Raw genomic sequence first — 72,089 nt, forward strand, 5'->3', positions numbered from 1 at the left:
GCTTACGCTATGTTATGGGCCACTAGCTTAGAAATATTATCTCTACAGGAAATTATGATATGTTATGACAGAGCTCTATGGAGCAAATCTTTTACGTATGATTTTCAGTTATGCACGTAGGTATAATTATTCATGATATGATTTTCATCGTACGCTTTATGAAACTTTATTTTTACGTTGCAAGCGATTTTATGATATATATTACTTGTTATTCACGATATATACATGTTGAGTCTTTAGACTCACTAGACTTGATTGTTGTAAGTATTGACGAGGTCGAGACCACGGGCGGAGACCAGTGAGCGATCTTGGGACAGCAGTAGTAAACCCGAGGACCTTACGATTTAATTTACACACTTTTTATTATTCAAACTCAGTTTTAATACATTGGATTATTTTAAGTTAATGTTTACGTTGGATTATTTTTAAATCGTTGGTTGAAAACATTATTCGCTTATTCCGTTATTTTTAAGTTAAAATTATTTACATGTTTATTTTAATTAAATAAGACAAGATAAATATTTATTTAGAAAATTTTTATTAATTCCGCAAAATTATGAATACGAAATACGGGCCTCTACAGTTGGTATCAGAGCCTATAATCTTGTAAAGGGTTGTACTACTACTGACCTCAAGAAGCTCATGAAGTCACGTCTTCGGTCTGTAAGCTTTCATTTACGCATTTTATTTAAAGCATGAATTATTTTTACATCATGTTTTCATGAAATGTTTTACGTCCAGATTTTTAATTATTTCAGTATTTATTTAAATTTAAGATAAATTATGGAATTATGTATGTTAGTTACGTATGGGTTATATATGGAACAGTATGCCTCCTAGACGCCGTGTTGGACGCCCGAGAGGTGGTGGTGTGCACCGTCATGAGGACGGTGAGGATCAGAGGCAAGAGAGACAGGGACCTCCACCCCCTCCACCAAACATGAATGCCCAGATGCTAGCTGGGATGACTCAGTTCTTCGCACAATTTGCGGGGAACAATGCAGTGGGAGCCAGACAGTCGGCACCGGAGGCTATCTATGAGCGGTTCATGAAGATGCGACCAAAGGAATTCTTAGGAACATCCGATCCTATGGCAGCCGAGGGTTGGATTAAATCTCTTGAGGTTATTTTTGAGTTTATGGGGCTTGAAGATGGAGATAGGGTTCGATGTGCGACCTACTTGTTCGGAGGAGATGCTCGCCTATGGTGGGAAGGAGCATCAGTGGCTTTGGATTTGACTACTTTGAGCTGGGAGCACTTCGCAGAGGTATTCTATTCTAAATATTTTACTGAGGAGGTGCGTTCAAGGTTGACCACGGAGTTCATGACCCTGAGGCAGGAGGACTTGACTGTTACGGAGTTCATCCGTAAGTTCGAGAGGGGATGTCATTTTGTGCTCCTAATTGCTAACGATGCTGGAGCCAAGTTGAGGCATTTTCTGAATGGTCTGCGGCCGATCTTACGCCGTGATTTTAGGGTGGCTGGCCCTACTACCTATGATGTTGCTGTTTCCAGAGCGCTAACGGCAGAGCAAGACCAGAATGATATTGAGCGCGATCGCCTAGGAAAGCGACCATTTCAGGCACCACACCGTCCTCCTCAGTCACAGCATCAGAATAAGAGATCTTTCCACGGTCCACCCAGGAACAGAGGGCCGCAGCAGCAACCGCAGGGACGAGCCGTCCCGAGGACAGTGGAGTATCCAGTCTGTGCCAGGTGCTCACGTCGTCATGCTGGGCCTTACATGTATGGTTCGGGAAAGTGTTACAAATGTGGTAGTACTGACCACATATTGAAGAATTGCCCACAGAAGAATCTGCCCACCCAGGGCAGAGTTTTTGCTCTCCATGCTGCGGAGACTAACCCGGAGACGATGCTCATGACAGGTATCATAAATCCTTAAGTTATATTTGAAGTTTAATGTTTTGGGTTAATATTTTAAACTTAGAATTTATGATAGGATTGCATGCTTTAATCAGTGTTATTTACGGGAACGTAGGTTAGAAGAACTTTGACCTTTGCATGTCTATAAGCATAGTTCTTGTAAAACTATTAGATTTAGCATAATATTCCAATCTTTCAGGGAGAATCTTTATAGCCGGTTCAGCTACGAAAGCCTTGATAGATTCAAGGGCTACTCATTCGTTCATTTCAGAAAATTTTGCGAATTCTCTCAAGATCAAATCAATTGGGCTAGACATAGCATATTCAGTAGCATTGCCTTCGGGAGAGGAGATGACAGCTACTAATGTGATCCGAGATATAGACCTTGAACTTCATGGTAATCTTGTGTATGCGGATCTGATTGTTCTGCCGATGCCAGAATTTGATATCATTATAGGGATGGACTGGCTACTGAGGAACCGAGTTTTGATTGACTTCCAGCAGAGATCAGTTCTCGTCCGACCGCCTGGGATGGAACAATTCTTATTCGAGCCAGACAGGTATTTTAACTTACCGCGTATGATATCTTGTGTTCAGGCTAGGAAGCTCATTCGTAGAGGGTGCCGAGCATTTTTAGCTACTCTTATATCCGTTCCCGAGACGCCCAAACAGTCAGCATCCGATATTCCAGTTATCCGGAATTTTCTAGACGTTTTTCCTGATGACGTCTCTTGATTACCACCTGTGCGAGAGGTGGAATTCTCTATTGAGCTTATGCCCGGTACAACACCGATCTCAAAAGCGCCGTACAGATTAGCACCGACGGAGATGGCAGAACTCAAGAAACAGATTCAGGAACTTCTTGACAAGGAGTTCATTCACCCAAGCTTTTCGCCATGGGGCGCACCGGTATTGTTTGTGAAGAAAAAGGATGGTTCTATGAGGCTCTGCATTGATTACCGGGAGTTGAACAACGTCACAGTGAAGAACAAATACCCACTCCCGAGGATAGAGGATTTATTTGATCAATTGGAGGGAGATTCGGTATTCTCCAAGATTGATTTGCGTTCTGGTTATCATCAGCTGAGAGTGAAAGACGCCGACGTTCTCAAGACTGCTTTCAGGACTCGTTATGGCCACTTTGAGTTTCTTGTGATGCCGTTCGGTTTGGCGAATGCGCCAGCAATCTTCATGGATCTCAAGAATCGCGTATTCCAGCCGTATCTTGATCAGTTCGTGATAGTATTCATAGATGATATTCTCATCTACTCAAAGAATCAAGAGGATCACAGCAGACATCTGACCACAGTACTTCAGACCTTACAAAAGCACAAACTATTCGCGAAGTTCAGCAAATGCGAGTTCTGGTTAGAGAAAGTGGCGTTCTTAGGCCACGTCATTTCTAGCAGTGGGATCGAGGTAGACCCGGCGAAAGTTGCAGCAGTCAGAGATTGGGTTGTGCCTCAAAATGCATCCGAGATCCGTAGTTTCCTTGGACTAGCAGGATACTATCGGAAGTTTATTCGAGGATTCTCCTCCATCGCAGTTCCACTCACATCATTGACGAAGAAGAATGTTAAGTATGTGTGGAGCGAGGAATGTCAGAAGAGCTTCGATACATTGAAGCAAGCTCTTATTTCGGCGCCGGTATTGGCCATGCCTTCAGGACCCGGGGATTTTGTTCTATACACCGATGCTTCGAAACTCGGGTTAGGCGCAGTATTGATGCAGCATGGGAGAGTGATAGCATATGCTTCTCGTCAGTTAAAGATTCATGAGAAGAATTATCCTACCCATGACCTAGAGTTGACAGCCGTACTATTTGCATTGAAGATTTGGAGGCACTATTTGTACGGAGAGAAGTGTCAGATCTTTACCGACCACAAAAGTCTCAAATACTTCTTTACACAGAAAGAGTTGAATATGCGGCAGAGGCGTTGGTTGGAGCTAGTAAAGGACTACGACTGTGACATTAGCTATCATCCTGGCAAAGCTAATGTAGTTGCAGACGCGTTGAGCAGGAAAGTCGCAGGGATGGCTCATTTGGTGGTTTCGAGACCTCTTCAGTCGGAGATGCAAAGGTTTGATCTAGAGACATATCCTCGAGGTAGAGTTCCTTGTCTATCTACTTTGACGATTCAGTCTTCTCTTCTAGACCGTATTCGCAGTGGACAGTTAGCATACGAGCAGTTGGCAAAGTGGAGACAGAGAGATGAGGCCAAGGGCAGTATTTTGTACACAGTTAGAGACGGTATTGTGAGATATCGAGACAGAATATGGGTTCCTAGCAGCGATTCTATTCGAGCAGATATCTTATCTGAGGCCCATATGTCGCCGTACTCTATACATCCACGGAGTACGAAGATGTACAAAGACCTGCAGTTATTATACTGGTGGCCAGGAATGAAGAGGGATATCAGACGTTTTGTATCCGAGTGTCTGACGTGTCAGCTAGTGAAAGCGGAACATCAGCGACCAGCAGGGTTGCTGAAGCCTCTTCCTATTCCCGAGTGGAATTGGGAGAATGTCACCATGGATTTCGTTGTCGGTTTGCCGAAGTCAGTCAGAGGGTCGAATGCTATATGGGTGATTGTGGATCGTCTTACGAAGTCAGCTCATTTCTTGCCTATTAAGACTACTTTCTCCATGATCCAGTATGCAGAGTTATATATCTGGGAGATCGTTAGACTTCATGGTATTCCCGTTTCTATAGTTTCTGACCGAGATCCTAGATTCACTTCATCATTTTGGAAGAGTCTACATTCGGCTATGGGGACGAAGTTGTTGTTTAGTACCGCTTTTCACCCACAGACAGATGGTCAGTCCGAGAGAGTTATCCAGATTTTGGAGGATCTCCTTCGTGCATGTGTTCTTGATTTCTCCGGGAGTTGGGAATCAAAGCTACCGTTAGTGGAGTTTACCTATAACAACAGTTTTCAGTCGTCTATAGGTATGGCTCCATATGAAGCACTGTACGGTCGCAAGTGTAGATCTCCTATTCATTGGGATGAAGTGGGGGAGAGATCAGAGTTGGGTCCGGAGATTGTGCAGCAGGCTGCTGATGTAGTAGTCAAGATTCGGGATAGGATGCGGACTGCTCAGAGTAGACAGAAGAGTTATGTGGATCAGAGGAGGAGAGATTTAGAGTTTGTTGTTGGTGACCATGTTTTCGTGAAGATTGCACCGATGAAAGTTGTCATGCGGTTCGGAAAGAAAGGAAAGCTCAGTCCGAGATTCATTGGACCATTTGAGATCCTCGACCGAGTTGGGACATTAGCTTATCGTGTTGCTCTTCCGCCGAAGCTGGCCGGAGTGCACAACGTCTTTCACGTCTCCATGTTGAGGAAGTATATGGCGAATCCATCGCATGTCTTGAATTTTGAGCCATTGCATCTCACTCCGAACTTGTCTTATGAGGAAAGACCAGTGCAAATTTTAGACAGACAGGAGAAAAAGCTTCGGAACAAAATTGTCAAGCTAGTGAAAGTCAAGTGGCTCAATCATTCAGAGGAGGAAGCTACATGGGAATCTGAGCCAGAGATGAAGAGTCGATATCCCGAATTATTCGGTAAGATTTAATTTCGGGGACGAAATTTCTTTTAAGGGGGGGAGAGTTGTAGAACCCGAAAATCAGATTACGTATGAGTCGTGCATAATTTCTATTATTTAAATTTAATATGAAGTTTTAAATCATGATTATTTATTTTAAAAGTAGATGTTTAGTTTTATCTTTTTAAGATAAATACACGATGTCGGACCGGAGTTTGGAGATTAGAGATAAGATTAATAATAAGAAAAATATTCCTAAATTTAATTTAAGTCAAGGATTGATTTAATATAAAGAAATATAATGTTTAAGGATTCATTTAAATTAATTAGAGTTAAGTTATTAAATAAAATCCTTTAGGTTAATATTTAAATAAAGCTTAAATTAAAATATGTAAATATATGTGGGGGAATTAATCTAGATATAAAATATTCAAGAAATTAAATATAACATTTAAATACTTAAATTGTTAACCATGTAATGCCATACAAGAGTTCATGTTAAATTAAGGTGTAAAACCACTAAATTATATAATAGATGTATTCAACCTCAAGCATTTAGAATACAAGATTTAAACAATAAAATACCATGCAAATTAGTAATAATAAGTTTGGGTCCAACATTTAAAATATTTCAAAGGTTAGTAACACCCCATTCAAACCATCCTCAATGACCCCTTAAGGTGGATTTAATTCCTCATAGTTAAATCACTAATTAATAATAATTCAAATACTATGATACACATCACTTCCCCTCAACTTAATACCTGATAATTTAAAAGAGAACATACAGCAAGTTATAGGAAGGAATCGGCCAACTCAAGGAGAGGAAGAAACAAGTTGATAACCATTCACCTCCTTGACTTGTAACCCCCAACTTAATGTGTATTATAGCCCCTTTAACACCTCATTTACCATACACCTCCACCCTTAACATCATATACACTATATGCTCGAAAAACGTCAGTAAGATCAGCAGTTTAGATCGGAAGAATAGCAGCAAACTAGTAGGAGAAGAGAAGAGAAAGCCAACTCCGATCCCGTCGCGTCGTATTGTCGTTTTGATTTGTTTTCTTCAAAACAAATTTTCAGGCATGTATATATTGTTTCTTTTCTCTTCAATCAAGTCCTATAGATATTTTTAAACCATTATATAACCATGGTTCAATCAATATCACGAAATTGACAGCAACTTTCCAAGCAAAAAGTCTGCACAGATTTTTCGGCTCTTTTGTTTCAAATTCACGGTTTTGGTGTGTTTTGTTGCTTACAGGGAGTTGCTCGATTCCAAGCTTTTAAGGCTGCTTCTAGACATGATTTATAGTGTGTTAGGGTGTTGTTGGTTCAATGGTTTAAGTCCAAACACTCAAAAAATAAAGAAAAGACAGCAATCTTTTTCTTAGATGCAGAATTGGAGCACAGTTTTGTCATTTGGTTGTTTAGGGTGAGGGTTTGAATCAGGGTGGTTCCAGGGACTGTAACTACAGTCTCGAACCTTCTTTATCATGTCTAGGACGTGACCAAATCACCTTTTCAAAGCTTGTGTCATAGGTCCCTCAGATTTTTACAGAAACAGGACAAGTACCCTTCGGTTTCAAAATCTGATTTTTCTGTGGGAGTATAATTTCGGTTTGGGGTGTTTTTTGGATTGTGGTTGGCTTTTAGCCTGTAGCCATGGTCCAAGCCATGCCTTAGGATGTTGGTAAGAGTCTAGGGTCGATGGTTCAAGCCAAGAGTTAAAATTTTTTAGAGTTTCAACCCAAATAAGCAACATAGCCGCTGCTGTAATTTTTCTGCTTTTTGACAGTAACTTGGGTCACGGTTTTTGGTGTTGGTTGAGTTCTTGGTTGGCTTTTAGCCCATGGCCTTGGACTGGACAATACCTCAATGAGTTAGGAAGGTCATGTTTTTGGCCGTTTGTGATTTGGTCGAGTTTAGAGGTCGTACGAGATTTTACGGCGAAAGGTGCCAAAATGACTCTCGAAAGAGCGTTTTATGTTTTTGGACTCCTTTCACTTATTTTCGTGATTTACACTTATTGTGCATATTTTTCAGTATGTTTGTGGTATTTTAATCATGGTTAAACGTCGGTTTAATGTTGGGTCGGGTTGGTACGAAGCCATGGTTAAAAATCAAGTTATTGGTTCTATTTGTCTCGTTTTTGGTTCTATTGTTAAAATTTTGTCAAGTTAAGATTTATTGCATGTGTCACATATTATTAGTAAGTCGCAGCAAGCTTGGGAGCGATCCAACTCATCCGGTAAAATAAGGTTATAATTATATTACGTGCATAAAAATATAAAATGTTTATTTTTGAGATATATGTTATATGTCTTGTGGCCAACTTTATGCTTATGGGTTTGGAAGTCGGTAGGCGCAACCGAGGACCTCTCCGCCCGGTGACTTACGACCGGTTTATGATTATGTATGGGTACGGACATCCAGTCCAAGGGCTGTGATTGATCTCTACCGCCCAGTATACTGTGGTTTAGTCTGATCAGGCGCTTACGCTATGTTATGGGCCACTAGCTTAGAAACATTATCTCTACAGGAAATTATGATATGTTATGACAGAGCTCTATGGAGCAAATCTTTTACGTATGATTTTCAGTTATGCACGTAGGTCTAATTATTCATGATATGTTTTTCATCGTACGGTTTATGAAACTTTATTTTTACGTTGCAAGCGATTTTATGATATATATTACTTGTTATTCACGATATATACATGTTGAGTCTTTAGACTCACTAGACTTGATTGTTGTAGGTATTGACGAGGTCGAGACCACGGGCGGAGACCAGTGAGCGATCTTGGGACAGCAGTAGTAAACCCGAGGACCTTACGATTTATTTTACGCACTTTTTATTATTCAAACTCAGTTTTAATACGTTGGATTATTTTAAGTTAATGTTTACGTTGGATTATTTTTAAATTGTTGGTTGAAAACATTATTCGCTTATTCCGTTATTTTTAAGTTAAAATTATTTACATGTTTATTTTAATTAAATAAGACAAGATAAATATTTATTTAGAAAATTTTTAATAATTCCGCAAAATTATGAATACGAAATACGGGCCTCTACAGAAATCCCTCACAGAATTAATTTCTTTTGGAGATATCAATCTCCCTGTTTATCCTCAAAACTCACAAAAATGTTTCAGGACTTCAAAACCTTTTCATCTAGAAAAATCCCAAAAAACTTTATTAAATTCAATATGGAACGTCCAACCAAACGATTCCAATCAAAAAGTCATAGTCTTAAACGCCTTGGCCTATTATTTCAATCAAATAGATCTTTTTTCCCAATCAGCATATGAAGCTGATTCAGAAACCATATTGTATTACGTTGTTTACCAAGGGAAGGTGACAGGAGTCTACAACCATTGGACCCGAGTGGTTGAAGTTATTAAAAATGATCAAAATTCTTTTTATAAAAGTTTTAAAACCCTTCCTGAAGCTCTAGAATCAGCCAACCGTTTTATTGGTCCAAATTACTTTATTGATTATCCAATCCGAAAAGATATAAGTACCCAAAAGAGTTATGGTAAAAAAATAGCCAATGAAAATAATTTTCCAAAAAAGAGTTTTTATGAAATTCTTAAAAAAGGTTTAAAAACTGATTTTCAATTTTGTAATCATTGCAAGACGATGGTAAAAAAATTTAAAAGACTAAATGATTCGAAATCATTAATGTCTGATAAAATAAAGGAATTGACGGAAAAATTACAAAAAACAGAAGCAGCCCTTAAGGAAAACCTTATAAACTTGGACCTTCTTAAAAAGATTCAAGATTTTGAAATAGACAAACCCAGTCTATTAGACAGACCTAGTCTATTTCATTCTAGCCAAAAACTGAGCCCAACCAGATTTTTCTTTAGACCACTTACAGAATTAAGTATATTATCTACCCAAATAAATGACATTATTTTCTCAAAAGCCAAAGAAAATTTCTACAAAAAATTCCAAATGATCCAAGATATTCTTTTCTTAAAACCTGATGGCATAAAAATTATTCCTTTAAAAGGAATAAATGAATATGCCAAACATAAAATTTATTGTGAAAAAGAAACTTTAGACATAGACTATTGTTCGTGTCAACTTCAATTCTACATCCTTTCTACCCAAATACACTTTTCATCATTTAGAGATTTTTTATTTCAGTTTAATAATAAGGAAGAAAGAATAAGTATAAATTCCTTATTAGATTTAGGATTAGTTTCCGAAATCATCACTACAGATAAAGATAACATAGACAGTCTCAACAGTGTTGGCCTTAAAAGTCCAATCCAATATATCTTTGATATCGGCAATAATGAAGTAAAATTAGAAATAAGATCAACATGTCCTGAATGGATTAGAACAGATTTAGAACCAGCAGTTCACAGAATTTGGGTCAAGCCCTTTTTTAATTGGCAAAAACAAGAAGCGGAACCCAAAATCCATCATCCAACCATTTGCAGTGCTACAATCCAAAAACAAATAAAACATCAGAGATTACAGACATTAGCCTTCAAGCATAAATTCATCGAAAAGAGAAACGAAGACTACAGATTATATTTTATGAATCAGAGTTACAAAATCTACATATTGAGCTCATCACCATGCGTTGATCATTTTCCAGATTTTTATACAGATGCTCCCAAAACTTTTTATTTTTATACTAGAATGTACAACAGATTCTTGGAAGAATTAGAAGACCAAAAGATAGAAGAAATCTTCTACTCCTCAGAAGAAGATATTATCTGTGAGGCCCGGGGCCGAAGAGGGCGGGGGGTGATCGCCGGTGCCATCAGTTGCACGGACAATGAGCGGCTCCTGGCAGGCTTCTAGGTGAAGAGAACATGAATGAACTGACCCACACGGGAATGAGAGGGATTCCGAGACTGTGCAATGTAATGGACTGAACAGTTGAAGAGGGCTTAAAAGATTTGATTGGTACTACTCATATCACGAAGGTGCATCTTCTTTTCGGTAGCTCATCACATAAGAACTCTAAAGTTAAGCGTGCTTGACTTGGGTCAATTTTGGGATGGGTGACCTCCTGGGAAGTTTCTCAGGGTGCGTGTGAGTGAGGACATAAGCACGCTGGAAAGACCCGTCGTGATACAGTGAGGACAGTCTTCGAATCTGGGGCGTTACAAGTGGTATCAGAGCCGACCTCTCTTAGTACGGTGTGGTTCGGGGACGAACCAAGCGGAAGCTGGTGGGCATGTGAGGCCCGGGGCCGAAGAGGGCGGGGGGTGATCGCCGGTGCCATCAGTTGCACGGACAATGAGCGGCTCCTGGCAGGCTTCTAAGTGAAGGGAACATGAATGAACTGACCCACACGGGAATGAGAGGGATTCCGAGACTGTGCAATGTAATGGACTGAACAGTTGAAGAGGGCTTAAAAGATTTGATTGGTACTACTCATATCACGAAGGTGCATCTTCTTTTCGGTAGCTCATCACATAAGAACTCTAAAGTTAAGCGTGCTTGACTTGGGGCAATTTTGGGATGGGTGACCTCCTGGGAAGTTTCTCAGGGTGCGTGTGAGTGAGGACATAAGCACGCTGGAAAGACCCGTCGTGATACAGTGAGGACAGTCGTCGAATCTGGGGCGTTACATTATCCTTGAAGATTTACTCGATGAAGAAGGAATGCATAATTTAGACACATGATTTTTATTGAATTGTAAATTTTGTATTTTTAATGGTAAAATTTGTACTAAATATATATATATATATATATATATTTATATATATATATATATATATATGAAAAATGACATCAAAATGATGCAACCATGACAAGGACAAATACTATTCAAGATTCCGAAAATACCCTTGAAGATGTCTATAAAAAGAAGACAAGGCCTCCAAGGAAATGCAAGTTTTTTGATACCAAGTTTTGATTCCCACTTTCACTTCCTTTCTTCTCTCTTCTCTTTCTTACTTTTCCTACTTTCTCCACTCACATTCAAGGTGTTCTTACCTTTCAAGCTTTATGTTCTTGAAGAATTTGTAAATCCTTTGAAGATATATTGAAGTTCTTATTTTGATTCCAAGGTGTGTTTTATTTATGTGTTAAATACTTGTATATATATATCATATATTATATGGCCGGTTAAACCGCCTAAATATATATATAAATACCTATATATTATATATATATATATCTTTGAAGATTTTGTGGTGTTCTTTGCAAAAGTATGCTCTACATATAATCCTTTAAAGATTATATGCAATCAGAAACTGGAGGAACCTCAAATCTTTAAAGATCTTTAAATTCCTGCATTTAAATTCTTGTATTTAAATTCCTGTCTTTAAATTCCGCATATATATATATTATTATACATATTATATGGCTTGTTAAACCGCCTACTTTATTTATTGTTATTGCATTTTCTTTTTATTAATTGCTTTTTATTATTATTGTTTATGAATATTTCTATTGGTGTTCAATTATCCCCCTAAGTATCACTGGGTAGTCTTTGGTATCAAGACTTTTTGGTACAAAAATCTCAAATGGTAGCTATGCTTGCAACGGCAAAAACTCCACAATCTTATCTCTAATCTCCAAACTCCGGTCCGACCTCGTGTATTTATCTTAAAAAGATAAAACTAAACATCTACTTTTAAAATAAATAATCATGATTTAAAACTTCATATTAAATTTAAATAATAGAAATTATGCACGACTCATACGTAATCTGATTTTCGGGTTCTACAATTTCTGTTGGGAATAATTAACTTTGCTTGATGACGCCATTTTCTTGCATGGATCAAATAAATTTGTTAGAATTCTTTCATAATTCCCATAAGTTTTTATTCTTTTTAGAGAAATATTATTTTGAAAATTTTTCCCTTGAATTAGTGCATTAATACTATTTTCATATATAGAATATGTTTTTATTAATTGAGATTTTTTGTACGAGGTTTTTCTAAGAATTCAAAATCTAATTTTTTATAATTAAATTTAAAAGAGATGGAATTATTATTTACTTTATATGGAGTAATTAATTCTATAAAGGGTGTTCCTAGAATTATAGTATGATGTATGTCATTTACTAAAATAAATGCAGTTTTAATAAAAACTCCATTCTTTAATATTGATGCTTCTGTTTTTGAACTAACATTTAATTTAGAATTGTTAGCAGCCGATAGTTTTTCATTAGTTTTTTCTTGAAAATTTTTAGGTACTATCCCTGATTTTATACAATTTAAATCAGCTCCAGTATCAAAAAGTGCTATTGTACTAATTTTAAAATTTTCTGAAAATACCAGATTTATTTTTAGTATGTATTTTCTAGAGGTTATTTCTCTTAATACAAAAAGAAAGTCTTCTGGAATTTTTTCAAGATTTTGAATGTTTTTAATTTTATTATCTTCAGATTCTTCGGAATTTTCAATATTAATATTATCTAATATTCCTTTGATTATTGCAGAATCTTGTTTTTGTTTTTCTTTTAATTCTTTTAGTTCTATTTTTATTTCTTTTATATCTTTTTGTAAATCTTGGATTGTTATCTCTTTATTTTTTGTTTTCTTTCTTTTTTCTAAAATATTGGTTAGGTCGTAAGTATTTTTAGAAGTATTTGGTAAAGTAGTATATTTTATTTCTGTTTTTTCTTCTTTATTTTCTTTGAGAGATTTTAAAATTTTATCAAGATATTCTTTTTGAATATTGGGATCATTTATATCTTTTATAATATCAAGAAGGAATTGTTGATCTTTTGAAAGCATGTTAATTTGTTTTTCAGATTCATTACTAGATGTAATTAATTCATCTATTTGTAAAGATTCATTTTCATCTTTAGAATAAAATTTTTCTAAATCTGACTCAGAAGAATCAATTAAAAGATTAGAAATTTTATTTAATATTTCTTCATTTAATTCTAACTCATTTAACTGTTTATTCAATCTACAATAATTAGCAGTATGTCCTTTTTTATGACATTTATAACATTCAATATCTTTAAATGATTTTTTAGGATATTGTTTGAAATTTTTAAATTTCTTATAAGGTTTCTTATAAAAATCTTCTTTTGATTTAAAATTTCTCTTATTGTATTTAAAATTTTTTCTATATGGCTTTTCATTAGATTCACTACAGTTTCCTAAGCATTTAGAAGGAGAAGGTTTATTAGGATTTATATCAAATTGTTGACAGAAAGTTCCTAATTCTTGTTTCGTTCTTTTCATTTCCTATTTTAAATGTTTTTGTAATTTTAGATCTTGACATATTTTTAAACCTTCTTGTTGAGTTAAACTAATTAATTGACCATAAGTAAATTCATTATAAGGAATTATTTGTTTTCCACATGATTCTCTAATTTTATTTCTAACCTTTTCTCCTAAAAGAGTTGGTAATCCTGCTAGGAATTTTTCTTTCCAAAATGGTTGATTAGAGTCTTCCCTAAGCATGACTCTGGTTAGAAAAGTATTTTTATACCATTGAAAATCACTTAATTTTTTACATTTAAGATTTGATAATAATTCAGCATTTTTATCTTTTAAATGTGAAGGATCACCTATAAAGTGTAAAGAGATTGTTAGGATTAAAGTAGCTACAGCATCTTGTTGAGGATTTTCATCTTGATCTAAAATTGGTATCCCGTCTTCATCAGTTTTTATAGAATTTAAAATATATTCTTGTTGTTGATTTGTAAGATAATAGTCTCACCAACCCTTAATTTGACCAGAAAAACCAGCTATAAGGAGTTCGGCTATGGTTCTATCTTGTGTATTTGTTTGAGTTTTATAAGCATTTGCTGCCATAGACATTTGTTGTAAAATACTAAGAATATTATATTCAGTCATTCCATCTATGTTCCAATCATAAACAGAAGAAGCATTAAAGCGAGATTGTGTTATGGGTTTTATTATTCCTAAATCTGGAGCAGGAATAATTTGTAACTTTTGTGAAGATTGATTCGAATCAATTTTATTGATTTTATTTGTAGGATTTTGGAATTGTTCTAAAGGTTCACTAATATCTGAATCATGATTTAAGGTATTTATTCTAAGATTAGAGTTTGGTGTTTCAGGAACAGTTTGATCTATGGGTTGATTTGAGCTACTGGCTGTTGTATCCATTTTACTTAATTTATCTTGTATTAATTTTATAAATTCAAAATTATTCTCTTTGATATTTTTAACACTATTTTCAGTTATTTGGTATGGTTTAAAAATTGGGTTTTTGAGTTTACTATTCGAGGTTTCTATTTTAGTTGTTGGTTGTTTTTGTATTTGTTTTTCTATCCGATCTAGTTATTTTCCTATGGTATTTAAATTTGTATTTGTGAAATTATTTTGTATTATGATGTTTTTTATATTAATTTTTTCATTATCTCCTGGATTTTTTTTATAGGAATTGCTTCAATTTGTTGATTTTGTAATAGTATTTTAATTCCTTGTAAAGGAGGATGATTAGATTGAATTTTTCTAGAATCAGTAATGGTTTCCCATTCTGGTGATTTATTTCTCATTGTAATAGGATTAACATAGTTTGAAAATGGGTATTCTAAGGAATTTTGAGAGGAGTATATTTCAAACCAATCGAAGAATAAAATGTTAATTTTATATTTATTTATAAATTCATAGAATTTTTCTTGAATATCTTTTCTGGTATTCATAAAATTTTCAAAAAACCATAATCTTTTCGCTTTATTATGTATATCATAAAAATCTTTATGTAAAAAGTTTTTATCTATTTGGAATTCTTTTTCTATAACATTTAGTTCATTAATTATATTTTCTGTTATTGAGGAAAAAGTTGGACTTGTTGGATCTTGTTCTGATTCAAATTGTTGTTCTGGAATATTCAATTGTCTTCCTATCTTATTTTTGGTATATATAGGTCTAGGTATTTCTGAGGTATAATCTACATTTCTTATTACAGAATTGGGTATATCTGAAGTAGAATATCTAGGTTGAGTTTTATAAGGAGAGTTTATTTGTGATATTCTTCCTAAATCTATAGTATCTGAAGTTGAAGAATCATCAGATCTACTGTTATGACTACTTGTTCTATCAAAAGAAAGTTTAACTCTTCCATCTAAATATTGAGTTATTTCTTTTAATTGGGTGTTGGGTTCTTCTTGTTCTATAAATTCTGTTTTGGCAATACCTTCTAAAATCCATTCTTCTGGAAGTGTTATATCTTTCCATTGAATCGGTTTAGGAATTACTGTATTAGATTTTCTTAAATCTGTTTGTAATAAAAGAGTTTCTCCTTTTTTACTATGAAATTTTACTTTTGTCGCAAAAGCAGAAATCATGGCTTTATAATGTACTTTAAAAATTAAGGCTACGGGAATTAAACCTTGAAGCATATTATAATTATGATTTTTAATTTGTAGAACTAAAGATTTTAAAATATTTTTATCATTTAAGGAGACTGAAAAATTTGGATAGCAATCAAAAGAAATTGGTCCCGTACACAGACTAGATTCAACGGAACTTAACTTGAGAAAAGAAATTTATTGTTTCAAAAGGTTTTGTAAGTTGAATATCTCTTTCTTCTGTTTTAATTGTAAAATCAGTTTTGAAAAATTGATATCTAGAAGTTTTATAGATTTGATCTTTATTTACTTTAGGAATTTCCCAATTATCAATTGATTTATCAAAATCTTCTATGACTATTTCTTCGGTATTTATTATCCTTCTATTCTCATAAGAAGTTGAAGTAGCGGAGTTAAGAGAAGTAGATCTACAGAAAATTGAATTCATTTTATTAAAATTTGTGTTTCGATTTTTAATTTCTCTCTACAATCCTAAGCAATTCTATGGTTTTACAGCCTTAACGTTAGGACTTACTACCCAGACCTTCTTAGACAAAAACACTCAAGAGAAACTAAATTTCTAAAACTCAAATTAAAATATCGTAAAAACAATTCTTATAACTCTACCCCCCCGGGCTCTGATACCAAAGACTACTCAGTGATACTTAGGGGGATAATTGAACACCAATAGAAATATTCATAAACAATAATAATAAAAAGCAATTAATAAAAAGAAAATGCAATAACAATAAATAAAGTAGGCGGTTTAACCAGCCATATAATATGTATAATAATATATATATATGCAGAATTTAAAGACAGGAATTTAAATACAAGAATTTAAATGCAGGAATTTAAAGATCTTTAAAGATTTGAGGTTCCTCCAGTTTCTGATTGCATATAATCTTTAAAGGATTATATGTAGAGCATACTTTTGCAAAGAACACCACAAAATCTTCAAAGATATATATATATATATATATATATAATATATAGGTATTTATATATATATTTAGGCGGTTTAACCGGCCATATAATATATGTAATAAATATATATACAAGTATTTAAAACATAAATAAAACACACCTTGGAATCAAAATAAGAACTTCAATATATCTTCAAAGGATTTACAAATTCTTCAAGAACATAAAGCTTGAAAGGTAAGAACACCTTGAATGTGAGTGGAGAAAGTAGGAAAAGTAAGAAAGAGAAGAGAGAAGAAAGGAAGTGAAAGTGGGAATCAAAACTTGGTATCAAAAAACTTGCCTTTCCTTGGGAGACTTGTCTTCTATTTATAGATATTTTCAAGGGCATTTTCGGAATCTTGAATAGTATTTGTCGTTGTCATGCTTGCATCATTTCGTCGTCATTTTTCATTTTTTTTTTAATACACGAATATTACAATCAATTCAAAAATTAAAATTTACAATTCATATTTACATTCCACTGTTTCCAAAAATAGGTCCATCATCATCATCATCTAAATGGATAGAGGGCTTTGGAGATTCTGATCTGTTTGATAAGGCTGGTGTAAATTTCATCAATATTGCCTGCATATTTTCAGGAGTTTTTGCCGTTGCAAGCATAGCTGCCATTTGAGATTTTTGTACCAAAAAGTCTGTCTGCTGTGGTGTTTGGAATGTTTCTGGAGTCTTGACGTTACAGTCTTTAATCCATTTTTGAATATTCATAATTGAAAGGCTTGGAGGACTTTTAAATTTATCCCACCATTTAACTTTGAATCTTCTTATAAGTACCGGAAGTTTTTGATCAGAAAGTTCTACCGTCCATGCAAGAACCCATGGAACATAGAATTTTGTACAAAAAAGGGCTAAGGGTTGTAATGATTTTTCTTCATCTGTGGGTTTATACTGAGCTTTGAATAAATTGAATGAACTTTGGATTGGGGTTTTAGAATTTCATATGATGAACCGAAAAATTCCCACCATGAATTCCACCAAAATGGAAATTGTTTGGGATCACATATTTTTGTGTCAAAATAGAAAAGCCATGTGTGTTTATGTTTTTGGTTTTGGATCAAAAAGGAATTGTACCATGCTTGATGATAATCCCAATAATTAAAAGGTATTTCGAAGAAATGTGTTTCTTTAAGTTTTTCTGGAAAGAATGGGGATTTGGTTAAGTCATATCCCCAATCAGCTGGAGCAATGACTTTGAGAATCTTACAAGTAGAATATGCCGGATCTTCATGTTTCTCTTCTAGGAAGAAATTTTTAAATATTACGGATTCTGTAATTTCAAGAATGGCTTGATAGAAATAAGGGGTTTTATTAATATCATATGGTTTATAATATCTTCCTTTTCCAAAATATTTTTGAAGAATCTGGAATGGTTCAGAACTATCGAATCCTCTTTCAGTATTAATAATATTTTGCCATATATGTTTTTCAAAAAATTCTGAAGTGGCTTTTAAATAGGGTTGGGTCAAAGAAACCTGAGGATTTAAAGATTGTTTTTGTGAGGATGTTGTAGGGGAATCATCTGAATTTGACAATACCTGGAAAGTATTTGAAACTTGGATTTTTGAGGATTTTTCTTCGGAATTTTCTTTTTCTAGAGATTTTTTGTCCTTTGATGCTTCAAGAAGAGCTTCAAGAATTTGAAGTCTGGTTTCAATATCACAGTTTTCTTTCTTTGGAATTTGGAGTTTGGATTGGGCAGTGTTGTTACGCCTTAAACGCATACAAATCTCGAGGATGAGATTAATGTTTTTAATGCTGTAACATATCCCAAAGTTTTTGTTTTGATGATACCAAAACTTGGCTTAAAAATGTACTAATGTTTTATATTGAGGCATGCAGGAAATTAAGATCAAGGTTACGTTCGGAAGCTCCGAAATTTGGTTCGGACGTTCCGAAATTGTGCCAATCAGAAGCAAAATAGAAGCTGTTCGGAAGCTGCGAGGAGCAAGTTCGGACGTTCCGAAGACTGGATCGGACGTTTCGAACACAAGCAATCAAATCGCTTCAATCCGGAGATAATTTGATCTGACTGTTGATTGAGTAGATTTCGGACGCTACGATGGACATGATCGGAAGCTACGAAGTGTTGAAGATTTCAAATCTCCGGAAACGCGGGAATGTTCGGACGATACGAACTGGAGTTCGGACCTTCCGAAGTTGTTCATACACTGTCTGAAAGAATTGTTCGGAAGAAACGAAGTTTGATCGGTCCCTCCGAAGCATATGTTCGGACCCTACGAAGTCAAGAACGGAAGATCCGAAGTCATTCCAGAAATTACGCAAATTGATCGGAAGTTCCGAAGCATAAACAGAAGATCCGAACCTTGGCGTCCAAGACTAGTATAAATAGGCCTTTGAGGATGCATTCTCAATCATCCCACTCCATTCTCTCTTGTCTCTTACAAAGCTTTCTACTATCTCTTGTGTGCGTTGATTAAAAGAGTTGTAATATCAAAAGAGTTGTAGAAAAAGAGTGAAAGTAATACTCTCGAGTGGGTTGTAAAGTTCGTGGCTATCCTTGGAGCCCTCAAGGCCAAGTAGACGCATCGAGGCGTGGTTGTAAAAGCTAGCTTGGAGCTCCTGAAGCCAAGTCGTCATAGTGATACCTCGATCCTCATCGAGAAGGGGAGACGTAGACGATTCTTCGTCGAACTTCCATAAACATCTCTATCCCTCTTTACTTTACGCATTTACTTTACTACGCATTTATTTTACGCACTTACTTTACGCATTCATTTTTATTTGTGATTGTCCCTCAAGTCTTCCGCTTGCAATTTTTGCAAACTCGTTTAAAAACGCTAAAGGGCCTTAAAGAACCTATTCACCCCCCTTTAGGTTCTTCAAGTGGTATCAGAGCCTAGTTTTTCAAAATCTTTTAAAATGGCCAATCTAGCAAGCGAGTATGCCCAAGGACAATCCACAAATCGTCCCCCTCTTTTCAATGGTACCAATTACGGATATTGGAAGAATAGAATATCTCTATACATCCAATCCGTCGATTACGACCTTTGGAAAATAACGGTGAAAGGTCCCTATATTCCCATGAAAACGGTGGATGATAAGGAAATTCCTAAGGGAATGGATGACCTCACCAAAGACGATATGAAACTTATCTCTCAAAATGCTAAAGCTATGAATATTCTTCATTGTTCCCTAGATATGAATGAATACAACCGAATCTCGGCTTGCACCTCCGCCAAAGAGATTTGGGACAAATTGGAGATTTGCCACGAGGGAACCAATCAAGTCAAAGAAACGAAGAAAGATCTTCTCCAACTCAAGTACGAGACCTTTGAGATGGAACCCAAGGAGGATATCGACACCATGTTCTGACGGCTCACCCAAATCATCAATGAGCTTGCCCAACTTGGTGAGAACTACCCAACTAAACAAGTGTGGAGGAGAGCCCTTCGAGCACTACCGGCGGAATGGGATGCAAAGCGCACGGCTATCATTGAATCCAACAAGGGAGATGCGGCATCCTACGACCTTGATCAACTTCATGGGATGTAGTGACCCGTTCCAGAATCACCTACTAATCAGAACTTAAGCATGCAATTAACTTAATAAAACTGAATCAGATAAACAGCGGAAAAACAACATATACAGCCCGATCGAATCAGTAAGTACGAATACTAAAACAACCAAATCAAACTAAATCCCAAGAATAAAATACCAGCAACTACAGGTCAACCCCTGCTAGCTCCCTGTCCTCTCCCTCCTGGACCGTCCAACCTGAGACCTGCCCCATCGAATAGGGTGTCCAAAACAGAGATAAACCGAGGACGTGAGCATAAAACGCTCAGTACCGAAAGAATGAGTATACAAGACTATGACATGCATGTATGCAAAATGTACTGGATACCAGGGTCTGGGTATAACGAAAAACTGCTCAGGCAAATGACGTCAAGGTATGTAGCACTCTGCGCCGTCGCACCAGGAGGTGGCTCCCATACCATAAACCTGTGGATATACCGGTATCCTGACCACCGTCGGCCAACGGGGTCCAACCATCCACAACAACCGAGGGCTGAGCACCCTCTGAACAGGCTATCTCAAAAGATAAACAGGCCCAACATGATTATGCAAATGCCGCATAATAAACCATGCATCATATGTCAGATAATAATGCAACACATAAACATGCAACACATAGTAAAGCATACTCAACCAGGATATCTCGGATAGTACTTCCGTACCTCAAACCAGTAGATCCTAGTAATCAGCCCTAGAATCAAGCCTGCGTCCGTAGTCAGCCCACTGATGCCGCTAGCTCCCAACTAGAGCACAGCTCCGCTACAAAGCCAGTAGCTCCCTGCTAGTGCCCGAACCTCGGGAAAAGCTAGAAACCCATCAGAAACGACTAAAACGCTCTGGAACTCTCGGAATTGGTAATTGAAAAGTGAAGCCTCGCGCCTCTATTTATAGACGACGATCGGACGATCCGATCCATTTCGGAAGATCCGATCCTGTGCACTTCGGACGATCCGATCCACTTCGGACGTTCCGAACTCTGCATGTCTTCCACGTGTCCAGCCACCTGTCTTCGGACGATCCGAACCTCTTCGGACGATCCGAACCCTGACACGGTCTACTGTTGACAAGACTCGGTCTGACACCGAACCGAACGGTCCATCCGAACCCACTTCGGACGATCCGAACCTCTTTGGACGGTCCGATCCTGGTTCGTTCCTTCCGAACTCGCAGAATATAATTAATCCAATAATTACTCAATTTAGGCATCGGGATACTACATGGGACCCTAAAGACCCATGAACTTGAAGTATCTACCCGGAAGGAGACAAAGAAAGATGACGACAAAGTAAAGGCGAAATGGATCGCCTTGACCAGTCAACTTGAAGATAGCGACGATGAAGAAATGGCACTCCTCACTAGAAAGTTCAAAAGATTCATGCGGAGTTCCAACTTCAACAAGAAGGACAAAAAGATTGAGAAGAAAGTGACCTGCTACAACTGTCAACAAAAGGGTCACTATGCAAACGAGTGTCCCTCCAAGAAGAAGGCCGGCAAAGACAAGAAGAAGGCCCTTCTAGCCACGTGGAGCGACAGCGACAACGAAGAGGAGTCTACCCTATGCTTCATGGCAAAGGAAGATCATCTGACCGACTCGGATGACGACGAGGTACCCTCTTACGATGAATTACTCTCCGCTTGCACTAGTATGTACAATAAGGCTAAGTCACTTAGAAATGAGAATAAGCAACTTAAAACTGAACTAGAAGCTAGGATGCATGACAACACTAAGCTCAAGACAAACCTAAGAGACTTAGAGAAAGCCTTCAACAAGTTCAATGTGAGTAGCGGTAAACTAGAAAACCTCTTGAGCATGCAAAGGTGTAACTTCGACAAAGGAGGTCTAGGATATGAAAAGAAATCAGTCAACTTTGCTAGTCTTATCGCAAAGGCAAAACTAAGAACACCACCAACATGCACTTACTGTTGTAAGATAGGCCACATAAGACCTAAATGCAAGAAACCTAGACACCAACACAATAAGAATAGTTATTGGAAATGGATCCCCAAATCCCCAACTACTACTAACCTCAAAGGACCCAAAGAAACGGGTACCAACTATCAAATTGTATCTCAATCTTATAGGGACAAAGGAGAGACAAGTTATCGAGCACTTGATATCTTGACAGTGGATGCTCTCGACACATGACGGGAGAAAAGAAGCTGCTACAATCCATTCGACCAAAAGAAAAGGGATCGGTGACCTTTGGAGACAACAGCAAAGGGATCATAGAAGGCATCGGCTCAATAGGTATATCTAACTCTACTATTATTGATGATGTACTTCTTGTGAAAGAACTTAAACATAACCTCCTAAGCATTAGTCAATTGTGCGATAGGGGTTATGAAGTCAAATTCACACCACACGATTGCACTGTATCACTCACAACTGACAAATCCATTAGTTTCAAAGGTTATAGAAGTGAAAATGTTTACAAGGTCGATTTAAAGATTTCATCTTTTTCAAAAATAAAAAGCCTTGTAACATTAAATGTTGATGACAACATTCTTTGGCATAGACGACTTGGTCATGTTGGGATGAGCACCATAGAAAAACTTTTAAAACTTGACCTAGTTTCCGGAATGCCAAAGCTGAATTTAAAATTAGATTCTTTTTGTGATGCTTGTCAACTTGGTAAACACACAAAGGAATCTTTCAAAAATAAAAATTTTGTATCCACTTCTATGCCCCTTGAATTACTTCACCTAGATTTATGTGGTCCCTCGAGGACAACTAGTCTAGGAGGTAAATCCTATGATTTTGTCATTGTGGATGATTTTTCACGTTTTACTTGGACATTGTTTTTAGCCCACAAAAGTGATGCCTTTGATCATTTCAAAATTTTTGTCAAAAAGGTTGAAAATGAGAAAAATCTTTTGATCAAACAAATCCGTAGTGACCACGGAACGGAATTTCAAAATGAAAATTTTTCAATTTTTTGTCAAAGCAAAGGCATTGGTCAGAACTTTTCTTGTCCTAGAACTCCTCAACAAAACGGTGTCGTTGAGAGGAAAAATAGGACCCTAGTAGAGATTGCAAGGACCATGCTATGTGAGCATTCTCTACCAAAATATTTTTGGGCTGAAGCTATGAGTTCTGCTTGTTACATCATCAATCGCGTATCAATAAGGCCAATTCTCAAGAAAACTCCATACGAACTATGGAGAGGGAGAAAGCCTAACATTTCTTACTTCCGCGCTTTTGGATCAAAATGCTTCATCCACAACAATGGTAAGGACAACCTGGGTAAGTTCGATGCTAAATCAGACAAAGGTATCTTTCTTGGTTACTCTACTTCTAGCAAAGCATATAGAGTCTTTAATAAACGCACTTTACTAGTTGAAGAATCTATTCATGTCATATTTGATGAAACTAACCCTTGCTTGCCTAGACCTGTTGTTTCTGATGATGATGATATAGATATCCTTGGCGAAGAGTTGGAGTCCACAAGCCTAGATGATGTTCCTAAAGATCAAGAGGACGCACCTCTTCCGAAGGAGTGGACTACGCACAAGGATCATCCCATGGACCTCATCATTGGTAGCCCATCGAAGGGAGTATCTACTCGCTCCTCTAATATGTGCAATTATCTTGCTTTTCTTTCTCACATAGAGCCTAAGAACATAGAAGAAGCTTTACTTGATGATTCTTGGATTATTGCTATGCAAGATGAACTAAATGAATTTAGAAGGAATAAAGTTTGGAATCTTGTACCTAGACCCACTGATAGACCTGTCATAGGAACTAAATGGGTATTTAGGAACAAGTTAGATGAGCATGGTACAATCACTAGAAATAAAGCTAGGCTAGTAGCTAAAGGATATAGTCAAGAAGAGGGAATTGATTATGATGAGACTTATGCCCCTGTTGCTAGACTAGAATCCATTCGCATGCTACTTGTTTTGCTTGCTCTAGAGACTTTAAATTGTTTCAAATGGATGTTAAAAGTGCTTTTCTTAATGGTGATTTGAAAGAAGAAGTGTATGTTGAGCAACCTGTTGGTTTTGAAGATGTGCACTTATCTGATTATGTGTATAAACTTGATAAGGCTTTGTATGGTTTGAAACAAGCTCCTAGAGCTTGGTATGAGAAATTGTCTACTTTCTTGCTGTCTAATGGTTTTTGTAGGGGTAAAGTTGATATTACCTTGTTTACCTTGACTAAAGATAATGATTTGCTGATAGTACAAATATATGTAGATGATATTATTTTTGGTGCTACTAATGAACACTTGTGTAGAGATTTTTCTAAGCTTATGCAGGATCACTTTGAGATGAGCATGATGGGCGAGCTCAACTACTTCCTTGGTCTCCAAATCAAGCAATTCAAGGATGGTTTCTTTGTCAACCAAGGGAAGTACATCAAGGAGATGCTCAAAAAGTTTGGGATGGAGTCTTCCAAAGCCTCATCCACACCTATGAGCACGACAGTCAGACTCGACAAAGATGAGGGAGGTAAACCTGTTGACCAAAAGTTATTTCGTAGCATGATTGGCTCCCTACTCTATGCGACTGCTAGTAGACCTGACATTATGTTTAGTGTTTGCTTGTGTGCACGATTTCAATCATGTCCAAAGGAATCACACTTATTCGCCTTAAAACGCATTTTCAAATATCTTTCAAATACTCCAAATCTCGGATTATGGTATTCTAAGAACTCATTTTTCGATTTAAAAGCTTACTGTGATGCCGACTTTGGAGGATATAAGGTGGATAGAAAGAGCACTAGTGGTACTTGTTTCTTTTTGGGAAATTGCTTGGTGTCATGGTTTTCTAAAAAGCAAAACTGTGTTGCACTTTCAACGACCGAGGCCGAGTATATGGCTGCCGGTAGTTGTTGTGCACAAATTCTTTGGATGAAGTATCAATTACTCGACTATGGTGTTACTTTTTCAAAAATTCCAATCTTTTGTGATAATACAAGCACCATATGTCTAACAAAGAATCCAGTTCAACATTCTCGTACAAAACATATTGACATTCGACATCATTTTATTCGTGATCACATTGAGCAAAATGATGTTGAACTTCACTATGTTGACACCAAGAATCAAATTGCTGATATTTTTACAAAACCACTAGATGAATCTACTTTTACTCGTTTGCGTGGTGAACTTGGCATGATTGAGTTGTAAACATTAGTCAAATACTCTCGTACATATTTGTTAAATTGAGGGGGAGTATTATTAATGTGAGCATTATAATGTCGGATAATACAAATTAATTGTATTTATCCATAATTATGGCTCAACATTCTTTTATGTGCTAAATATTTTAAATTTTAGGTGTTCCTCATCTTGGCTCCTTCGGAATCACCGTTCCATATTCGGATGCTTCGTTTCACTTCGGATCCACCGAACGTGTTCGGATCGTCCGAGGATGCGGATTCTTAGCTTATGTTTTTGTTATTTTTGTTTATTTTATCTTTATGCATCATTGTATAAAAGACTTGCATTTATTAGTGGATATTTTACCTGTTTATTTGTCTCTCTTTATGCTTATGTCTTTTTGATTATCGCAAAAAGGGGGAGAATTTATTTGGTTAAAATTGCTATTAATTCAACCTCTTAGACTTGTTATTTGATTAAGGGGGAGCTATTTAATAACATTTAGATTATGTTGATTTCATCTTCATTATTCTTTCTCAATTTTTAACCAAGTTTTGTGATCATCAAAAAGGGGGAGATTGTTACGCCTTAAACGCATACAAATCTCGAGGATGAGATTAATGTTTTTAATGCTGTAACATATCCCAAAGTTTTTGTTTTGATGATACCAAAACTTGGCTTAAAAATGTACTAATGTTTTATATTGAGGCATGCAGGAAATTAAGATCAAGGTTACGTTCGGAAGCTCCGAAATTTGGTTCGGACGTTCCGAAATTGTGCCAATCAGAAGCAAAATAGAAGCTGTTCGGAAGCTGCGAGGAGCAAGTTCGGACGTTCCGAAGACTGGATCGGACGTTCCGAACACAAGCAATCAAATCGCTTCAATCCGGAGATAATTTGATCTGACTGTTGATTGAGTAGATTTCGGACGCTACGATGGACATGATCGGAAGCTACGAAGTGTTGAAGATTTCAAATCTCCGGAAACGCGGGAATGTTCGGACGATACGAACTGGAGTTCGGACCTTCCGAAGTTGTTCATACACTGTCTGAAAGAATTGTTCGGAAGAAACGAAGTTTGATCGGTCCCTCCGAAGCATATGTTCGGACCCTACGAAGTCAAGAACGGAAGATCCGAAGTCATTCCAGAAATTACGCAAATTGATCGGAAGTTCCGAAGCATAAACAGAAGATCCGAACCTTGGCGTCCAAGACTAGTATAAATAGGCCTTTGAGGATGCATTCTCAATCATCCCACTCCATTCTCTCTTGTCTCTTACAAAGCTTTCTACTATCTCTTGTGTGCGTTGATTAAAAGAGTTGTAATATCAAAAGAGTTGTAGAAAAAGAGTGAAAGTAATACTCTCGAGTGGGTTGTAAAGTTCGTGGCTATCCTTGGAGCCCTCAAGGCCAAGTAGACGCATCGAGGTGTGGTTGTAAAAGCTAGCTTGGAGCTCCTGAAGCCAAGTCGTCATAGTGATACCTCGATCCTCATCGAGAAGGGGAGACGTAGACGATTCTTCGTCGAACTTCCATAAACATCTCTATCCCTCTTTACTTTACGCATTTACTTTACTACGCATTTATTTTACGCACTTACTTTACGCATTCATTTTTATTTGTGATTGTCCCTCAAGTCTTCCGCTTGCAATTTTTGCAAACTCGTTTTAAAAACGCTAAAGGGCCTTAAAGAACCTATTCACCCCCCCTTTAGGTTCTTCAAGTGTCGAGCTCTTCTTCTTTTGTAACAATTTCATACCAACTTTTTGGTTTTACTGGATCAACAGAGGTTTGGATAGGCCTTTTGTCTTTATCTTTTTTCGGCGGCATTGACTTTGTCTTGAAGAAATTCTCGGGTAAGGAAGTCTGGTAGAGAATTTGTATCTCCTTTGATAAATTCAATAATAAAATAAAAAATACTTAATATAGCCTGCCATCGTGCAAAAATTTGTTTTTATGCAAGATTTTGAACATCTTTTTGTAAAACTTCTTTCGCACTTTTACAGTCTATCCTTAGTAAAAAATTTTGATTTAATAAGTCACTTTGAAATTTTTGTATGCATAAAACAATGCCCAAAATTTCCTTTTTTATAGTAGAATAATTCTTTTGGGTGTCGTTCCAATGGGCTGATGTATACTGAACTATATACTCTTTGTCTCCTTGTTTTTGCTTTAAAATACCTCCATATCATAGATCTGAGGCATCTGTCTCAACTATTTTTGGTAGGCTAGGATCTGCAATATGTAAACATGGAATTTCTAATACTTGTTTTTTGATTATCTGTACTAACTCTTTGTGTTTTTCTGTCCATGGAACTGGGTTTTTCTTAAGCCTATCATGTAAAGGTTTTGCTATTCTATTAATGTTAGGACAGAAATCTAGAACATAATTTAAACTTCCTAAAAATCTTTGTAATTGATTTTTATCAAGTATTTTATCAGGGAATTTATTTGCAAATTGCAAAGATCTTTCAATAGGTGTAATAGTTCCTTGTGATATGTAGTGTCCTAAAAATCTGATTTTAGTCTGGAATAGGCTTATTTTTTATTTGGATACTACTAAACCATTTTGTTTTGTAATATAAAGGAATGTTTTTAGGTGTTTTATATGCTCATCTATGTTGTTTGAAAAGACTAAGACATCATCAATATAAACTATACAATATTTTGAATAATCATTGAAGATTTCATTCATAATTCTTTGGAATTCAGAAGGGGCATTTTTTAATCCAAAAGGCATTACATTCCATTCATATTGTCCAAAAGGGACTGTAAAAGCAGTTTTATACCTGTCTTTTTGAGAAATTTGTATTTGCCAAAATCCCGATTTCATATCAAATTTAGAAAATATAGAAGCATTATGTAGTTTTTGTAATAGATCTTTTTTATTTGGTATAGGATATCTGATCCATTTTAATGCTTTATTTAATGGTTTATAATTTATTACTAATCTGGGAGTCCCTCTTTCAATTTCAGAATTTTTATTAACATAAAAAGCAGCGCAACTCCAAGGAGATCTAGATTTGGAAATTAGACCTTTCTTTTCCAAATCTTGTATTTCCTTTTTACAATGTTCTTCTAGATCAGAATTCATTTGTATTGGTCTAGCTTTGGTTGGGATTTGTTTATCATTAAAATCTTGTTCATAAGGGAGATCTACAATATGTTGTTTTCTATTCCAGAAAGCATTTGGAATTTCTGAACAAATTTCTGTTTCTAATAGCTTTTGAAATTTTGAAATTTTATTTTGAAGTTCTTGTGTTTCTAACTGTTTTATTATCCTTTTTTGGGAAATATCTTTTTTAAGATTTTCTAGTTGAAAATTTTTTCTTCGGATTAGTACATTAATACTATTTTCATATATAGAATATGCTTTTATTAAATTGAGATTTCTTGTACGGGGTTTTTCTAAGAATTCAAATTCTAATTTTTTTAAATTAAATTTAAAAGAAATAGAATTATTATTTACTTTATATGGAGTAATTAATCCTATAAAAGGTGTTCCTAGAATTACAGTATGATGTATATCATTAACAAGAATAAATGTAGTTTTAATAAAAACTCCATTGTTTAATATTGATGCTTCTGTTTTTGAATTGACATTTAATTTAGAATTGTTAGCAGCCGAAAGTTTTTCATTAGTTTTTTCTTGAAAATTTTTAGGTACTATTCCTGATTTTATACAATTTAAATCAGCACCAGTATCAAAAAGTGCTATTGTACTAATTTTAAAATTTTCTGAAAATACCAAATTTATTTTTAGTATGTATTTTCTAGAGGTTATTTCTCTTAATACAAAAAGAAAGTCTTCTGGAATTTTCTCAAGGTTTTGAATATTTTTTATTTCATTATCTTCAGATTATTCAGAATTTTCAGTGTTAATATTATCTAATATTCCTTTGATTATTCCAGAATCTTCTTTTTGTTTTTCTTTTAATTCTTTTAGTTCTAGTTTTATTTCTTTTATATCTTTTTGTAAGTCTGGGATTGTTATCTCTTTATTTTTTCTTTTCTTTCTTTTTTCTAAAATATTGGTTAGGTCGTAAGTATTTTTAGAAGTATTTGGTAAAGTAGTAAATTTTATTTCTGTTTTTTCTTCTTTATTTTCTTTGAGAGATTTTAAAATTTTATCAAGATATTCTTTTTGAATATTAGGAACATTTATGTCTTTTAGAATATCAAGAAAGAATTGTTGATCTTTTGAAAGCATGTTAATTTGTTTTTCAGATTCATTACTAGATGTAATTAATTCATCTATTTGTAAAGATTCATTTTCATCTTTAGAAGAAAAATTTTCTAATTCTGACTTAGAAGAATCAATTAAAAGATTAGAAATTTTATTTAATATTTCTTCATTTAATTCTAATTCATTTAATTGTTTATTCAATCTACAATAATTAGCAGTATGTCCCTTTTTATGACATTTATAACATTCAATATCTTTAAATGATTTTTTAGGATATTGTTTGAAATTTTTAAATTTCTTATAAGGTTTCTTATAAAATTCTTTTTTTGATTTAAAATTTTTCTTATTGTATTTAAAATTTTTTCTATATGGCTTTTCATTAGATTCACTACAGTTTTCTAGGCATTTAGAAGGAGAAGGTTTATTAGGATTTATATCGAATTGTTGACAGAAAGTTCTTAATTCTTGTTTCGTTCTTTTCATTTCCCATTTTAAATGTTTTTGTAATTTTAGATCTTGACATATTTTTAAACCTTCTTGTGGGGCCCCGGGTCCGACATCTAACACCAATAATTATAAAAGTAACAAACCAAATGATTTAATAAAATACATAATTTGTTGTTCACAAATCCACATAACGTCATCAAAATAATTTAAAGTTCTCAAATGTTTGAAATATAATTTTCAACATTCCAAAATAAAGTAGTGAACCAAATTTTTCCCAACATCATCAAATGCTCCTAAGACCCGAGAATCCCACTCTAACTCATATCTCCTCGCCTGGAGCTTGACTCTGGCATCCCAAGCCTCGCCTCACCTACCGTCAAGCACATGAAAACAAGAGGTACCGGAAATGCCGGTGAGTATAAACCCAGTATGATAAAATCAATAACATAAGAGAATTAAAATACAACAATTTCACATAATATCATAAAGATGCAATATAATGCAATGTATGATCAGAAGCTGGGGGCTATCAATAAATCTCAAGATCAAGTGAATCATCTGGTCATAGGGTACCCAAGGGAATAGAATCACCAAGCAACATCCACCGACTCATCCACTCGGGGTGGGGTGCTGTGTTCTACAATCCCAGGACTATGATGCGCCTATAGAGAGTGTTCAGGCCATAGCAGCGACCTCCGCATACACTATGCCAACTCAACTATAGCCTCATACGTCCAACAAATAAATATATCAAGGCGACCTCCGCCATATCAAATCTGAATCAACAAGTGGCTCAATATGCAATGCCATGATGCAAATCAATATCATCATCTCAATATAATAATAAACTCATCTCAAGGCCACAATCATCATTGAATCACAAGTAATTCATCGAGCCATAAAATATTCAATTTAAAATAAAATTGATACTTTTACCTCGTATGTTATCGACAGTAACATACCTTTCGAATATTACCAACAAAAGATCAAAATATATTGTTGTGAAGTCTTGAACCCTTGCAGTCTACTCGATTCGCTATCAACCAACTTAGAGTAAATAATCTTGAGCCAACCCAAGTCAATACTTCAACCAAATCTTCAATACATAAATCAAGAACTCATATTACTTATCAATACATGGCACTTTTCGTACAAAATTCATAATTAATTCAATACGGCTTCAAATCAAGATCCGTAGATTTCTTAATCATAATATTCCATAAAAACATTCATTGGATCATTTCATCAAACACATGGCATGTGTGCTAAAAGGTTAGCTCCTCTTCAATTCCATTTTAAATTCAAACCAACACAATCACAACATCTCCAACATCTCTATATCTCAAATATCAATTCAAATATCAATTCTAAACTTCAACCCTTTTCCAAACTTTAACAAAAATCGGAAAAACTTACATCCTTGTGAAGCCCGTGATGAGAGGATCACAAATCTAACTTTATTTCATAATTTCCTTGAACAAATCTCCCATGGATTGAAAAATATTTTAGAAAATGGAAGGAAGAATGAAGAACCCTAGATTCTAACCCAATGGAGAGAAAAGAAGGAGAAGGAAAATGAGAAGAAAGAGCATCCCACTCGATTTTATGCCTTCCCAAACACCAAAACACGCTTTTTCAATTTGCTGGCCGCTAGGGCGAACCTCTTTTTCCGCTCGGGCGCGTAACTCTCGGCCAGAACACCAAAATTTTCGAACATGGCTCGCTAGGGCGGACATAAATTCCCGCTAGGGCGAGCACACTACGCATAGGAACTACAAAGATCGCTTCCGAAACGCCTCTTCCCTTCAGAATATGGAAAAGTGGTAAACTACAAAGTTGTAGCTCTATGTCTTGGCTTTCATCTCCCAAAATTTCAGCTCATTTGGAGGTCTGAGTAAAAGGTTATGCCAATTCTCCCAACATGTGTCATTGTAGGAACGACGATACGCACGACACACTTCGGGGCGCTTTTGGCTCATCTTCCTTAATGATTTGAACAAAACTCAAAACTGGAAAGTTATAGCCTTATGTCTTATCTTTCTAATGGAAAAGGCCTCACATCAATTGGATCAATATACAAAACATTATGCTAAAAACCACAACTTGTGCCATATTTTTCATACCGTTTCTGCACGTCCATTACCTATTTAGCTCAAATTCCACCTTTGATTCTACCCATCCATTATCTATTCCATTCTAAAACATCATCATCATTCATACTATAACGTAAGCCAAGAACCATCACAACTACTGCCATATTATATCAAAATTCGGGCATTACAATTCCTCCCCTCTAAAAATAGATTTCGTCCTCGAAATCGATCATCTCTTTCAAGTCTAACATATAATAATCAATACTGAAATTAAAACCGAGAATAGAAGCGTACTTCATTTGAATAACTCTGGATATTTATGTCTCATTTTATCTTCTAATTCCCAAGTTGCCTCCTCGACACCATGTCTGTTCCACTGTACTTTAATCAACGGTATCAATTTATTTCTGAGTTGCTTATCTTTTCTGTCTAGAATTTGAATCGGTCTCTCAATGTAGCTCAAAGTCTGATCTAACTCAACCTCATCCGTTGGAAGTACATGAGAAGGATCTGGATGATATTTCCTCAACATAGACACATGAAAAACATCATGAACACCTGATAATGCAGGAGGAAGAGCTAATCTATAAGCCAAGTCACCAACACGTTCCAAAATCTCATACGGACCTATGAATCTTTGTGATAATTTACCCTTCTTTCCAAATCTAATTGTACCACGAAAAGGAGATATTTTCAGAAAAACTCTGTCACCTTTCTCAAAAATCAACGGCCGTCTCCTTATGTTCGCATACTTAGCCTGCCTATCCTGAGCAGCTCTCATACGACTCTGAATCAATTTCACTTTCTCTGTCATATCTTTTATCATATCAGGTCATACAATTGGTGCTTCAGATAAATCGTCCCAATACAGAGGAGATCTACATTTCCTGCCATATAGTGCTTCAAATGGTGACATTCCAATGCTCACTTGATAACTGTTGTTATAAGAAAACTCGACAAGTGGTAAAGAATCCTGCCAACCAATACCAAAATCCATCACTACAGCTCTCAACATATCCTCTAATGTCTGAATAGTATGTTCTGATTGTCCGTCTGTCTGAGGATGATATGCTGTACTCAAATGCAAACGAGTACCAAGAGCCTCTTGTAAACTCTGCCAAAAATAAGAAGAAAATCTGGGATCACGATCTGATACAATTGACTTAGGAACACCATGCAATCTCAAAACTTCTCTGATGTACAATCTGGCCATCTGATCATGCCTATATGTCATCTGATAAGGAATGAAACACGTAGACTTAGTTAATCTGTCAACGATAACCCAAATTGAATCACAACCTCTCGACGACCTCGGCAATTTCGTGACAAAGTCCATGGTAATATGGTCCCACTTCCATTCTGGAACCTTAAGGCTATGCAAAAGACCTCCTGGTCGCTTTCTTTCTGCTTTCACTTGTTGACAATTCAAACAACGAGATACAAATTCTGCTATGTCAGATTTCATTCTTTTCCACCAAAATTGTTTCTTCAAGTCATTGTACATCATTTTACTTCCAGGGTGTACACTGAACTTACTGCAATGAGCATCACGCAAAATCTGCATCCTCAACTCTGAAATATTAGGAACTACAATACGATCATTCACAAACAAAATACCCTCATTATTGACCTGGAATTCTGATCGATGTCCTGATCTGACGAGTTCAGCTGATTTCTGAATACTTTGATCTAAACTTTGGGCCTCTTTAATTTTTACAAATAACTCTGGCTCTGCTTGAATCATAAATACTTTTACAGGTTGAGTATCTACCACAAAATCTAAACCAGAAAGACAACATTCTTCTACTAAATCAGATACACCGCTAGTGATCAAAGACATATTACATACTTTTCTGCTCAAAGCATCGGCTGCTGCATTAGACTTTCCTGGATAATATTTTATTTCGCAATCATAGTCTTTCAACAAATCTAGCCAACGTCTCTGTCTCATGTTCAGCTCCGCTTGTGAAAAGAGATATTTCAAACTCTTATGATCAGTGAATATCTCAAATTTCTCCCCATACAAGTAGTGACGCCAAATCTTTAAGGCAAAAACCACTGCTGCTAATTCCAAGTCATGCACTGGGTATCTAGACTCATGTGGCTTCAACTGTCGTGAAGCATAGGCAACCACACGACCATGTTGCATTAATACACAACCCAATCCTTGAAGTGAAGCATCAGTGTGCACTGTAAATCCTCCTACACCTGATGGAATAGTCAGAACTGGAGCACTAGTCAATCTCTTCTTAAGTTCAACAAAACTAGCCTCACATGCTTGCGACCAAACAAATGGTGCATTCTTTTGTGTCAGCTGGGTAATTGGCCTCGCAATCTGTGAGAATCCTTCAATAAATCGACGATAATATCCTGCCAAACCCATAAAACTACGCACCTCAGGAACTGATGTCGGTCTAGACCAATTGATGACTGCCTCAACTTTACTCGGATCAACTGATATACCTGCACTTGAAATCACATGTCCAAGGAAAACCACTCTATCCAACCAAAACTCGCATTTGGATAATTTAGCATACAACTTTTCAGTTCTCAAAATTTGCAAAACAACTCTCACGTGTTTGGCATGCTCAGATTCAGATTTTGAATAAATAAGAATATGATCAATGAATATCACCACAAATTGATCTATATACCTTTGAAACACCCGGTTCATCAAATCCATAAATACCGCAGGTGCATTGGTCAACCCAAAAGGCATAACTAAAAATTCAAAATGCCCATACCTGGTACGAAAAGCAGTCTTAGGCACATCTGCCTCCCTAACTCTTAACTGATGATATCCGGATCTTAAATCAATCTTAGAATATACTGAAGAACCCTGCAACTGGTCAAAGAGATCATCAATCCTTGGCAAAGGATACTTATTCTTTACTGTGGCTTTATTCAACTGTCTATAATCGACACAAAGCCTCATAGACCCGTCTTTCTTCTTCACAAATAAAACCGGAGCACCCCAAGGTGAAATACTTGGTCTTATATATCCTTTGGCCAATAGATCCTCAAGTTGTTCCTTTAGTTCTTTTAATTCAATTGGTGCCATCCTATAAGGAGCTCTAGAAATAGGTTGTGTACCTGGCATCAACTCAATGTTGAACTCAACCTCTCGGATTGGAGGAAATCCTGGAATTTCATCGGGAAATACATCTGAAAATTCACTAACAATTTGAATATCTGCCAATTTAGGTACTGACCTTGAAATATCAATTGCATAAACCAAGAAACATTCTGCTCCTTTCTGCAACAAACGAGTCATGGACAAAACAGATATCAAAGGAATCTTAGCTCGAGAACCCTTACCATAGAATGTCCAATGATCTGTCATATCAGGCTTAAACTTAACAATCTTCTGAAAACAATCTACAGTAGCCCTGTATCTTGTCAACATGTCAATACCAACTATGCAGTCAAAATCAGACATCTCCAACACAATACAATCAAGCTCAATGACATTATCCTCATAAAAAATTTCACAACCACTTATCATCTCAGCTGACCTCATCACTTTGCCCAGTGGGGTAGAAATAGATAATGTAGATGATAATGGCATATAATTCAACGAATGAAATGTGACAAAGTGCTCAGCTATGAAAGTATGTGATGCACCAGTATCCATCAAAACATAAGCAGGATAACCTGAGAGAAAACAATTACCTGCAATAACATTATCTGGAGCATTATGTGCCTCATCCTCAGTGAGTGCAAAAACTCGAGCCTGCTGTCTAGGTGGTTGTCCTACTATGTGGTTACCACTCTGTTTGTTCTGATCCGACCGGTTTGACTGCTGATAGGAATGAACTGAAGGGGTCTGACGATTCTGGTGAGGTGTCTGTCTCGATGATCCCACACTCTGAGACATATCACTGCCACGGTTAGGACACACTCGAGCATAGTGTCCCACCTGGTTACACAAATGGCAAGCTCCCGAGACTCCTCTACACTGATCGGTATAAACTCTACCACCACACTGACCACAAGTTGGACCTGAATAACCAGTGCTCTGAACTGAACCAGACTGTCTCGATCCACTAGAACTCGAAAAATTACTACCATGCCTCTTAAATTGCTTGCCTCTAGCCCGAAACTGCTCTCTTATGTTGCCACTATTACTGCCAGTATTACCTTGTCTGAACTGCTGTCGAAACTGTGGTTGTTGGGGTCGTTGCGAATACTGAGAACCTCTCTGCCTAATGATTCCGGTTTCAGCTCCCTTGGCTCTATTAAGAGCCTCAGCAAAATTGTTAGGCCTTCCAGTATTAACCAGGGTAAAGATATCAGGATTAAGACCATTTATAAACTGATCAGCCTTAGCTTCTTCATCAGATGCTACATGAGGAGCAAATCTCAGTAAATTCGAGAACTTAGCAACATAGTCCTCAATATTCAGATTTCCCTGCTTTAAATTTGCAAACTCGGCTCCCCTATCTTTCCTGTAAGAGGTAGGGAAGAAACGCTGATAAAATTCAGATTTAAACATATCCCAGGTAACAATCGTACCTCGACCCTCTAAAACTTTCTTGGTCATTATCCACCAACTCTTAGCCACATCCAATAACTGATGAACAACTAATTTGATTCTACGATCATCTGGATACTCAAGAGATTCAAATAATTGATCCATATTCTCCAACCAGTTCTCACACTCTAATGCATTCTCTGTACCCTTCAACATCGGCGGGTGCAAAGACTGAAATCTGGCTAACAGTATCTCCATCGGAGTTGGAGTTATATCCATCTGAGTATGAGTAGCACTGCCCTGATCTTGTGCCACCGGTACGTCCTGTCTAGGTCTGCCATGACCTCTACCACGAGTAGCCATGTCTGATATACAATAGATCAAACAAATATAAAATCACAATATCATAATCATCTCAATCTCGTATCCATCATCTCTGGCTCTCGAGACTCAATAATCTCAAAAATCTCGAATAAAGCTCAACAATATAATATCTCAATTTAAATAATGTATTTCACATCCTAGCACAATGAAAATGCTAGCAAATATATCTCATGATCAAGCAATTCAAACTGACTCAACCTACCCTATTCCCAAATATCCACGCTCTGATACCACCTAATGTGGGGCCCCGGGTCCGACATCTAACACCAATAATTATAAAAGTAACAAACCAAATGATTTAATAAAATACATAATTTGTTGTTCACAAATCCACATAACGTCATCAAAATAATTTAAAGTTCTCAAATGTTTGAAATATAATTTTCAACATTCCAAAATAAAGTAGTGAACCAAATTTTTCCCAACATCATCAAACGCTCCTAAGACTCGAGAATCCCACTCTAACTCGTATCTCCTCGCCTGGAGCTTGACTCTGGCATCCCAAGCCTCGCCTCACCTACCGTCAAGCACATGAAAACAAGAGGTACCGGACATGCCGGTGAGTATAAACCCAGTATGATAAAATCAATAACATAAGAGAATTAAAATACAACAATTTCACATAATATCATAAAGATGCAATATAATGCAATGTATGATCAGAAGCTGGGGGCTATCAATAAATCTCAAGATCAAGTGAATCATCTGGTCATAGGGTACCCAAGGGAATAGAATCACCAAGCAACATCCACCGACTCATCCACTCGGGGTGGGGTGCTGTGTTCTACAATCCCAGGACTATGATGCGCCTATAGAGAGTGTTCAGGCCATAGCAGCGACCTCCGCATACACTATGCCAACTCAACTATAGCCTCATACGTCCAACAAATAAATATATCAAGGCGACCTCCGCCATATCAAATCTGAATCAACAACTGGCTCAATATGCAATGCCATGATGCAAATCAATATCATCATCTCAATATAATAATAAACTCATCTCAAGGCCACAATCATCATTGAATCACAAGTAATTCATCAAGCCATAAAATATTCAATTTAAAATAAAATTGATACTTTTACCTCGTATGTTATCGACAGTAACATACCTTTTGAATATTACCAACAAAAGATCAAAATATATTGTTGTGAAGGCTTGAACCCTTGCAGTCTACTCGATTCGCTATCAACCAACTTAGAGTAAATAATCTTGAGCCAACCCAAGTCAATACTTCAACCAAATCTTCAATACATAAATCAAGAACTCATATTACTTATCAATACATGGCACTTTTCGTACAAAATTCATAATTAATTCAATACGGCTTCAAATCAAGATCCGTAGATTTCTTAATCATAATATTCCATAAAAACATTCGTTGGATCATTTCATCAAACACATGGCATGTGTGCTAAAAGGTTAGCTCTTCTTCAATTCCATTTTAAATTCAAACCAACACAATCACAACATCTCCAACATCTCTATATCTCAAATATCAATTCAAATATCAATTCTAAACTTCAACCCTTTTCCAAACTTTAACAAAAATCGGAAAAACTTACATCCTTGTGAAGCCCGTGATGAGAGGATCACAAATCTAACTTTATTTCATAATTTCCTTGAACAAATCTCCCATGGATTGAAGAATACTTTAGAAAATGGAAGGAAGAATGAAGAACCCTAGCTTCTAACCCAATGGAGAGAAAAGAAGGAGAAGGAAAATGAGAAGAAAGAGCATCCCACTAGATTTTATGCCTTCCCAAACACCAAAACACGCCTTTTCAATTTGCTGGCCGCTACGGCGAACCTCTTTTTCCGCTCGGGCACGTAACTCTCGGCCAGAACACCAAAATTTTCGAACATGGCTCGCTAGGGCGGACATAAATTTCCGCTAGGGCGAGCACACTGCGCACAGGAACTACAAAGATCGCTTCCGAAACGCCTCTTCTCTTCAGAATTTGGAAAAGTGGTAAACTACAAAGTTGTAGCCCTATGTCTTTGTTTTCATCTCCCAAAATTTCAGCGCATTTGGAGGTCTGAGTAAAAAGTTATGCCAATTCTCCCAACATGTGTCATTGTAGGAACGACGATACGCACGACACACTTCGGGGCGCTTTTGGCTCATCTTCCTTAATGATTTGAACAAAACTCAAAACTGGAAAGTTATAGCCTTATGTCTTATCTTTCTAATGGAAAAGGCCTCACATCAATTGGATCAATATACAAAACATTATGCTAAAAACCACAACTTGTGCCATATTTTTCATGCCGTTTCTGCACGTCCATTACCTATTTAGCTCAAATTCCACCTTTGATTCTACCCATCTATTATCTATTCCATTCTAAAACATCATCATCATTCATACTATAACGTAAGCCAAGAACCATCACAACTACTGCCATATTATATCAAAATTCGGGCATTACACTTCTTGTTGAGTTAAACTAATTAATTGACCATAAGTAAATTCATTATAAGGAATTATTTGTTTTCCACATGATTCTCTAATTTTATTTCTAACCTTTTCTCCTAAAAGAGTTGGTAATCCTGCTAGGAATTTTTCTTTCCAAAATGGTTGATTAGAGTCTTTCCTAAGCATGACTCTGGTTAGAAAAGTATTTTTATACCATTGAAAATCACTTAATTTTTTACATTTAAGATTTGATAATAATTCAGCATTTTTATCTTTTAAATGTGAATGATCACCTATAAAGTGTAAAGAGATTGTTAGGATTAAAGTAGCTACAGCATCTTGTTGGGGATTTTCATCTTGATCTAAAATTGGTATCCCGTCTTCATCAGTTTTTATAGAATTTAAAATATCTTCTTGTTGTTTATTTGTAAGATAATAGTCCCACCAACCCTTAATTTGGCCAGAAAAACCAGCTATAAGGAGTTCGGCTATGGTTCTATCTTGTGTATTTGTTTGAGTTTTATAAGCATTTGCTGCCATAGTCATTTGTTGTAAAATACTAAGAATATTATATTCAGTCATTCCATCTATGTTCCAATCATAAACGGAAGAAGCATTAAAGCGAGATTGTGTTATGGGTTTTATTATTCCTAAATCTGGAGCAGGAATAATTTGTAACTTTTGTGAAGATTGATTCGAATCAATTTTATTGATTTTATTTGTAGGATTTTGGAATTGTTCTAAAGCTTCACTAATATCTGAATCATGATTTAATGTAATTATTCTAAGATTAGAGTTTGGTGTTTCAGGAACAGTTTGATCTATGGGTTGATTTGAGCTACTGGCTGTTGTATCCATTTTACTTAATTTATCTTGTATTAATTTTATAAATTCAAAATTATTCTCTTTGATATTTTTAACACTATTTTCAGTTATTTGGTATGGTTTAAAAATTGGGTTTTTGAGTTTACTATCTATAACCGCGTTTTCTATATTATTTTTAATAGGATTAACAGAATTTGAAAATGGATAATATAAAGAATTTTGAAAGAAATATATTTCAAACCAATCAAAAAATAAAATATGAATTTTATATTTATTTGTAAATTCATAAAATTTTTGTTGAATATCTTTTCTTGTATCCATAAAATTTTCAAAAAACCATAATCTTTTTTCTTTATTATGTGTAGCATAAAAGTCTTTATGTAGAAAGTTTTTATCTACTTGGAATTCTGTTTTGATTGTACAATCTGTTTTGAAGAATTGATAATTTGAAGTTTTATAAATTTGATCTTTATTTATTTTAGGAATTTCCCAATTATCAATTGATTTATCAAAATCTTCTATGACTATTTCTTCGGTATTTATTATCCTTCTATTCTCATAAGAAGTTGAAGTAGCGGAGTTAAGAGAAGTAGATCTACAGAAAATTGAATTCATTTTATTAAAATTTGTGTTTCGATTTTTAATTTCTCTCTACAATCCTAACCAATTCTATGGTTTTACAGCCTTAACGTTAGGACTTACTACCCAGACCTTCTTAGGCAAAAACACTCAAGAGAAACTAAATTTCTAAAACTCAAATTAAAATATCGTAAAAACAATTCTTATAACTCTACCCCCCCGGGCTCTGATACCAAAGACTACCCAGTGATACTTAGGGGGATAATTGAACACCAATAGAAATATTTATAAACAATAATAATAAAAAGCAATTAATAAAAAGAAAATGCAATAACAATAAATAAAGTAGGCGGTTTAACCAGCCATATAATATGTATAATAATATATATATATATGCGGAATTTAAAGACAGGAATTTAAATACAAGAATTTAAATGCAGGAATTTAAAGATCTTTAAAGATTTGAGGTTCCTCTAGTTTCTGATTGCATATAATCTTTAAAGGATTATATGTAGAGCATACTTTTGCAAAGAACACCACAAAATCTTCAAAGATATATATATATATATATATATAAATATATATATATATATATATATATATATATATAGGTATTTATATATATATTTAGGCGGTTTAACCGGCCATATAATATATGATATATATATATATACAAGTATTTAACACATAAATAAAACACACCTTGGAATCAAAATAAGAACTTCAATATATCTTCAAAGGATTTACAAATTCTTCAAGAACATAAAGCTTGAAAGGTAAGAACACCTTGAATGTGAGTGGAGAAAGTAGGAAAAGTAAGAAAGAGAAGAGAGAAGAAAGGAAGTGAAAGTGGGAATCAAAACTTGGTATCAAAAAACTTGCCTTTCCTTGGGAGACTTGTCTTCTATTTATAGATATTTTCAAGGGCATTTTCGGAATCTTGAATAGTATTTGTCGTTGTCATGCTAGCATCATTTCGTGGTCATGTTTCATTTTTTTTTAAAACACGAATATTACAATCAATACAAAAATTAAACTTTACAATTCATATTTACATTCCATTGTTTCCAAAAATAGGTCCATCATCATCATCATCTAAATGGATAGAGGGCTCTGGAGATTCTGATCTGTTTGATAAGGCTGGTGTAAATTTCATCAATATTGCCTGCATATTTTCAGGAGTTTTTGCCGTTGCAAGCATAGCTGCCATTTGAGATTTTTGTACCAAAAAGTCTGTCTGCTGTGGTGTTTGGAATGTTTCTGGAGTCTTGACGTTACAGTCTTTAATCCATTTTTGAATATTCATAATTGAAAGGCTTGGAGGACTTTTAAATTTATCCCACCATTTAACTTTGAATCTTCTTATAAGTACCGGAAGTTTTTGATCAGAAAGTTCTACCGTCCATGCAAGAACCCATGGAACATAGAATTTTGTACAAAAAAGGGCTAAGGGTTGTAATGATTTTTCTTCATCTGTGGGTTTATACTGAGCTTCGAATAAATTGAACGAACTTTGGATTGGGGGTTTTAGAATTTCATATGATGAACCGAAAAATTCCCACCATGAATTCCACCAAAATGGAAATTGTTTGGGATCACATATTTTTGTGTCAAAATAGAAAAGCCATGTGTGTTTATGTTTTTGGTTTTGGATAAAAAGGAATTGTACCATGCTTGATGATAATCCCAATAATTAAAAGGTATTTCGAAGAAATGTGTTTCTTTAAGTTTTTCTGGAAAGAATAGGGATTTGGTTAAGTCATATCCCCAATCAGCCGGAGCAATGACTTTGAGAATCTTACAAGTAGAATATGCCGGATCTTCATGTTTCTCTTCTAGGAAGAAATTTTTAAATATTACGGATTCTGTAATTTCAAGAATGGCTTGATAGAAATAAGGGGTTTTATTAATATCATATGGTTTATAATATCTTCCTTTTCCAAAATATTTTTGAAGAATCTGGAATGGTTCAGAACTATCGAATCCTCTTTCAGTATTGATAATATTTTGCCATATCTGTTTTTCAAAAAATTCTGAAGAGGCTTTTAAATAGGGTTGGGCCAAAGAAACCTGAGGATTTAAAGATTGTTTTTGTGAGGATGTTGTAGGGGAATCATCTGAATTTGACAATACCTGGAAAGTATTTGAAACTTGGATTTTTGAGGATTTTTCTTCGGAATTTTCTTTTTCTAGAGATTTTTTGTCCTTTGATGCTTCAAGAAGAGCTTCAAGAATTTGAAGTCTGGTTTCAATATCACAGTTTTCTTTCTTTGGAATTTGGAGTTTGGATTGGGCAGTGTCGAGCTCTTCTTCTTTTGTAACAATTTCATACCAACTTTTTGGTTTTACTGGATCAACAGAGGTTTGGATAGGCATTTTGTCTTTATCTTTTTTCGGCGGCATTGACTCTGTCTTGAAGAAATTCTCGGGTAAGGAAGTCTGGTAGAGAATTTGTATCTCCTTTGATAAATTCAATATTAAAATAAAAAATACTTAATATAGTCTGCCATCGTGCAAAAATTTGTTTTGATGCAAGATTTTGAACATCTTTTTGTAAAACTTCTTTCGCACTTTTACAGTCTATCCTTAGTAAAAAATTTTGATTTAATAAGTCACTTTGAAATTTTTGTATGCATAAAACAATGCCCAAAATTTCCTTTTTTATAGTAGAATAATTCTTTTGGGTGTCGTTCCAATGGGCTGATGTATACTGAACTATATACTCTTTGTCTCCTTGTTTTTGCTTTAAAATACCTCCATATCCTAGATCTGAGGCATCTGTCTCAACTATTTTTGGTAGGCTAGGATCTGCAATATGTAAACATGGAATTTCTAATACTTGTTTTTTGATTATCTGTACTAACTCTGTGTGTTTTTCTGTCCATGGAACTGGGTTTTTCTTAAGCCTATCATGTACAGGTTTTGCTATTCTATTAATGTTAGGACAGAAATCTAGAACATAATTTAAACTTCCTAAAAATCTTTGTAATTGATTTTTATCAAGTATTTTATCAGGGAATTTATTTGCAAATTGCAAAGATCTTTCAATAGGTGTAATAGTTCCTTGTGATATGTAGTGTCCTAAAAATCTGATTTTAGTCTGGAATAGGCTTATTTTTTATTTGGATACTACTAAACCATTTTGTTTTGTAATATAAAGGAATGTTTTTAGGTGTTTTATATGCTCATCTATGTTGTTTGAAAAGACTAAGACATCATCAATATAAACTATACAATATTTTTAATAATCATTGAAGATTTCATTCATAATTCTTTGGAATTCAGAAGGGGCATTTTTTAACCCAAAAGGCATTACATTCCATTCATATTGTCCAAAAGGGACTGTAAAAGCAGTTTTATACCTGTCTTTTTGAGAAATTTGTATTTGCCAAAATCCTGATTTCATATCAAATTTAGAAAATATAGAAGCATTATGCAGTTTTTGTAATTGATCTTTTTTATTTGATATAGGATATCTGATCCATTTTAATGCTTTATTTAATGGTTTATAATTTATTACTAATCTGGGAGTCCCTCTTTCAATTTCAGAATTTTTATTAACATAAAAAGCAGCGCAACTCCAAGGAGATCTAGATTTGGAAATTAGACATTTCTTTTCCAAATATTGTATTTCCTTTTTACAATGTTCTTCTAGATCAGAATTCATTTGTATTGGTCTAGCTTTGGTTGGGATTTGTTTATCATTAAAATCTTGTTCATAAGGGAGATCTACAATATGTTGTTTTCTATTCCAGAAAGCATTTGGAATTTCTGAACAAATTTCTGTTTCTAATAGCTTTTGAAATTTTGAAATTTTATTTTGAAGTTCTTGTGTTTCTAACTGTTTTATTATCCTTTTTTGGGAAATATCTTTTTTAAGATTTTCTAGTTGAAAATTTTTTCCTTGGATTAGTACATTAATACTATTTTCATATATAGAATATGCTTTTATTAAATTGAGATTTCTTGTACGGGGTTTTTCTAAGAATTCAAATTCTAATTTTTTGTAATTAAATTTAAAAGAAATAGAATTATTATTTACTTTATATGGAGTAATTAATCCTATAAAAGGTGCTCCTAGAATTACAGTATGATGTATATCATTAACAAGAATAAATGTAGTTTTAATAAAAACTCCATTGTTTAATATTGATGCTTCTGTTTTTGAATTGACATTTAATTTAGAATTGTTAGCAGCCGAAAGTTTTTCATTAGTTTTTTCTTGAAAATTTTTAGGTACTATTCCTGATTTTATACAATTTAAATCAGCACCAGTATCAAAAAGTGCTATTGTACTAATTTTAAAATTTTCTGAAAATACCAAATTTATTTTTAGTATGTATTTTCTAGAGGTTATTTCTCTTAATACAAAAAGAAAGTCTTCTGGAATTTTCCCAAGGTTTTGAATATTTTTTATTTCATTATCTTCAGATTCTTCAGAATTTTCAGTGTTAATATTATCTAATATTCCTTTGATTATTTCAGAATCTTCTTTTTGTTTTTCTTTTAATTCTTTTAGTTCTAGTTTTATTTCTTTTATATCTTTTTGTAAGTCTGGGATTGTTATCTCTTTATTTTTTCCTTTTCTTTCTTTTTTCTAAAATATTGGTTAGGTCGTAAATATTTTTAGAAGCATTTGGTAAAGTAGTAAATTTTATTTCTGTTTTTTCTTCTTTATTTTCTTTGAGAGATTTTAAAGATTTATCAAGATATTCTTTTTGAATATTAGGATCATTTATGTCTTTTAGAATATCAAGAAGGAATTGTTGATCTTTTGAAAGCATGTTAATTTGTTTTTCAGATTCATTACTAGATGTAATTAATTCATCTATTTGTAAAGATTCATTTTCATCTTTAGAAGAAAAATTTTCTAATTCTGACTCAGAAGAATCAATTAAAAGATTAGAAATTTTATTTAATATTTCTTCATTTAATTCTAATTCATTTAATTGTTTATTCAATCTACAATAATTAGCAGTATGTCCCTTTTTATGACATTTATAACATTCAATATCTTTAAATGATTTTTTAGGATATTGTTTGAAATTTTTTAATTTCTTATAAGGTTTCTTATAAAATTCTTCTTTTGATTTAAAATTTTTCTTATTGTATTTAAAATTTTTTCTATATGGCTTTTCATTAGATTTACTACAGTTTTCTAGGCATTTAGAAGGAGAAGGTTTATTAGGATTTATATCGAATTGTTGACAGAAAGTTCTTAATTCTTGTTTCGTTCTTTTCATTTCTCATTTTAAATGTTTTTGTAATTTTAGATCTTGACATATTTTTAAACCTTCTTGTTGAGTTAAACTAATTAATTGACCATAAGTAAATTCATTATAAGGAATTATTTGTTTTCCACATGATTCTCTAATTTTATTTCTAACCTTTTCTCCTAAAAGAGTTGGTAATCCTGCTAGGAATTTTTCTTTCCAAAATGGTTGATTAGAGTCTTCCCTAAGCATGACTCTGGTTAGAAAAGTATTTTTATACCATTGAAAATCACTTAATTTTTTACATTTAAGATTTGATAATAATTCAGCATTTTTATCTTTTAAATGTGAAGGATCACCTATAAAGTGTAAAGAGATTGTTAGGATTAAAGTAGCTACATCATCTTGTTGGGGATTTTCATCTTGATCTAAAATTGGTATCCCGTCTTCATCAGTTTTTATAGAATTTAAAATATCTTCTTGTTGTTGATTTGTAAGATAATAGTCCCACCAACCCTTAATTTGGCCGGAAAAACTAGCTATAAGGAGTTCGGCTATGGTTCTATCTTTTGTATTTGTTTGAGTTTTATAGGCATTTGCTGCTATAGTCATTTGTTGTAAAATACTAAGAATATTATATTCAGTCATTCCATCTATGTTCCAATCATAAACGGAAGAAGCATTAAAACGAGATTGTGTTATGGGTTTTATTATTCCTAAATCTGGAGCAGGAATAATTTGTAACTTTTGTGAAGATTGATTCCAATCTATTTTATTGATTTTATTTGTAGGATTTTGGAATTTTTCTAAAGCTTCACTAATATCTGAATCATGATTTAAGGTATTTATTCTAAGATTAGATATTGGTGTTTTAGGAGCAATTTGATCTATGGGTTGATTTGAGTTATTGGCTGTTGTATCCATTTTACTTCATTTATCTTGTATTAATTTTATAAATTCAAAATTATTCTCTTTGATATTTTTAACACTATTTTCAGTTATTTGGTATGGTTTAAAAATTGGGTTTTTGAGTTTACTATCTATAACCGCGTTTTCTATATTATTTTTAATAGGATTAACAGAATTTGAAAATGGATAATATAAAGAATTTTGAAAGGAATATATTTCAAACCAATCAAAAAATAAAATATGAATTTTATATTTATTTGTAAATTCATAGAATTTTTGTTGAATATCTTTTCTTGTATCCATAAAATTTTCAAAAAACCATAATCTTTTTTCTTTATTATGTGTAGCATAAAAGTCTTTATGTAGAAAGTTTTTATCTACTTGGAATTCTGTTTTGATTGTACAATCTGTTTTGAAGAATTGATAATTTGAAGTTTTATAAATTTGATCTTTATTTACTTTAGGAATTTCCCAATTATCAATTGATTTATCAAAATCTTCTATGACTATTTCTTCGGTATTTATTATCCTTCTATTCTCATAAGAAGTTGAAGTAGCGGAGTTAAGAGAAGTAGATCTACAGAAAATTGAATTCATTTTATTAAAATTTGTGTTTCGATTTTTAATTTCTCTCTACAATCCTAAGCAATTCTATGGTTTTACAGCCTTAACGTTAGGACTTACTACCCAGACCTTCTTAGGCAAAAACACTCAAGAGAAACTAAATTTCTAAAACTCAAATTAAAATATCGTAAAAACAATTCTTATAACTCTACCCCCCCGGGCTCTGATACCAAAGACTACCCAGTGATACTTAGGGGGATAATTGAACACCAATAGAAATATTCATAAACAATAATAATAAAAAGCAATTAATAAAAAGAAAATGCAATAACAATAAATAAAGTAGGCGGTTTAACCAGCCATATAATATGTATAATAATATATATATATATATGCGGAATTTAAAGACAGGAATTTAAATACAAGAATTTAAATGCAGGAATTTAAAGATCTTTAAAGATTTGAGGTTCCTCTAGTTTCTGATTGCATATAATCTTTAAAGGATTATATGTAGAGCATACTTTTGCAAAGAACACCACAAAATCTTCAAAGATATATATATATATATATATATATATATATATATATATAATATATAGGTATTTATATATATATTTAGGCGGTTTAACCGGCCATATAATATATGATATATATATATATATACAAGTATTTAACACATAAATAAAACACACATTGGAATCAAAATAAGAACTTCAATATATCTTCAAAGGATTTACAAATTCTTCAAGAACATAAAGCTTGAAAGGTAAGAACACCTTGAATGTGAGTGGAGAAAGTAGGAAAAGTAAGAAAGAGAAGAGAGAAGAAAGGAAGTGAAAGTGGGAATCAAAACTTGGTATCAAAAAACTTGCCTTTCCTTGGGAGACTTGTCTTCTATTTATAGATATTTTCAAGGGCATTTTCGGAATCTTGAATAGTATTTGTCGTTGTCATGCTAGCATCATTTCGTGGTCATGTTTCATTTTTTTTTTAATACACGAATATTACAATCAATACAAAAATTAAAATTTACAATTCATATTTACATTCCATTGTTTCCAAAAATAGGTCCATCATCATCATCATCATCTAAATGGATAGAGGGCTCTGGAGATTCTGATCTGTTTGATAAGGCTGGTGTAAATTTCATCAATATTGCCTGCATATTTTCAGGAGTTTTTGCCGTTGCAAGCATAGCTGCCATTTGAGATTTTTGTACCAAAAAGTCTGTCTGCTGTGGTGTTTGGAATGTTTCTGGAGTCTTGACGTTACGGTCTTTAATCCATTTTTGAATATTCATAATTGAAAGGCTTGGAGGACTTTTAAATTTATCCCACCATTTAACTTTGAATCTTCTTATAAGTACCGGAAGTTTTTGATCAGAGTTCTACCGTCCATGCAAGAACCCATGGAACATAGAATTTTGTACAAAAAAGGGCTAAGGGTTGTAATGATTTTTCTTCATCTGTGGGTTTATACTGAGCTTCGAATAAATTGAACGAACTTTGGATTGGGGGTTTTAGAATTTCATATGATGAACCGAAAAATTCCCACCATGAATTCCACCAAAATGGAAATTGTTTGGGATCACATATTTTTGTGTCAAAATAGAAAAGCCATGTGTGTTTATGTTTTTGGTTTTGGATCAAAAAAGAATTGTACCATGCTTGATGATAATCCCAATAATTAAAAGGTATTTCGAAGAAATGTGTTTCTTTAAGTTTTTCTGGAAAGAATAGGGATTTGGTTAAGTCATATCCCCAATCAGCCGGAGCAATGACTTTGAGAATCTTACAAGTAGAATATGCCGGATCTTCATGTTTCTCTTCTAGGAAGAAATTTTTAAATATTACGGATTCTGTAATTTCAAGAATGGCTTGATAGAAATAAGGGGTTTTATTAATATCATATGGTTTATAATATCTTCCTTTTCCAAAATATTTTTGAAGAATCTGGAATGGTTCAGAACTATCGAATCCTCTTTCAGTATTGATAATATTTTGCCATATCTGTTTTTCAAAAAATTCTGAAGAGGCTTTTAAATAGGGTTGGGCCAAAGAAACCTGAGGATTTAAAGATTGTTTTTGTGAGGATGTTGTAGGGGAATCATCTGAATTTGACAATACCTGGAAAGTATTTGAAACTTGGATTTTTGAGGATTTTTCTTCGGAATTTTCTTTTTCTAGAGATTTTTTGTCCTTTGATGCTTCAAGAAGAGCTTCAAGAATTTGAAGTCTGGTTTCAATATCACAGTTTTCTTTCTTTGGAATTTGGAGTTTGGATTGGGCAGTGTCGAGCTCTTCTTCTTTTGTAACAATTTCATACCAACTTTTTGGTTTTACTGGATCAACAGAGGTTTGGATAGGCATTTTGTCTTTATCTTTTTTCGGCGGCATTGACTCTGTCTTGAAGAAATTCTCGGGTAAGGAAGTCTGGTAGAGAATTTGTATCTCCTTTGATAAATTCAATATTAAAATCAAAAATACTTAATATAGCCTGCCATCGTGCAAAAATTTGTTTTGATGCAAGATTTTGAACATCTTTTTGTAAAACTTCTTTCGCACTTTTACAGTCTATCCTTAGTAAAAAATTTTGATTTAATAAGTGTAAGGCCCTGTAATTAATTTTCCGGTAATTTGGCATAATTAAAATAATTATTGAGTTGTAAATTAAAATAATTATTTATGCCAAATAAATTCAAGTAGTGTGTTAAAAATATGTATTTTAGAATATCGGAGAATTTAACGATATAAAATACATATAGAGTTTAAATAACACACAAGAGCAAAATAAATACAAACCGAGATTATTGGGCATGTGTTACTATTTTTTTTAGTAACTAATATACATATACATACACACAACTTGTCTTAGAAGTGAGAGAAGGATATAAGAAGGAGAGAAGAAAGGAAACCCATTTCCCCAACCCAATTCCCGTCACACTTGTAGCAGCCGTGGGAAAATCGCGATATCTCCTCCGTCCGGCGTCCAAATCACGAACGGTTTGAGGGGTTTTCTTCCTTACATCCATAGCTTCGTTTTGAACTATGAATCGCCACTTTTGATGCTCGTTTCAGCCCCAATCGAGCCCTGTTTCGGGACTGCTCTTTTTCGAGTTTGTTGTTCGAGTTTAGGTGAGCTATTCCTTGGTTTGTCTTGGTTCTTTGGAGTATATTGAGCAAGGATTTGAAGCTTAAATCTTACCTTGTTGTTCCTGCATTTTCCAGCTAGTTTTCAGTTCGGTTTTTGGTCGTGAATAGTGTTTTCCGGCGTCTTTTCCGGCGAGTAGCAACATTGGACCGCTAGCGACTAGTTTATACTTCGATCTTGGTAATTTTTGGATCCAATTCCAGATTTTTCGGTGCATAAGTAGGCTGCCCCGAAGTGTAATTTTACTCGCTTCGATTTAATTCCGTTTTGTCGATGTTAATGCATTACATTGACGTATATATTGGGTTTATATTGTAGGTTCGATCGTTGGAGAACTTTGAGGTATAAATCGAAGAGTTTGTGAATTAGTATCGAGTTAATCGTTTGATTATTTTGGAGAATTACGGTTATTTAGTTGAAATTTCAGAATTGTTTGGAGTTAGGAATTAAGTTTTGATAATTAAAAATCAATAAGTTGGATTAATTTAGTGTTATTGGCGAATTGTGAATTATTCGACCTATTTTTATCATTGTTAGGTCGAGGAGATTAAAGTTGAGCTTGTTGTGATTTTAAAGTCGGTTCAGGTATGTTACAGCTCGGTAACATACGACGGTAAAACATAAATTATGTTTAATTGTCATTCTGTGTTACATGGATCGTGTTTATGACTTGTTGAATGTTGTAAATTGTTAAATGCCTTCGTTGTGATATATGTTTATGTTTTTAACATATTATTGGCATTTAGCATCGGGCATACTGTTATGACATTCATGTTGAGCCCTATCGTTCTTGTTAGCCATTGTTGATATCCGTTGTTATCTGGCACTGTTGTTTATCTCGGGATCATTGTGTGGCTGATAGGCCTATGCACATGAGACCGTAGATGTGATTGAACAATCCCGTGGTTAGTGCAGCCTTTTGAGGTGAGCGCTGGGATTGTGTCATCTAGTTCGTTCTGTTGTGCCATCCTGTTTTAGCGTATCAGCTGTATGGAGGCCGAGTCAGGGGTGTTATTCAGCACAGCTTGGCATACCTCGCATACTTGGCAGGGCGGTTTAGCTGCATGACGATGTAGCTCCCCTGTGTTGTTGCTCGAGCATTATTCCAGTTGTTATCGTACCGTTTGTTGGCTCCTGTTACCCGGTTATTCATCGAGCCTTTCATGCATTGCATATTACATTTTATTATATGATTATGCATGATTTATGTTTATTGTTGTTATTGTTGAACTGTTTCATACCAGAATCCTAACCTCAGTTGTTTACTGGGGGGGCTGCTGTGGTTGCTTTTGGGCACCATGGTAGATCTCCCGAGTCGTTTTGTAGCATCAGGCCGGGGTTCCGCCAGTGGAGCTCAGGATTGAGGTTGGATTGCTTGGTTTAGTTCAGTGGAGTCTCCCAGTTAGTATATATGTATGTATTGAGTTTGTTTCAGTATCGTATTGTAGTTTATTTGCCGGGGAGATGCCCCGTGTATCTGTATTGATATTTGGTTGTTCTGGTTATGTTCTGAGGCGACTCTGTGATATTCTTGATCTGGTGGGTATTTGGTAAGTTTTAAATTCTGTTTAGTCCTGGCCAGTGTGGCTATAGGTTGTTGACTCTAGTTGGAGTATATTTTGATATAAACTGTTGTTTGAGTTTTCGGGATGTCCTATTTACGGGGAGGTCATGCCGAAATTTTTCTAGGCCCTGAGGTCCGTTTTAAAGTATTTTAAACCTTTTTCCGCTGCAGTTTTAAATCAAACCATTATTGTTTGATCATTAATTGTCATTAGAGTAAATGGGCCTCACATCTTGGTATCAGAGCGTAAACTGGGATACGCTCGAACTAGAGTCTAGGACACTCGAGTCTTGGCACTAAAATGGTTGTTGCGCATGTGTATGCTACTTGACAGCATGTTTATGTAAATATATGATTTGTCTACTTCCATTCTAATTGTTTTGGTGTTTTATATATAGAATGGAGAGAGGTGGAGAAATTCCTATTGATGAGATTCCTGTAGCTCGAGGTCGAGGTCGTGGACGTGGTATACCTCGTGTCCGTGTTGTTGATGATACTTTTGTTGAGCAAGCTGCTGATCATCTAGAGCAGCTTAGGATGGATGAGTTAGTTGCGCGTTTCCATTCTATGCATCCTCCTCGATTCAGTGGTTCGGAGGGAGCTGAGAAAGCTGAGTTATGGATTTCTGAGATTGAGGAATTGTTCGATTTGATTGAGTATCCTCCAGAGTGTCGGTTGAGATTAGCTGTGCATCAGTTGAAAGATCGTGCTAAAATGTGGTGGTCTACTACATTGATGACTTTGGATGCTCAGAGGATCATTCCATCTTGGGATATATTCAAGCTGAATTTTAAGGAAAGTTATTGTCCTCCATCATTCTATAGTTCTAAGGCTTCTGAGTTTCATAACCTGAAACAAGGCGATATGTCAGTTGCGGAGTATGCAGATTCTTTTTATGCTATGTTGAGATATGCTCCTCATGTGGCTGCGAGTCAGATTGCTGTTGTTGAGAGTTTTATTGAAGGATTGAACGATCATCTGCACCCTTTTGTTTCTACCGGTAAGCCACTGAATTATCTTGAAGCAGTGGAAATAGCAAAAAGGGCTGAAGCTAGTCTTAAGAGGAGTGGCAATCGAGTGCCTACCCAACATCATCAGTCGGGGAGGCAACAATTCAGTTCATCTGGTTCTGCATCTCTTCGTCCACGTGGGAAGCAATTTAAGAAGCCTAGTTCTAGTTCTTCGAGTTCAGGGAGTTCAGGGAACCGTGGGGGATATCGCTATAGTGGACCTTACTGTGATCACTGTGGAGGAAAGCATTCCAGTAATCAGTGTGTTGGAGTGCAAGGGGTTTGCAATGTTTGTGGTCGGCCGGGCCATTTTGCTAGAGTCTGTCCTAGTAAGACGGGGAAATCAGCCCAGGCAGGTAGTGGAGCTCAAAGTAATAGAATTCCAGCAGCGTCCCAGTCTTCCCATCAGCCTAGTCGCCCTTCGCATCAGAGCAGAGGGCAAGGTGGTCAACAGAATCAGTCATCTGTTCATGTATTCGCCTTGACTGAGGATGAGGCTCAGGCAGCTCCAGGTACTGTCATTTCCGGTAACTGTACTCTATGTGGTTTTATAGCACGAGTGTTATTTGATACTGGAGCATCTCATTCCTTTGTTTCTCATGCATTTGTTGTTTCGCATGATCTCTGCACCACTAGTATGAATTCCAATTTATCTGTTGCTACTCCGATGGGCAAAATGATTATCACTGATAATGTGGTGTTTAATGCGGTTTTGTTTCACGGTGAAAATGTTCTGTATCTTAATCTCATAGTCCTACCGATGCATGACTTTGATTGTATCGTTGGTATGGATGTTTTGACTGAAAATCGTGCCACTGTTGACTGTTATCGAGGAATAGTTCGTTTCAGACCTAGCTTTGCTCCTAAATGGAATTTCTATGGTCGTGGTTCTCAAGCCAAGATTCCTCTAGTTTCTGCCATTGAGATGAATCGATTGTTAGATTCTGGTCATGAAGGTTTTCTGGTTTATGCTGTGGATCTATCGCAAGATGAGCGACGGATTTCTGATATTCCTGTAGTCTGTGAGTTTCCTGATGTGTTTCCAGAAGAGATTCCTGGTTTTCCACCAGAACGAGAAGTTGAGTTCAGTATCGAATTAATGCCAGGAACTGAACCCATATCTCGAACACCATATCGTTTAGCCCCTGTTGAGCTGAAAGAACTGAAAGAACAATTGCAGGATTTGTTGAGTAAAGGTTATATTCGTCCGAGTTCTTCACCGTGGGGTGCACCGATTCTATTTGTCAAGAAGAAAGATGGTACGATGCGGATGTGTATTGATTATCGACAACTGAATAAGTCTACTGTCAAGAATAAATATCCACTCCCTAGGATTGATGACTTATTTGATCAGTTGCAAGGTACTTCGGTATATTCTAAGATTGATCTTCGTTCTGGGTACCATCAAGTGCGAGTTAGACAAGAAGATGTGCCGAAAACAGCTTTTCGCACGAGATACGGACACTTTGAATTTTTGGTTATGCCTTTTGGTTTGACCAATGCTCCTGCTGTGTTTATGGACTTGATGAATCGAGTATTTCGTAAATATCTCGATCGTTTTGTGATTGTATTCATCGATGATATTCTTGTCTATTCCAAGTCTGAGGAAGAGCATGCCAAACACTTGAGGATAGTTCTTCGAATTCTTCAAAAGAAGCAGTTGTACGCCAAGCTATCCAAGTGTGAGTTTTGGTTAGATAGAGTTGTGTTTCTGGGCCATGTCATATCTCAACATGGTATTTCTGTCGATCCAAGTAAAGTGGAAGCAGTTCTGAACTGGGCACGACCGACCAATGTGCCAGAGATTCGTAGTTTCATGGGTTTAGCTGGTTATTACCGGAGATTTATCGAAAATTTCTCAAAGATTGCTAGACCTATCACTCAACTGACTCAGAAAAATCAGAGATTCATTTGGTCTGATGAATGTGAGTCAAGTTTTGTCGAGTTGAAGAAGAGATTGACTTCTGCACCAATTCTTACCATTCCAAGTGGTTCTGGAGGATTTGTGGTTTGCACTGATGCATCAAATCGAGGTCTAGGTTGTGTTCTGATGCAGCATGGCAAAGTTGTGGCCTATGGTTCTCGTCAGTTGAAACCGCATGAGTCTAAGTATCCTGTTCATGACTTGGAGTTAGCTGCTATCGTTTTTGCTCTAAAGATTTGGAGGCATTATTTGTTTGGAGAACAATTTGTAATCTATTCTGATTACAAGAGTTTGAAGTATTTGTTCTCTCAGTCAGATCTGAATATGAGACAGAGACGTTGGATGGATCTTTTGAAAGATTATGATTGTGAGATCCAGTATCATCCGGGAAAAGTGAATGTCATTGCCGATGCTTTGAGTCGTAAGGTTGTTGATGTTAATTTATCCTCGATGCATGTTTCTAAGTTACGAGAGGATATTTGCACTTCTGGGTTGGATTTTCAAATCCAAGGTAATGATGTTTGTGTGTCTCAAATTTCTGTTGAGCCAGAGTTGATTCAGATTGTAAAGTCAGCTCAGAAAACTGATGATCGAGTTCTGAAATCTTATGATTTAGTATCTCAAGGACACCAATCTGGTTTCTCAATTCATTCAGATGATTCTCTTCGGTTGAATGGTAGATTGGTTGTCCCAGACATTCCTGAATTGCGTACAGCCATCCTTAAAGAAGCTCCTTGTACTCGATATAGTATCCACCCAGGAGGAAGGAAAATGTATCATATTCTACGGCCTCAGTTTTGGTGGAAGAATATGAAAAAGGATGTGGCTGAGTTTGTGTCTCGTTGTATGATCTGTCAGCAAGTCAAAGCAGAACGAATGAGACCGGGAGGATTACTGCATAGCCTTGAGGTTCCTCAATGGAACTGGGAGCACGTGGCTATGGATTTTGTCACGCATTTGCCACGTACTTCTCGTCATTTCGATGCCATTTGGGTGATTGTCGACAGATTATCTAAGTCGGCACATTTTATTCCGTATGAGAGGACATATTCGTACAAGAAGATGGCTCGTCTGTATATTGAAAATGTTGTGAGACTTCATGGAGTTCCAGTTGCAATTGTCTCTGATCGTGACCCTAGATTCACATCAAAGTTTTGGACTAGTTTCCAAAAAGAAATGGGTACACGACTTGCGATGAGTACTGCATACCATCCTCAGACAGATGGTCAGACTGAGCGTACGATTCAGACACTCGAGGATCTGCTTCCAGCTGTAGTCATGGATTTTAAAGACAGTTGGCAGGAAGCTTTACCACTGGTAGAATTTTCATATAACAACAGTTTCCAGGTGACTATTGGTATGGCTCCTTTTGAAGCTTTGTACGGCAGACGGTGTCGATCACCTCTTTGTTGGGATGAATTTGGAGAGAAGCAGTTGACTGGACCTGACATTGTTCAGGAAATGCATGATAAAGTCCAGTTGATTCGTCAGAGAATGAAAGCTGCCCAAGATCGTCAAGCTAGTTATGCTAACAGATGTCGTCGACCTCTAGAATTTCAAGTTGGAGATTTCGTGTTTCTGAGAATCTCTCCGTTTAGAGGTGTTGTTCGTTTTGGCATGAGAGGTAAGTTGTCACCTCGTTTCGTTGGCCCCTACGAGATTTTTGAGCGTATTGGGACTTGCGCTTATCGTTTGGATTTGCCCCAGTCTTTATCTGGCATCCACGATGTTTTCCATGTTTCTATGTTACGTAAGTATGAGCCCGATCCGTCTCATGTGATTCAGCCTGATGAGGTTGAACTTGATCCGTCTCTATCGTATACTGAGTATCCTGTTTGTATCTTGGATCGTAAAGATAAAGTTTTACGCAATAAAGTTATACCACTTGTACGTGTTCAGTGGTCGAGGCATGGTGTAGAAGAATCAACGTGGGAAACAGAAGAGAAGATGAGAGCATCTTATCCATATCTGTTTGATTCTTAGTAATGTATTGTTGGTTTTGTAATTGTGTGTAAGATGTATGTGTATAAACAGAAATTTCGAGGACGAAATTTGTTTTAAGGGGTGGAGAAATGTAAGGCCCTGTAATTAATTATCCGGTAATTTGGCATAATTAGAATAATTATTGAGTTGTAAATTAAAATAATTATTTATGCCAAATAAATTCAAGTAGTGTGTTAAAAATATGTATTTTAGAATATCGGAGAATTTAACGATATAAAATACATATAGAGTTTAAATAACACACAAGAGCAAAATAAATACAAACCGAGATTATTGGGCATGTGTTACTATTTTTTTTAGTAACTAATATACATATACATACACACAACTTGTCTTAGAAGTGAGAGAAGGATAAAAGAAGGAGAGAAGAAAGGAAACCCATTTCCCCAACCCAATTCCCGTCACACTTGTAGCAGCCGTGGGAAAATCGCGATATCTCCTCCGTCCGGCGTCCAAATCACGAACGGTTTGAGGGGTTTTCTTCCTTACATCCATAGCTTCGTTTTGAACTATGAATCGCCACTTTTGATGCTCGTTTCAGCCCCAATCGAGCCCTGTTTCGGGACTGCTCTTTTTCGAGTTTGTTGTTCGAGTTTAGGTGAGCTATTCCTTGGTTTTTCTTGGTTCTTTGGAGTATATTGAGCAAGGATTTGAAGCTTAAATCTTACCTTGTTGTTCCTGCATTTTCCAGCTAGTTTTCAGTTCGGTTTTTGGTCGTGAATAGTGTTTTCCGGCGTCTTTTCCGGCGAGTAGCAACATTGGACCGCTAGCGACTAGTTTATACTTCGATCTTGGTAATTTTTGGATCCAATTCCAGATTTTTCGGTGCATAAGTAGGCTGCCCCGAAGTGTAATTTTACTCGCTTCGATTTAATTCCGTTTTGTCGATGTTAATGCATTACATTGACGTATATATTGGGTTTATATTGTAGGTTCGATCGTTGGAGAACTTTGAGGTATAAATCGAAGAGTTTGTGAATTAGTATCGAGTTAATCGTTTGATTATTTTGGAGAATTACGGTTATTTAGTTGAAATTTCAGAATTGTTTGGAGTTAGGAATTAAGTTTTGATAATTAAAAATCAATAAGTTGGATTAATTTAGTGTTATTGGCGAATTGTGAATTATTCGACCTATTTTTATCATTGTTAGGTCGAGGAGATTAAAGTTGAGCTTGTTGTGATTTTAAAGTCGGTTCAGGTATGTTACAGCTCGGTAACATACGACGGTAAAACATAAATTATGTTTAATTGTCATTCTGTGTTACATGGATCGTGTTTATGACTTGTTGAATGTTGTAAATTGTTAAATGCCTTCGTTGTGATATATGTTTATGTTTTTAACATATTATTGGCATTTAGCATCGGGCATACTGTTATGACATTCATGTTGAGCCCTATCGTTCTTGTTAGCCATTGTTGATATCCGTTGTTATCTGGCACTGTTGTTTATCTCGGGATCATTGTGTGGCTGATAGGCCTATGCACATGAGACCGTAGATGTGATTGAACAATCCCGTGGTTAGTGCAGCCTTTTGAGGTGAGCGCTGGGATTGTGTCATCTAGTTCGTTCTGTTGTGCCATCCTGTTTTAGCGTATCAGCTGTATGGAGGCCGAGTCAGGGGTGTTATTCAGCACAGCTTGGCATACCTCGCATACTTGGCAGGGCGGTTTAGCTGCATGACGATGTAGCTCCCCTGTGTTGTTGCTCGAGCATTATTCCAGTTGTTATCGTACCGTTTGTTGGCTCCTGTTACCCGGTTATTCATCGAGCCTTTCATGCATTGCATATTACATTTTATTATATGATTATGCATGATTTATGTTTATTGTTGTTATTGTTGAACTGTTTCATACCAGAATCCTAACCTCAGTTGTTTACTGGGGGGGCTGCTGTGGTTGCTTTTGGGCACCATGGTAGATCTCCCGAGTCGTTTTGTAGCATCAGGCCGGGGTTCCGCCAGTGGAGCTCAGGATTGAGGTTGGATTGCTTGGTTTAGTTCAGTGGAGTCTCCCAGTTAGTATATATGTATGTATTGAGTTTGTTTCAGTATCGTATTGTAGTTTATTTGCCGGGGAGATGCCCCGTGTATCTGTATTGATATTTGGTTGTTCTGGTTATGTTCTGAGGCGACTCTGTGATATTCTTGATCTGGTGGGTATTTGGTAAGTTTTAAATTCTGTTTAGTCCTGGCCAGTGTGGCTATAGGTTGTTGACTCTAGTTGGAGTATATTTTGATATAAACTGTTGTTTGAGTTTTCGGGATGTCCTATTTACGGGGAGGTCATGCCGAAATTTTTCTAGGCCCTGAGGTCCGTTTTAAAGTATTTTAAACCTTTTTCCGCTGCAGTTTTAAATCAAACCATTATTGTTTGATCATTAATTGTCATTAGAGTAACTGGGCCTCACAATAAGTCACTTTGAAATTTTTGTATGCATAAAACAATGCCCAAAATTTCCTTTTTTATAGTAGAATAATTCTTTTGGGTGTCGTTCCAATGGGCTGATGTATACTGAACTATATACTCTTTGTCTCCTTGTTTTTGCTTTAAAATACCTCCATATCCTAGATCTGAGGCATCTGTCTCAACTATTTTTGGTAGGCTAGGATCTGCAATATGTAAACATGGAATTTCTAATACTTGTTTTTTGATTATCTGTACTAACTCTGTGTGTTTTTCTGTCCATGGAACTGGGTTTTTCTTAAGCCTATCATGTACAGGTTTTGCTATTCTATTAATGTTAGGACAGAAATCTAGAATATAATTTAAACTTCCTAAAAATCTTTGTAATTGATTTTTATCAAGTATTTTATCAGGGAATTTATTTGCAAATTGCAAAGATCTTTCAATAGGTGTAATAGTTCCTTGTGATATGTAGTGTCCTAAAAATCTGATTTTAGTCTGGAATAGGCTTATTTTTGATTTGGATACTACTAAACCATTTTGTTTTGTAATATAAAGGAATGTTTTTAGGTGTTTTATATGCTCATCTATGTTGTTTGAAAAGACTAAGACATCATCAATATAAACTATACAATATTTTTAATAATCATTGAAGATTTCATTCATAATTCTTTGGAATTCAGAAGGGGCATTTTTTAACCCAAAAGGCATTACATTCCATTCATATTGTCCAAAAGGGACTGTAAAAGCAGTTTTATACCTGTCTTTTTGAGAAATTTGTATTTGCCAAAATCCTGATTTCATATCAAATTTAAAAAATATAGAAGCATTATGCAGTTTTTGTAATTGATCTTTTTTATTTGATATAGGATATCTGATCCATTTTAATGCTTTATTTAATGGTTTATAATTTATTACTAATCTGGGAGTCCCTCTTTCAATTTCAGAATTTTTATTAACATAAAAAGCAGCGCAACTCCAAGGAGATCTAGATTTGGAAATTAGACATTTCTTTTCCAAATATTGTATTTCCTTTTTACAATGTTCTTCTAGATCAGAATTCATTTGTATTGGTCTAGCTTTGGTTGGGATTTGTTTATCATTAAAATCTTGTTCATAAGGGAGATCTACAATATGTTGTTTTCTATTCCAGAAAGCATTTGGAATTTCTGAACAAATTTCTGTTTCTAATAGCTTTTGAAATTTTGAAATTTTATTTTGAAGTTCTTGTGTTTCTAACTGTTTTATTATCCTTTTTTGGGAAATATCTTTTTTAAGATTTTCTAGTTGAAAATTTTTTCCTTGGATTAGTACATTAATACTATTTTCATATATAGAATATGCTTTTATTAAATTGAGATTTCTTGTACGGGGTTTTTCTAAGAATTCAAATTCTAATTTTTTGTAATTAAATTTAAAAGAAATAGAATTATTATTTACTTTATATGGAGTAATTAATCCTATAAAAGGTGTTCCTAGAATTACAGTATGATGTATATCATTAACAAGAATAAATGTAGTTTTAATAAAAACTCCATTGTTTAATATTGATGCTTCTGTTTTTGAATTGACATTTAATTTAGAATTGTTAGCAGCCGAAAGTTTTTCATTAGTTTTTTCTTGAAAATTTTTAGGTATTATTCCTGATTTTATACAATTTAAATCAGCACCAGTATCAAAAAGTGCTATTGTACTAATTTTAAAATTTTCTGAAAATACCAAATTTATTTTTAGTATGTATTTTCTAGAGATTATTTCTCTTAATACAAAAAGAAAGTCTTCTGGAATTTTCTCAAGGTTTTGAATATTTTTTATTTCATTATCTTCAGATTCTTCAGAATTTTCAGTGTTAATATTATCTAATATTCCTTTGATTATTTCAGAATCTTCTTTTTGTTTTTCTTTTAATTCTTTTAGTTCTAGTTTTATTTCTTTTATATCTTTTTGTAAGTCTGGGATTGTTATCTCTTTATTTTTTTATTTTCTTTCTTTTTTCTAAAATATTGGTTAGGTCGTAAATATTTTTAGAAGTATTTGATAAAGTAGTAAATTTTATTTCTGTTTTTTCTTCTTTATTTTCTTTGAGAGATTTTAAAGATTTATCAAGATATTCTTTTTGAATATTAGGATCATTTATGTCTTTTAGAATATCAAGAAAGAATTGTTGATCTTTTGAAAGCATGTTAATTTGTTTTTCAGATTCATTACTAGATGTAATTAATTCATCTATTTGTAAAGATTCATTTTCATCTTTAGAAGAAAAATTTTCTAATTCTGACTCAGAAGAATCAATTAAAAGATTAGAAATTTTATTTAATATTTCTTCATTTAATTCTAATTCATTTAATTGTTTATTCAATCTACAATAATTAGCAGTATGTCCCTTTTTATGACATTTATAACATTCAATATCTTTTTAGGATATTGCTTGAAATTTTTAAATTTCTTTTAAGGTTTCTTATAAAATTCTTCTTTTGATTTAAAATTTTTCTTATTGTATTTAAAATTTTTTCTATATGGCTTTTCATTAGATTCACTACAGTTTTCTAGGCATTTAGAAGGAGAAGGTTTATTAGGATTTATATCGAATTGTTGACAGAAAGTTCCTCATTCTTGTTTCGTTCTTTTCATTTCCCATTTTAAATGTTTTTGTAATTTTAGATCTTGACATATTTTTAAACCTTCTTGTTGAGTTAAACTAATTAATTGATCATAAGTAAATTCATTATAAGGAATTATTTGTTTTCCACATGATTCTCTAATTTTATTTCTAACCTTTTCTCCTAAAAGAGTTGGTAATCCTGCTAGGAATTTTTCTTTCCAAAATGGTTGATTAAAGTCTTCCCTAAGCATGACTCTGGTTAGAAAAGTATTTTTATACCATTGAAAATCACTTAATTTTTTACATTTAAGATTTGATTATAATTCAGCATTTTTATCTTTTAAATGTGAAGGATCACCTATAAAGTGTAAAGAGATTGTTAGGATTAAAGTAGCTACAGCATCTTGTTGGGGATTTTCATCTTGATCTAAAATTGGTATCCCGTCTTAATCAGTTTTTATAGAATTTAAAATATCTTCTTGTTGTTGATTTGTAAGATAATAGTCCCACCAACCCTTAATTTGGCCAGAAAAACCAGCTATAAGGAGTTCGGCTATGGTTATATCTTGTGTATTTGTTTGAGTTTTATAGGCATTTGCTGCCATAGTCATTTGTTGTAAAATACTAAGAATATTATATTCAGTCATTCCATCTATGTTCCAATCATAAACGGAAGAAGCATTAAAACGAGATTGTGTTATGGGTTTTATTATTCCTAAATCTGGAGCAGGAATAATTTGTAACTTTTGTGAAGATTGATTCCAATCTATTTTATTGATTTTATTTGTAGGATTTTGGAATTTTTCTAAAGCTTCACTAATATCTGAATCATGATTTAAGGTATTTATTCTAAGATTAGAGATTGGTGTTTTAGGAGCAATTTGATATATGGGTTGATTTGAGCTATTGGCTGTTGTATCCATTTTACTTAATTTATCTTGTATTAATTTTATAAATTCAAAATTATTCTCTTTGATATTTTTAACACTATTTTCAGTTATTTGGTATCAGAGCCCGGGGGGGTAGAGTTATAAGAATTGTTTTTACAATATTTTAATTTGAGTTTTAGAAATTTAGTTTCTCTTGAGTGTTTTTGCCTAAGAAGGTCTGGGTAGTAAGTCCTAACGTTAAGGCTGTAAAACCATAGAATTGCTTAGGATTGTAGATAGAAATTAAAAATCGAAGCACAAATTTTAATAAAATGAATTCAATTTTCTGTAGATCTACTTCTCTTAACTCCGCTACTTCAACTTCTTATGAGAATAGAAGGATAATAAATACCGAAAAAATAGTCATAGAAGATTTTGATAAATCAATTGATAATTGGGAAATTCCTAAAGTAAATAAAGATCAAATTTATAAAACTTTAAATTATCAATTCTTCAAAACAGATTGTACAATCAAAACAGAATTCCATGTAGATAAAAACTTTCTACATAAAGACTTTTATGCTACACATAATAAAGAAAAAAGATTATGGTTTTTTGAAAAATTTATGGATACAAGAAAAGATATTCAACAAAAATTCAATGAATTTATAAATAAATATAAAATTCATATTTTATTTTTTGATTGGTTTGAAATATATTCCTTACAAAATTCTTTATATTATTCATTTTCAAATTCTGTTAATCCTATTAAAAATAATATAGAAAACGCGGTTATAGATAGTAAACTCAAAAACCCAATATATAAAAATTGTTTTTAATAAAAATCGAAACACAAATTTTAATAAAATGAATTCAATTTTCTGTAGATCTACTTCTCTTAACTCCGCTACTTCAACTTCTTATGAGAATAGAAGGATAATAAATACCGAAGAAATAGTCATAGAAGATTTTGATAAATCAATTGATAATTGGGAAATTCCTAAAGTAAATAAAGATCAAATTTATAAAACTTAAAATTATCAATTCTTCAAAACAGATTGTACAATCAAAAACAGAATTCCAAGTAGATAAAAACTTTCTACATAAAGACTTTTATGCTACACATAATAAAGAAAAAAGATTATGATTTTTTGAAAAATTTATGGATACAAGAAAAGATATTCAACAAAAATTCTATGAATTTACAAATAAATATAAAATTCATATTTTATTTTTTGATTGGTTTGAAATATATTCTTTTCAAAATTCTTTATATTATCCATTTTCAAATTCTGTTAATCCTATTAAAAATAATATAGAAAACGCGGTTATAGATAGTAAACTCAAAAACCCAATTTTTTAACCATACCAAATAACTGAAAATAGTGTTAAAAATATCAAAGAGAATAATTTTGAATTTATAAAATTAATACAAGATAAATTAAGTAAAATGGATACAACAGTCAATAGCTCAAATCAACCCATAGATCAAATTGCTCCTAAAACACCAATCTCTAATCTTAGAATAAATACCTTAAATCATGATTCAGATATTAGTGAAGCTTTAGAAAAATTCCAAAATCCTACAAATAAAATCAATAAAATAGATTGGAATCAATCTTCACAAAAGTTACAAATTATTCCTGCTCCAGATTTAGGAATAATAAAACCCATAACACAATCTCGTTTTAATGCTTCTTCCGTTTATGATTGGAACATAGATGGAATGACTGAATATAATATTCTTAGTATTTTACAACAAATGACTATGGCAGCAAATGCCTATAAAACTCAAACAAATACACAAGATATAACCATAGCCGAACTCCTTATAGCTGGTTTTTCTGGCCAAATTAAGGGTTGGTGGGACTATTATCTTACAAATCAACAACAAGAAGATATTTTAAATTCTATAAAAACTGATGAAGACGGGATACCAATTTTAGATCAAGATGAAAATCCCCAACAAGATGCTGTAGCTACTTTAATCCTAACAATCTCTTTACACTTTATAGGTGATCCTTCACATTTAAAAGATAAAAATGCTGAATTATTATCAAATCTTAAATGTAAAAAATTAAGTGATTTTCAATGGTATAAAAATACTTTTCTAACCAGAGTCATGCTTAGGGAAGACTCTAATCAACCATTTTGGAAAGAAAAATTCCTAGCAGGATTACCAACTCTTTTAGGAGAAAAGGTTAGAAATAAAATTAGAGAATCATGTGGAAAACAAATAATTCCTTATAATGAATTTACTTATGGTCAATTAATTAGTTTAACTCAACAAGAAGGTTTAAAAATATGTCAAGATCTAAAATTACAAAAACATTTAAAATGGGAAATGAAAAGAACGAAACAAGAATTAGGAACTTTCTGTCAACAATTCGATATAAATCCTAATAAACCTTCTCCTTCTAAATGCCTAGAAAACTGTAGTGAATCTAATGAAAAGCCATATAGAAAAAATTTTAAATACAATAAGAAAAATTTTAAATCAAAAGAAGAATTTTATAAGAAACCTTAAAAGAAATTTAAAAATTTCAAACAATATCCTAAAAAATCATTTAAATATATTGAATGTTATAAATGTCATAAAAAGGGACATACTGCTAATTATTGTAGATTGAATAAACAATTAAATGAATTAGAATTAAATGAAGAAATATTAAATAAAATTTCTAATCTTTTAATTGATTCTTCTGAGTCAGAATTAGAAAATTTTTCTTCTAAAGATGAAAATGAATCTTTACAAATAGATGAATTAATTACATCTAGTAATGAATCTGAAAAACAAATTAACATGCTTTCAAAAGATCAACAATTCTTTCTTGATATTCTAAAAGACATAAATGATCCTAATATTCAAAAAGAATATCTTGATAAAATTTTAAAATCTCTCAAAGAAAATAAAGAAGAAAAAACAGAAATAAAATTTACTACTTTACCAAATACTTCTAAAAATACTTACGACCTAACCAATATTTTAGAAAAAGAAAGAAAAGAAAAAATAAAGAGATAACAATCCCAGACTTACAAAAAGATATAAAAGAAATAAAACTAGAACTAAAAGAATTAAAAGAAAAACAAAAAGAAGATTCTGAAATAATCAAAGGAATATTAGATAATATTAACACTGAAAATTCTGAAGAATCTGAAGATAATGAAATAAAAAATATTCAAAACCTTGAGAAAATTCCAGAAGACTTTCTTTTTGTATTAAGAGAAATAACCTCTAGAAATTACATACCGATTGTTTTTGTGAGGATGTTGTAGGGGAATCATCTGAATTTGACAATACCTGGAAAGTATTTGAAACTTGGATTTTTGAGGATTTTTCTTCGGAATTTTCTTTTTCTAGAGATTTTTTGTCCTTTGATGCTTCAAGAAGAGCTTCAAGAATTTGAAGTCTGGTTTCAATATCACAGTTTTCTTTCTTTGGAATTTGGAGTTTGGATTGGGCAGTGTCAAGCTCTTCTTCTTTTGTAACAATTTCATACCAACTTTTTGGTTTTACTGGATCAACAGAGGTTTGGATAGGCCTTTTGTCTTTATCTTTTTTCGGCGGCATTGACTCTGTCTTGAAGAAATTCTCGGGTAAGGAAGTCTGGTAGAGAATTTGTATCTCCTTTGATAAATTCAATATTAAAATCAAGTCTCCCAAGGAAAGGCAAGTTTTTTGATACCAAGTTTTGATTCCCACTTTCACTTCCTTTCTTCTCTCTTCTCTTTCTTACTTTTCCTACTTTCTCCACTCACATTCAAGGTGTTCTTACCTTTCAAGCTTTATGTTCTTGAAGAATTTGTAAATCCTTTGAAGATATATTGAAGTTCTTATTTTGATTCCAAGGTGTGTTTTATTTATGTGTTAAATACTTGTATATATATATATATCATATATTATATGGCCGGTTAAACCGCCTAAATATATATATAAATACCTATATATTATATATATATATATATATATATATCTTTGAAGATTTTGTGGTGTTCTTTGCAAAAGTATGCTCTACATATAATCCTTTAAAGATTATATGCAATCAGAAACTGGAGGAACCTCAAATCTTTAAAGATCTTTAAATTCCTGCATTTAAATTCTTGTATTTAAATTCCTGTCTTTAAATTCCGCATATATATATATTATTATACATATTATATGGCTGGTTAAACCGTCTACTTTATTTATTGTTATTGCATTTTCTTTTTATTAATTGCTTTTTATTATTATTGTTTATGAATATTTCTATTGGTGTTCAATTATCCCCCTAAGTAGCACTGGGTAGTCTTTGGTATCAGAGCCCGGGGGGGTAGAGTTATAAGAATTGTTTTTACGATATTTTAATTTGAGTTTTAGAATTTAGTTTCTCTTGAGTGTTTTTATTGAAGTTCTTATTTTGATTCCAAGGTGTGTTTTATTTATGTGTTAAATACTTGTATATATATATATCATATATTATATGGCCGGTTAAACCGCCAACACCAATCTCTAATCTTAGAATAAATACCTTAAATCATGATTCAGATATTAGTGAAGCTTTAGAAAAATTCCAAAATCCTACAAATAAAATCAATAAAATAGATTGGAATCAATCTTCACAAAAGTTACAAATTATTCCTGCTCCAGATTTAGGAATAATAAAACCCATAACACAATCTCGTTTTAATGCTTCTTCCGTTTATGATTGGAACATAGATGGAATGACTGAATATAATATTCTTAGTATTTTACAACAAATGACTATGGCAGCAAATGCCTATAAAACTCAAACAAATACACAAGATAGAACCATAGCCGAACTCCTTATAGCTGGTTTTTCTGGCCAAATTAAGGGTTGGTGGGACTATTATCTTACAAATCAACAACAAGAAGATATTTTAAATTCTATAAAAACTGATGAAGACGGGATACCAATTTTAGATCAAGATGAAAATCCCCAACAAGATGCTGTAGCTACTTTAATCCTAACAATCTCTTTACACTTTATAGGTGATCCTTCACATTTAAAAGATAAAAATGCTGAATTATTATCAAATCTTAAATGTAAAAAATTAAGTGATTTTCAATGGTATAAAAATACTTTTCTAACCAGAGTCATGCTTAGGGAAGACTCTAATCAACCATTTTGGAAAGAAAAATTCCTAGCAGGATTACCAACTCTTTTAGGAGAAAAGGTTAGAAATAAAATTAGAGAATCATGTGGAAAACAAATAATTCCTTATAATGAATTTACTTATGGTCAATTAATTAGTTTAACTCAACAAGAAGGTTTAAAAATATGTCAAGATCTAAAATTACAAAAATATTTAAAATGGGAAATGAAAAGAACGAAACAAGAATTAGGAACTTTCTGTCAACAATTCGATATAAATCCTAATAAACCTTCTCCTTCTAAATGCCTAGAAAACTGTAGTGAATCTAATGAAAGGCCATATATAAAAATTTTTAAATACAATAAGAAAAATTTTAAATCAAAAGAAGAATTATATATATATATATATATATATATATATATATATATTTTTAGTACAAATTTTACAATTAAAAATACAAAATTTACAAAAAAAATCATGTGTCTAAAATTATGCATTCCTTCTTCATCGAGTAAATCTTCAAGGATAATATCTTCTTCTGAGGAGTAGAAGATTTCTTCTATCTTTTGATCTTCTAATTCTTCCAAGAATCTGTTGTACATTCTAGTATAAAAATAAAAAGTTTTGTGTTAAATACTTGTATACAGATGCTCCCAAAACTTTTTATTTGTATACAGATGCTCCCAAAACTTTATATGTTCAGTCAAAACAAACCAAGGCATGTTTATATCTTCTTTCACTCTTCAATCAAGCCATATAGATATTTTTAAATATCGCAAGTACATGATTTTAATACAAGATATTTCAGTATACGATTTAATTATATTACGTGCATTAAACAGAAAATGATTATTTTTTAGATTTATGCGATATGGCTTGTGGTTCATTCACTATGTGGGAGCATTATTTATACGGTCGCCAGTGACCGCTCAGTTCAGGTTGGTACCATCAGGTCACCAGTGACCGCTCAGTTCAGGTTGGTACCATCGGGTCTTCAGTGACCGTCAGCTCAGTTCCAGGCTCCCCGGTAGTCAGTTACCGATCAGTTCAGCTTAGTGCAGTGGCTACAGGCGTAAAACATAATCTCAACAGAAAATTTTATCAGTTATTTCAGTACAGGCTCCAAGGAGCAAATATTTTTACTGTGATTATCAGTTCAGTTATGCACGTATTATAATTGCTCAGATCAGTTTATTTTCAGCATGATTACAGATTATTTTCAGTATGCCTCATGACATGATATTTTACCCCATGCATATTTTTATTCAGATTTTACTCGTTACCTGCGATATATGCATGCTGAGTCTTTAGGCTCACTAGACTTGATTGTTGTAGGTACTGATGAGGTCAGGGCCGAGGTCGGGGACCAGTGAGCCAGCTTGGGTCGGCAGTAGTGGCACCCGAGAACCTCAGTGCAGCAGTTGCTATTTTATTTCTCAAACAATATTTTTATCAGTCGTTGGATATTTTTAAATTGTGATTTTTGGCAACTTTATTTTTTTCCTCTGCGATATTTTAAACTTTGACTTTGTTTATCAGTTTAATTATGAACGAGGCAATTTCAGTTATTTTTAAAAGAAAATTTTTAATTTTCCGCAAATTTTCAAGCAAGTATTTTCGGGCCTTCACAGTTGGTATCAGAGCCTATGTTCTTGTAAAGGGTTACACTACTACTGACCGCGAGAAGCTCACAAAGTCACGTCTTCGGTCTGTAAGTTTTACAGTTCAGCATTTTGTTCAGCAGTTTATTTAAAGCATGAATTTATTTTGTCAGCATGCTTCCAGATTTTCAGTATTTCAGTATTTATTTAAAATAAATTATGGAATTATGCATGTTGGTTACGTACGGGTTATTTTTGGAACAGTATGCCTCCTAGACGTCAGGTAGGACGCCCGCGAGGGGGCCGTGGGTACCGTCATGTGAACTAGTTTGCTCAGAGACAGGAGAGGCAGGCACCTCCTCCTCCTCCACCTCCTCCTCCTCCACCTCCTCCACCGCCCCCACCGGACATGAATGCCCAGATGCTAGCTGGGATGACACAGTTCTTCGCACAGTTTGCGGGGAACAATACTGTGGTGACTAGGCCGAAGGGGCCCGAGGCTGTTTACGAGCGATTTATGAATATGCGTCCAAAGGAGTTTTCTGGGACTTCTGACCCCATGGTTGCCGAGGGATGGATCAAATCTCTCGAGGTCATTTTCGAGTTTATGGAGCTAGGAGACGCAGACCGAGTCCGGTGTGCCACTTATCTGTTCAGTGGTGATGCCCGCTTATGGTGGGAAGGAGCTTCGGTAGCCTTGACTTTGGCTACACTTTCTTGGACCCGCTTTACGGAGGTTTTCTACTCCAAGTATTTTGCTGAGGAGGTTCGCACCAGGCTGACCACCGAGTTTATGAGTCTGAGGCAAGGAGATATGACGGTTACGGAGTTTATCCGTAAGTTCGAGAGGGGCTATCACTTTGTGCCCCTAATAGCGAATGATGCCAGAGCTAAGTTGATGCACTTTCTGGTGGGTTTACGGCCGATCTTGCGCCGTGATGTTAGGGTGTCTGACCCTACTACGTATGAGATTGCGGTCTCCAAAGCTCTTGCCGCTGAGCAGGACCAGCAGGATATTGAGAGGGACCGACAGGGCAAGCGCCCAGCCCAAGTACCGCACCGCCCTCCTCCTCAACAACATCAGCATCAGCATAAGAGGCCATTCCATGGACCGCCTAGAATCAGAGGCCAGCAGCCGCATCAGCAGCAGGGGTGCCCGGCCCCGAGGAATTTTGAGCACCCACTCTGTCCCAGGTGCTCACGCCGCCATCCTAGAGCGTGTATGGCTGGCTCAAGAAAGTGTTTCAAGTGTGGTAGTCCAGACCACGTACTGCTGCAGTGCCCTCAGCGGAATCTGCCTACCCAAGGCAGAGTTTATGCTCTCCATGCTGCTGAAACAAACCCGGAGACTATGTTGATGACAGGTACCTTTAAGCTTTAAGTTTATATTTACATTTCAGTGTTTTGGGAACCGGAATTAAGATTCTGAACTTAGAAACTGTTATAGGATTGCATGCTCTACTCAGTATTATTTTGGGAATTTAAGTTAGAAAAACTTTGGCTTCTGCATGTCTATAGGATAGTTCTTGAGATTTTTGGTTTCAGCTGGATGTTCCAAACTTTCAGGGAGAATTTTTATAGCGGGGTCAGCTACGAAAGCCCTGATAGATTCAGGGGCTACTCATTCCTTCATTTCAGAGACCTTCGCTAATTTTCTCAAGGTCAAGACCATTGGGCTAGACATAGCCTATTCAGTAGTGTTGCCTTCAGGCGAGGAGATGGCAGCCACCAATGTTATCCGAGATATAGACCTTGAGCTGCACGGTAAGCTTGTATATGCGGATCTGATTGTGCTACCGATGCCGGAATTTGACATCATCCTAGGGATGGACTGGCTACTGAAGAACAGAGTATTGATAGACTTTCAGCGGAGATCTGATCTCGTCCGACCGCCTGGAATGGAGCAGTTCTTATTTGAGCCGGACAGGTACTTTTCGTTACCGCGCATTATTCCATATATTCAGGCTAGGAAGCTCATGCATAGAGGGTGTCGGGCATTTCTAGCGACCTTTTTATCGGTCCCCGAAGAACCCAGCCAGTCAGCCTCTGATGTTCCGATTGTCAGGGATTTCTTAGACGTTTTTCCCGAAGACGTCTCTGGTATGCCACCCGAGAGAGAGGTGGAGTTTTCCATCGAGCTTATGCCAGGTACGGCTCCGATCTCCAAAGCACCGTACCGATTAGCACCGACAGAGATGGCAGAGCTGAAGAAGCAGATTCAGGAACTTCTCGACAAGGAGTTCATTCGCCCGAGCTTTTCACCATGGGGCGCGCCAGTCTTGTTTGTTAAGAAGAAGGATGGCTCGATGAGGCTTTGCATTGACTATCGGGAGTTGAACAGGGTTACAGTAAAGAACAAATACCCATTGCCGAGGATTGAGGATCTGCTTGACCAGTTGCAGGGAGCTTCGATTTTCTCCAAGATAGATCTGCGTTCTGGTTATCATCAGTTGAGG

General features: G+C 34.7%; 1 protein-coding gene and 1 long non-coding RNA gene across 2 annotated transcripts; both read right to left on the reverse strand.

The window, feature by feature from the left end:
* Positions 1–30,256: 30,256 nt before the first annotated feature.
* Positions 30,257–31,443, reverse strand: LOC140829803 (uncharacterized). The gene is made up of 3 exons (XR_012117537.1): positions 31,372–31,443; positions 30,918–31,051; positions 30,257–30,325 (listed from the first exon to the last, which is right to left on the reverse strand). It is a non-coding gene; the product is annotated as an uncharacterized lncRNA (long non-coding RNA).
* Positions 31,444–32,343: 900 nt separating this feature from the next.
* On the reverse strand, positions 32,344–32,862 carry LOC140830160 (uncharacterized). The gene has a single exon (XM_073193446.1). It carries the CDS (start codon positions 32,860–32,862, stop codon positions 32,344–32,346), a length of 519 nt encoding a protein of 172 aa, XP_073049547.1.
* Positions 32,863–72,089: the final 39,227 nt, after the last annotated feature.

This window comes from Primulina eburnea, chromosome 4, assembly GCF_022965805.1.
Source record: "Primulina eburnea isolate SZY01 chromosome 4, ASM2296580v1, whole genome shotgun sequence".
NCBI lineage: Eukaryota > Viridiplantae > Streptophyta > Magnoliopsida > Lamiales > Gesneriaceae > Primulina > Primulina eburnea.

What these genes read in the sequence shown, in the direction of transcription:
- LOC140830160 (XM_073193446.1), bottom strand. Translation starts at nt 32,862, where the DNA reads ATGACAGAGAAAGTGAAATTGATTCAGAGTCGTATGAGAGCTGCTCAG.